Source organism: Glandiceps talaboti, chromosome 16 (assembly GCF_964340395.1).
Source record: "Glandiceps talaboti chromosome 16, keGlaTala1.1, whole genome shotgun sequence".
In the NCBI taxonomy this organism is placed as follows: domain Eukaryota; kingdom Metazoa; phylum Hemichordata; class Enteropneusta; family Spengelidae; genus Glandiceps; species Glandiceps talaboti.
This window is the reverse complement of record NC_135564.1, coordinates 16597854-16658801: the sequence shown is the minus strand read 5'-3', so window position 1 is coordinate 16658801 and position 60948 is coordinate 16597854. Positions and strand designations below refer to the sequence as shown.

Genomic DNA, 60948 nt, shown 5'->3' with positions numbered 1-60948 from the left:
ACGAGTTGTTTCAGTCCAATACTGACGGCGTGCGCATTTATTGACCTTTGACATTGTCCTTATTATGACATCATAGTACAGCTCGTCTTGTTATGTGCTACTTTGGCAAGTGTCATCTCAATCGTACAATATATAAGTAGAACAACGAAAACTTAAGATGTCACACTCATTCACTTCGTAGAATGAAAGAATTCGAGTAATTGTTTCACATGTGCCATAATTCTCGATCGTCGCTCACATTTGAGTACAGCAGAGAGCAGCTTCGATTTACTTTTCGGTTTGTTTTCTTTGGAAAAATGATTAAGAATTGTTTTCAGTCATGAGAAAACAAATTGCATTTAATTGAATTTCATTATTTGATAAATAGTGACGTGTACTATCGAATATATGTTAATTTCTTTGTATACAATGTAAAATTGATTAGTTTTTACCCCGTTTCGTAAAATTGAAAGTAACATTGTCAGCAATAGACGTCGGGTTCTATATTTTTACCTTATTGAATTGCAAACATTTATTATGGCAGTAATAGATGTTTGGTTGAAATTTTCTAAAGTTTAATATTTCGTTCCTTAGAAGTGCGTCAAGTACAGAACGCGCAATACAAAACACACAGACGTCTTTAATAAAGCTGAATAAAATAATATGAACACGTTAATACGTCAATATACAATTCACAAGTAATGTATTTTCTTCAGCTCTCCTACTGTATATCGATAACCGATAACAGGAGGAATGAATAAAACATTATCCTCATTATAATAATAATCATTGGAATATATTAGCCATACATAAATACATACATACACACACACACACAGACATACATATACATACATACATACATACATACATACATACATACATACATACATACATACATACATACATACAGTTATCATGTTTTTTTACGAATCAATACTAGTATTACCTTAAATTTCAGTCAAATTCAAATTTCTAATACCCCATTGAAATTATTTGTGTTTTACCAAAATAAGGTAGTCCATGCCATACGCCAGGTGTCTCATTTCAAAGACTTGGTAATTCCATCAATTATGATGCATTTTCATAAACTAATCTTCCTAATAATGACACACGGTCCAATTGTCGGTTGCAAAATGAGGATATAGTTTATTAACATATTGGGTTAATTTGCGATTCTTTGTTAAATTGCAATGAATTTAAATGTCAAAGTTGTTGAGGCATAAATGACTAATATTCTATATACAACCCATTTGAAATGATTAAAAAAATTGATACGCATATACATTTGGCTAATTAGCTGAAGACGTACGTGTGTTTTTATTTTCATTGTCTAAAAAAGTGTGGAAACTTAATTTCATTGACACTAGTAATTTGAGCTAAAATGATGTTAACGTTGGTTTAGCGTTTCACTAATGTGACATGATATTTTTTGCACACACTCAATCAACTTCTATTGCATAGTTGTTGTTGTTGCGAAAGAAACAATTACATAGATGCAGTGGGAATGTAGAAGGAGTTGATATATTGATTATCAGTTAGAAAATAAACAATTAAAATCATCAAGTTCATGTGTAATGTTTTCATTAGAAGTCTGTTTTACTGCACTGTGAAAGAATAGCAATGCTTATTAGTGTTCAATGTGATTGGGTGAAGGGTCCTACTGTGTTTGACGTGTCTCTGTTATTGTTAGTCTATAGTTGAAATATCGTGTCTATCTTTGAGTCAAAAACGTAATGTCCCATGGGTGAAACACCAACCCAACTTCATATTTAGCTGTAATACTATGCCAGAGAATTATCCACACACAATGCATTGGAATATCTATAACAACAAAATTTAGAAAGTGTACAATGCAAGAAGTACAATAACACATGTTAGTCGTACACATGGTTAGAAATATGTGATATACAGTGTGGTTATACAAAATTCAAAAACCACATGTGTCTGTCTTTAAACATATGTGAACAAACAGAGGCTTAAAACGTAAAAAAGGGGGAAAACAGCTTTAAATATGTGACTCTTTCAAGACCTACTTAGAGTATTATCTAAATCCAGAGTAAAGTTTAAAAATAATAACGTTGGCACAAGCGGATTGTTTCTGTATATTTGAACTTAAGGTTACAAAACTCCAACCCATTCTGAGTTTTAAAAATGAGGTGTCAACGTAAACACTTTGAAGAGGGGGGGTCAAAATTTTAATTTTAGAATCCAATATGCCGGCTCATTATTTTGTCAACAACATGGGGAAATGTACGATTCTTGAAAAATAAGACTAAATTGTTATTTGGTTATTTCAAAAGAACCAGGAACAAGCTTTTATAGGGCAACATTTGGCGAGATTTTAAGAAAAAAATTGTCTCTATGCAACAGTGTACCTTAAACGACAAAACAATCAAAATGTCTTTAATGAGTAAATGGTTGAGATGTCATTTTAATTCAAGTAAATTTGAAAGTAGTTAATAATCTAAAGTACCCTACAAACATAATATACATGTACAGATAGACTATAACTCAAAACTAAATATTCACTCAAGAAATCTGCTTTCTCGGAAACAGCTAAATTTCCTTGTCTGACAAAATAAAAAGTTACGATTTAAGATTAATACAAGTCAAATGTACGTATATAATTATGTCATACGTACACATATATGCCATACGTACACATAAATGCAATCGAAGGGAAATATACCGCAAATCAGCCATAAAAGATGTGTTTTTAACCTGATATTTTATATGATAACAAGCTATTTAAATGTCTGATGATACACACAACTATAGATATGAGATCACCGGTGATGAGTTTCAGTTCTTAATTTGGATATTAATAATGTATATTGTCAGTAATGGGACAATCAATCAACGACGGAACACGATAACAAAACCCAGGAGTTGCCATGGAGCACTTGTTAACACTTCTTTTTATTGTATGTGTCTCACTGTGTTCAGAAGCAACACATAGCTCATAAATTATATCAATAAGCAAGTCGGTCTGTGTTTATAGGTATAGTCATTAGAGGCATAAAATGTTTACATCCCAGAGGACACACTAATAAGTTACTCCTAGACATTAAACTTTGCTGTTGCCTGGACACGGTCAGCCAATACTGTAACTTATTAGACAGCAGATGTGTGTGTGTGTGTGTGTGTGTCTGTCTGTCTGTCTGTCTGTCTGCATGTATGTATGTATGTATGTATGTATGTATGTATGTATATATGTATGTATGTATGTATGTATGTATGCCTGTCGTTAGGTAGGTACGTGTGCGCGACTGTCACTTGACACTGTTTTCCAGTTTAGATTTCTCTTGCATGCTTTTTGTACTCAGGTGAAAAACAAACTTGATAGTATTTTCGGCTCATGCATATTTTTGTGTCATAATAACTACTGTGTTAATAACCTTAATTTCGTGCAGGCTTTAAAGACCAATGTTTCTTTCCCGTTAGTGTTGTCATGGTAGTGAACAAAGGATTAAATAAAACCATTCTTGTGTTGTCCACCAATATTTGCTATGTACATTAGTCTTGCCAGATGACACTTTGATTTTAATCCCAATCTTAGCTGGGACTTTAACAATTGAGATCGACCAAAGATATTTCTGATGGCGATGGTGGCGCATCGTCTACCTCTATGGTCATTTCCCTATCGCTTTCCTCTTTCTCTAATTTCTTAATTTCTCCGTACTCTCTGAACCACCTGCCAGTAATTATGTGATTTCACCGTAAAACACTTTGAAGAAAAGGTCAAAATTGTATCATTTTAGAATCCAATATGGCCGCTCATTATTTTGTCAACTATATGGGAAAATGAAAGATTATCTATTTTCTTGAAAAATAAGACTGTAAAACTCCCGAACAAGCTTTTATAGGGCAACATTTGGCGAGATTTTAAAATATTGGTCTCCACGCAACATTGTACCTTAAACAACAAAATAATCAAAATGTCTCTAAGGAGTAAATGGTTGAGATGTCATTTTAATTCAAAAATAGTTAGTAATCTAAAGTACCCTACAAACATTATACCTAAATATCCATGTACAGATTATCTCAGATAGACTATAACTGGAAAACTAAATATTCATTTAAGAAATCTGCTTTCTCGGAAACAGCTGAATTTCCTTGTCAAGAAAATTAAGGATTTAAGATTACTAGTAATACAAGTGAAATGTACGTATAAATATAATTATGCCATACGTACACATATATGCAATCCAAAGGAAATATACCGCAAATCAGCCGTAAACATATTGTTATACATTATATTTTATATGATAACAAGCTATTTAAATGTCTGATGATACACACAACTATAGATATGATTAAGATCACCGGTGATGAGTTTCAGTTCTTAACTTGAATATTAATAATGTATATTGCCAGTAATGGGACGATCAATCAACGACGGAATACGATAACAAACCCAGGCGTTGCCATGGATCATTTGTTAACAATTCTGTTGCTGTGACGTCACTATCAATACAGCAGTTTTCTCTCAAAATGTCATCTTTTATTGTATTTTACCACTGTGTTCAGAAGCAACGCATAGCTCATAAATTATATTAATAAAAGCAAGTGGGTCTCTGTGTTTATACGTATAGTCATTAGAGGCATAACAACTTGTACATCTCAGAGGACACACTGCTAAGTGGCCCCCAAACATTAAACTTTCCTGTTGCCCGGAACACGGTCAGCCAATTCTGTAACTTATCAGACAGCAGATGTATGTATGTATGTATGTATGTATGTATGTATGTATGTATGTATGTATGTATCTCTGCCTGGCCTTCTGTGTCTGTCTCTGTCTGTTTGTACATCTGCCTCTCTAACTGACCGACTGTATATCGGCAAGTCTGTCTGTCTGTCTGTCTGTCTGTCTGTAGATAGGTAGGTAGGTACATGTGCGTGACTGTCACTTGATACTGCTTTTCCAGTTTGGACTTCTCTTGAATGCTTTTTGTACTCAGGTAAAACACAAACTAGACAGTATTTTCGGCTCATGCATATTTTTGTTTCATAATTTATGCTGTGTTAATAACGATAATTTCATGCAGGCTTTAAAGACCAATGTTTCTTTCCCGTTAGTGCTGTCATGGTAGTGAACCAAGGATTACATAAAACTATTCTTGTGTTGTCCACCAATATTTGCTATGTGCATTAGTCTTGCCAGCTGACACTTTGATTTTAATCCCAATCTTAGCTGGGACTTTAACAACTGAGATCGACCAAAGATATTTCTGATGGCGATGGTGGTGCATCGTCTACCTCTATGGTCATTTCCCTATCGCTTTCCTCTTTCTCTAATTTCTCAATTTCTCCGTACTCTCTGAACTCCCTGCCAGTAATTACGGCACAATCCAGAACAAGAATAGTAATTGAGATTATGGCTAACAAGGCTGAAAATATGTAAGCTGGCAATGTCCGATAGGGATTATCCTGTGTCTTCTTATGTCGTTTTGGCGCTGGTCGCTCTGCCGATAGTGTCGTCATTATTGGCGGTGGCTCACGACATAATGGCAAATCAGCTGTAGACGTTTCAAGCGTTGTCGAATCAATCTTTGACACACCTGTGGTCTTTCGCGGCTCATTTCTTTGTATGGTGGTGGATAGCGTATGTCTTGTAGGTACGCTTCTCGATGGTTGCATACTTGTGATTGGTAGTGGCATGGCTGAAGATGGTCCTTTTGGTGTAGGGATGTTTGTCGGTTCCGTAATATCATTAATTAAGTTTGTGGCCCCCTGTGGGTGCATGGCTGTAAAAGTGGCCGATTGTGGCTGTGTATATGTTACCTTCGTTGTTACCGCCGTTGACACTACATGGTTTAAAGAGATAATATTTGGATTAAGCTTTTTGCGTATTATAGAATATTTCCATCCATCCCTCTCCCCCTGCACCCCCCCCCCACCAAATAAACGCACACATGAGTACTGCTCATAACTATAAGTCTGGTCATTTAAATGACTGTAAAGCCACGTACGTACATGAATCGAAGAACTTCTTGATAGCAAATCTAAGAGATCTGACGACCGACGATATTACAATATCGATATTACATGTACATCAACATCTCCTGACGAGTGATTTACTCACGAAACAGGCTTGTAGAGACGAAAAACCCGACTTGATTTTCTTCTACCCTCAACATATGATACTCCGCTCTGCGTGCAGACGTATCGAGCACTGTACTACGGACAAATCTTACCACTGACTTCCTATATATATATATATATATATATATATATATATATATATATATATATATATATATATATATATATATATATATATATATATATATATATATATATATAATTATAATTATAACTTTAAAAATGGCTATTATTCTATAGGTTATTAACTTAAAGGTAATTGTGACACGTGACAAAACAGGATAGGAAAATGAACAAAAAAAATCCACATTCCTCTCACATCTTGTGGAACCTAATAAACGTACTAGAACGTACAACCATCACACTATCACATTTTATAGGTAATTTTACGCTATCATGGCATCAGGGGCATTGCGAGATACTAACAAACCAAAAGACCATAGAGTTTCAATTATTATGCGACATGGTGTTTTCTCTCACGCAACATTTCTTGTTATGAATTACGCTAACAAAATATTGGCGCTGATACAGCTGAGGCACACACATAAGTGTTACATTTTGTCTGAATGAGAACATAAAGAAAGTGTATGTCTCAGACCCTTCCTTGTTTCATCCGACAGTGATTTTGATTTGTGTTCACCAGTGAAGTAAAATGTATCATTTCATATTCTTGTGCGTTATCAGTGTCTATATTTTGTTTGGGGTAATTTGTAACAAAGACTTTGCTCGAGACGTAAAGAACATCGTGCAGCCTAATCGAAACTGTATAGTCACTTTGGTTTGTTAGTAATGCTTCGAAGATGTTACTTAGGTTCCACGGCATAAAAAAACAATTAGTATCAGTACCCAATAAATAGCTAAAAATACCAAAGAAAGCACATCCTTACTTTGACATGAGTTAAATGACAAACAAGTTTGACAAAAAACGTCGAAATCGACGACCAAATGAGCCTCAAAAACGTCAACTTTAGCTTGTCATGATGAAAACATGGATGAAGTGACACAAAAAATAACCATGTTTTTTCGATATATATCACATTATCCGTCGATGCTTTATCGCATTTATTAGTATATCGAACAATCTATCAAAATTACACTATATATACGCAGTATACATGCATGCTTCTTCGAGACAATTTGAAGATATTTAAAGATCGAGTATCTAATTTAGCAATGGATAGTCTAATCTCCACTTTGAGAATTGAGAATCTAATGTAGAAGAATAAACTCTAATGTTAGATTCAAACAAGTAAGCAATTGTTTTTCATTAATATATACGAAATATAAAACAAGACCAATCTGGCAATTACCAGTAATTTATTACAACGACAAGATATGACAAGATGATTCACGCTCTTCTCACGTGACAGTCAATTTATTTTTACAAATCAGTGATAAAATACATCACTATATACTTTGATCTTCGGCCAGTTTACGAATGCTTACATTATCCGATTTGTAATCACCCTTTTGTGTAAACTGGACTGTATCTGGTACACAGATTATTTGATACTGTAACATTAGCCGATCTGATTATGTGTGTCGTTTGGTAACTTTAAACATACTGATGCAAGTCGTATGTTAAAGTCATTACTTTTTCAGCTAAATATAACATATACAAATATAGAAAGATTAGTAATACATGGTTTCTGTTACACATACAACCTAAGGTTCTATTTACTTGCGAGTAACATTTCACTTGTCCAGGTCTAGCGGTAACGCCAGAAAATGGACAGTTTTACAAAACCTATTGACCTGAAAAGGCGAAATTTTATTACTGTGATGTAAGTCTGATGAAAATATGCAATGATTATTATATCAAGAACACCTTCTACCAGACTTCTAGTTCTGATCAACATTTACCTGTTTGATCATACTTGCAGATATATGTTACAATCTCATCAGGAGTACATTCAACAATCACCCACTTATACTCTTCAGCAGGATCCATAACAGTACAACCTGTGTCCGTTTGTTCAGCGGCCCAATTTGTGTAGTTCACGGGACTATCATCAACGATCCACATACCATCATACAGTGGTACAAAGACTTTGTTTCCACTCGACGCAGTAATGTTTTGAAGGAAACTTTGGTGGGCGGCGTCTTCGATTGTTGAAAAATCACCACTCTCTCCAATGCATGTAAATCGCGCTGAATGATACCTAAGAAGAACAGATTCAAAAGTCTTGTAGCAGGCATCTTCATAATAATGTTGGTCCACAGGGCATGCTGAAATACAAGCACAAGTCCTACATAATGTGTCACTTTTAAAAATATAAAAAGTTACGGGAAGACTTAATGAGTAACAATGCTCAGTTTTATTTGCTAAAGCGACTTGAAGTAGCCATTATTTCTATGTATTTTTATTGTAATCGTTTAATTTTGGAAAAACTGGCGTCCAAGTATATGTCGACTGTATATTTATGTGATAAATGGCAGTTTTCGCCCAGGTACAAATGTGTGTGGTGTCGCCACCCTGCATCAGTGACGTTATATGTTTCTGGTACGAACGTAGAGGGCGTCTATTTAAAAAATTATTATGTCGAATCAGTGATAGATAGGGTAGGCCACCTAATGTAAACTTCAATATAAATATCACATTCCACGTTTTCTACGCAAACAAAATTAAATTACCCTGGCCTACCGATTTCTTTTTCACCGATGCAAACTATTTTAATTACGCACTGCTTAGGCCTAACAAAACAAAATTGGGTGGTTCCGATTACGCTCAATTTTAGAATAGGTTGGGTAGGTAGATTTTTTATTTTATTGTTTTTACTATATATTTTTTTCATATTTGAGTATCTAGCTTGTTCAGTTAGTTATGTTTTCCATATAGTCTCTGTACATGTGTTATTGGTTTCTTCTCATCAGATGTACAGCCATTACAGATTAGAAGAACAGTTTTATATTGTCTTTTTAAGTTGATGTCAGTTTCCGCACCCACTATTTCTCGTGAGACTTCACAATTTTCGCTATTTTTTTCATGAATACGTAAAGAAAGTTTAGGATCGGCGTGAAAAACTATGCGGGGGTCGGGAAACGGGAACCAAATAATTGTTTTTTTTTCTTTTAGGCCTTAGAACGAATTTCATGTCTTGCATTAGGGATGATCTTACAAAGTCACACAAGCTCAATAAACGAACTTTGTTCGTTTAGGACAAAGCCCCCCCCCCCCCCTCACCTTAAACGAACGTTCACAAATGCGACATCACAAGTTTATATATGATGTAAACCATGATGAAAATTGTAGCAGTCATACCACTACGATCAATGCAATGTAAAAACTTGATGGAAAACATGCATTTCCAACCTTATGAACCTGTTTACTGAGATGATGGCAACTACATCAAAATACCAGAACCCCAGCACTATATCTCACATTAGAAGTACATTTTACCAAATTATCAACATCTCCGTAGTATACACAGAAGCTGTTACCATGGCAGGCGTGAAGTTTTCGAAATTTGGTTAAAAGTGCGAAAACGAAATTCAGCAATCGCATTGACACCCCCCCCCCCCCCCGAAAGAGCTTGTGTGACATTGTGCGATCGTGCCTAATTATAAGTCCGATGGTATAGTGGCCATTATAACGTAACAACACAGGTAATCATCTCGGGATCGTTTACGAAGTACAAGTAATTCTATAATTTTGTTCTCCGTCTAATATGAACCACATTAACATCATGTTCCTACTACTTGTTTGCGATGCATTTACAAAATATTAATGGTTTTGGCAATGTAACACAGCAAACGGTTTACTGGTTTACTAAGAACCTAACTCTAGAGTAAAATGAATGACACTTACCTCCCATGCTGAGAGACGACAGCCAAAGCACGGCTAAAACAGTAAGCATTTTAGTGTTGATCGAAGTACCGCAAAAACGTGTGATGATATCTGATTCACTAAATCTTCCGAATGTCACCTCCTACAAGTGTGCCTTTTTGGAAAAACTTAATCTTTTTTCGACTTCACGATAATGAAAATAACTGGTCGTAGTTCGCTACTACATCTGATACACCATTCGTCTTGAGACGATCGTCGAATAGAATTTAAATGTCAACGATCAATTACTGATAATGGTTTATAGACACTTTCCCAAAGGAAAACTGTCATGGATAGACGATACCATTCACAAAGAGGTGACATGGTTTGGCTTGTGGATTTATATTGCTTTAAAAAAAATGGGTATTTTTGGTGGCGTGTGCATAGGAAATACAATGTATTTGACAGTATTGAGGTGTTTATTGATTGGTCTTAGTACTAATAATGAATACTGTTGTTTCAAGCCAAAAATAGACTATCCTTTTAGCAACTGCATAATTCATTTAAGTCGCTTTCTTGCAAGAGAAAAGATGTATGTACGTATATGTGCTAATTCAGAACATATTTTATATCTCTACCTATGCTCAGTTAAACTATATATTTACACACAAAGTTACAAATACAGTAAACAAAAACGATGTCAACAAAGCAATAAACAAACAAATGTAGGGCAGTAGATTGCTTTGGAATGGTAACTTTCATTCTTGGAATCATGAATATATTCAAGTCTAAAAGAAAAGCGGGCAAATTTTTAACAACATAATATGAATACAATAGTACATGTGCATCATCACACTGATTATGAGGTTTGCTTTTAAATTGGTCTGGTGAATTTTCTTGTAGGCAGAAAACAGCTTTGACGAGTAAAGTTATTAGTTTTTTTCTTTTATTTTGTTTTGTTTTATTTTATTTGTTTAATTTAGTTTTGTTTCGTTGGGTGGGGTGGTGGGTTTGTGTTGTGTTGTGTTGGGTTGCTCTGTGTTGTGTTGTGTTGTGTTGTGTTGTGTTGCGTTGTGTTGTGTTGTGTTGCGTTGTGCTGTGCTGTGCTGTGCAGTGCAGTATAGTATAGTGTACTGTAGTGTAACATGTAGACAGTGCCTTAACTGGTTGTGTGACGTGACATGTGTTGGTATGGTTACAGATGTCTATGAAAATATATTAAGAGTACTAACAGAACTCTACTATGAGTAAGGTTTAAGTCAACAGACGACGAAGTGTCAATAACACTAAATAAAGTACAACTCATAAAACCAAAGTAAAGTGTTTTTGTATGTACCACAATCATTTATATCATCCATATCAAGTGTAAAAGTAGTCATTTGCTAATTGACCACATTAGAAATGCCACATGCTAGGCTTGTAAATAAAGCAATTGACGGTATACTTTTACACATGATATGAATGCTATAAACGAGTGTATGACAGAGAAAGTAATTATAATTTACTTCAGTTTTACTCGTTTTAACATGAATGCTATAAACAAGTGTACCACACAGAGAAAGTGTTTTACTTCATTGTTCCTCGTTGTGCAACTGATGATTATGACTGGCAACTTAGGAGAGGTTACGTACCCTTTTTGTGTAATACTAGCCAATCATTAGAATATGCAAAAGCCAAGTTATTGTCTTTGAACAGAAAATATAGATCATTTATATACCCTGGTCGTAAATCCATGTTACATCGCTGGTTCTGTAGTGCTCAATATATGAGTCAAACTTTTTTTTACATTCATAAATGTAAAATGGTGAACCTTAATGCTATTTCCGTTTAAATTTCTTGCCAAAGTTTCTTTATCTTCCAAAAATGTAAGTTGAATTTATATAATACAGTGTACATATTATGTTTTCTCACTTCACATATAATTGTCTTCATTTACTTGTATTACACTTCATCAAACTATCACAGAAGTATTGTGACAAAGTAATATCTAGTATTTGGGCCAAATCTATTTCTCAACAAAATAGAAAAAAAAACTCCGACCTACCTACACTATATTCTGATTTCATGTTATCACAATCAAATATTTAAAAAAAAAATTTGCCTAAGAATGTAGTTTTTTCAAGTTCCATAAAATGGTGTACACGTGTTCAAAATAGCTTTCTGTTTTAATGAGTCATTTGCATTCATTTACAGACATATCACAAATGAGATATCCGAATTTTGCATTCCGACAATTCGTGCCGGAACAACAATCGTAAAGGCTTGTATATTGCTTGTATATTGCCTTATATATATTGCCTTGTATATTGCCTTGTATGTTGGCTTGTATACTGCCTTATATGATGGCTTGTATATTGCCTTATATGTTGGCTTGTATATTGCCTTATATGTTGGCTTGTATATTGCCTTGTATGTTGGCTTGTATATTGCCTTATATGTTGGTTTGTATGTTGGCTTGTATATTGCTTGTATATTGCCTTGTATGTTGGCTTGTATAATGCCTTGTATATTGCCTCGTATATTGGCTTGTATTTTGAATGCATATTGCCTCTTTACGGAAAGTATCCAGTTTATAAATCATTCTTTTTTTTAAAGTAAAATAATGTTTATTGTTACCGCTAATTTGTGATTCATGAGTAACTATCACATCCTGAATTCAGCATATATTTTATTGTATTTGTCACAGCTTTGCAGTTTTGTTGACATCAAACTGAATAAAGCATTTTGCCACTGACAATCCGTCGGATGTTTTATACATATTAAACATTAATGCTTCCGGATTCTCACTGTCCTCTTTCATCTGTACAATTATTTGATCTCCCATTCGACACTCCCGTAAATAGATGATGCTTAGCTCTTTCACGTTATAGTTTGCAATATCCTCTTCTGTGAATACCTTGAAAGACCGGTTTCTAGTTGCCATGGCTGCGACATCCAAACAGTACCGAGTGTAGAGTGCGTTATTCAAGTGATGGCCTAAGGCATCTTCATCGCTGGGAAGGACAGTCAGTTGATGCTCAAATACAACATCATCTAATATTTCCCCCGGTTGAAATTTTCGAAATATTGGTCTTGGTTTACGCGTAGCTGCTTCTTGTCTCGTTTGAAGATAAGGTGGTACGGAGACCGCTTTTCGTGTTTCAAGATTAAAGAAAACCTCTAGCGTTGTAAAACTTACTAGAAGTTCGTCATCAGCTGACCTTCTTAGCTCCTGGAGATAGCTTGCAGATGTTCGGCCAAGGTGGATCAATTGCATCGATACTCTTACAGGAGTGTCAAAATTCTCTATACGTAAAGTATAGTAGGATGGTAAGATGGTGAATTCCGTTACACGAGTCGCTTGAATGACATATTCCGACTTTTCTGGTCCTCGTATTAGCACCCTTGGGAAATCAGTCATCACTTTATACCTCATTGACTCGAATAGCCTCATTACACTCCATGTACAATATCTACCTATGGAAATAATATATATTGCAATTATTCAAAATTAATTATTCATTTTATGGCCTTTATACTGGAAACCCATTGACCCAATGATGTTGTGTACTATACTACTTGTCTAGTTATACATGATAAAGACTGCTATTGATATACGGGCCCCTACTCATATCCTATCCGTTTTGGTACTCAATTTTTTTTTTTACACACATACATATAGACTATCGACAGTCGCTCGCGCCTTTTTTTCCCAGTCTTATCTAAACTCCGATCCGGCGCAACACTACTATAATCGCATACTGATATTTTTTAAAGGCCCGGGCCTTCGGCCCTCGATATCAGTATGCAAATATCATGATTACAGTAGTATTGCGCCGGATCGGAGCGCGGCAACGACTTAAGTTTAGATAAAACGTTGGGGAAAAAGGCGCAAGCGACTGTCGACAGTCTAACATACAATCATATACAGTTAACCTAATTACACAAAGCAAACACATTGCAGCTACTCACCACTAGATCTCGCAACCGAGCCATATCAAACACATAACTCATAGCGACAATTTCATATTTGAAATAACAATATAGTAAGCTTATTAAAACACGATGGAAACGCATACAAATACCCATAAATTCGGAGTACAGTTGAAAGTATACAAGGAAACGTAAAACTTGTGTCAATGATCTAAAACCAATGCAAAACTCAACCAACATACAACGCGTAACAGATGTTAAATAAAGCGTTTCAGTTACTTGCCCCATTCACTTAGAACTTTCATATCAGGTGTAAAATAACAATGTATTGATAGCAGTGTATGTAATGTGGTAGTTCTAAATGTAATCTATCTGTACTATTGATTCATTGCATTGGGAAGGGTGGACCCTATAGCTAGCTGACCACTATCAGTGAATGAAGTGTCAATAAAACTTTGGTTTGACTATTCTACTTGTGACGGTTAGGTTTCGTCTGCTGGTGACATTGTTTACGAGTTTGAGTACATTTAGAGCGACTACTGGACTGATAATAAAAGACTGTTATTAATTTTTACACGTGATATGAACGTTCGATCTAAGTGAATTGGACAAGTAGCTGAAATGCTCTACACATGTAGTATTCAGAACATGCATTCAATTCTCATGGTCTGCATTGTGTTGGGTGTAACTAACGTTCTGACATAGTCATTCAAACTGTTGTTAAGAATTTGGTAGCGTCATACCTTTACGATCAAAGTCGCCATACGACAAGGCGTCATATTCATACACAGCCCCAGTACCATCTTCAAATAGCTTACCCTTCATTTTATACTAGAACGAGTCGAGGTATAGGCAAGTGATATGAAAATCTATTTGAGGAAAAAACACAAAACATACCAAATAATAAAACACATCGAGCAGTGCCAACAACAGAAATATGTACAGAAACAGAATTATGTTCTTCAACACCTCGGTTCATCTGGGTTTTTCAATTCACTTTGCTGACGACAACACGTTCTTTCCCCAAAAAACATCATCTGTTACATTATAAAATATGAGGTCGAAAGTCGATTCTGATATCGATCAGTTTTTACTATATTAAAAGGCAATATTCTGTCTAAAATTTAGAAGAAAAATATTTCGAAATATGAATATTGTTCTTTTCTTTTTTCACTTTCAGTTGTGATATCGCATCACACCAGTCTAGGAATCTACCAGATGCCTCAGTGAGCCGTCATTCCGCGGTCGAGAATTTCCAAGCTGTTATAATTTAAGTTCATTTTATAGTCAACATAAATATATGTTCATTGCTTTCCAAACATTCCAACCACAAAAATTCGTTAGGTGTATACTGGTAGCGATGATACATCCATATCTTTCATTTTCGCTTCGTTTTTAGTTCAGCAATGCCATAAATGTGAGAGTTAATGTTACCGATGAGGGCGGGATTTGTAATGGCGACCTCTGGCCTCAGTAATACTCGGAAATGCGGAAGAGTGACCTCGCGTGTAAATAACCTGGTTTGATGCATTGTCGTGCGACTATTTTAAACCCTCAGACTTATTTTGGCTTATACGGAAGAAGAGGAAGGTAGGTTACAAGTTTAACAGATTGAGAATGCACATTAGAGTATCAACGATATCACTGGAAACGTTCCTGTTAGTCAGTGATGGGATATCGGAGTACATGGGCAATGTAGTAGGCCCCACAGTGATTCAATAGCTTTTTTGACAATTGTATGCATGGTGACCACGCGTGGTCGTCTCCTACACTGTCAAATTTTGACGGGGTCAAAGGGCATTCTTTGACCAAATTAAATGAACTAGCATACAGCACCACGAAACGCCTGAGTAATCGTGAGTTTACACTTGCAGCAGCCAGCCAAGTGAGGTACTGTATGTATACAGTATAGTCACATAATAACACTATCTACTTGAAGTACCCGTTCATCGTCAGATTGCAATCACGATCAAACGTGGAGTGTGTACGGGGAGTACTTACCCTCCTATACTGCAAGGATCAGCAGTAAGGCTCAATCTAAAGGTCGGTTCTGACGATCTCGTATATGAGCGTATATATGGCCGACCTCATGTATGCACGTTTGACATATAAAGGAGAGAGGGCGCTGAACAGTTGCTACTCACAATCAAGTGTAATGTCACAGAGATACTAAGGGAGCATTCGTTTTTTACGGGGAGGGGGGGGGGGGTCGGTGGAATTCGGGGGGGGGTTGACTTTTACAAAGCAGTTTTTAGGGGGGAGTCAAATTTTATATCCAATGGTTTGGGGGGGGTCAATTTTAACAACAGATTTGTATGGAATTATAGCAAAAAACAACAGAATTGACAAAAAAATGTACAAAACAGAATACAAACATGTCTTTATTCTGTCTGATCAGGTGATAACAAGTAAAAAAAAGAAAACACAGAATCACAAAAATAAAACTTTCAGGCTGTGGCAATATAATGACATACCTCACTTTTAAAACTCTTTAAAAACTCTTTAAAAACAACAGAACTCATTCAAATTAATTTTTGAGTCTGAGAGTGAACCATGAGAGGGATAAAGAGGAGGAGGAGAGCGATGAAGAGGATGAGATGGACGAAGACAGTGAATCAGAAGATGGACATGTAGTGATACATGAATTGGGTGAATCAGAGGAAAGTGACTCGGAAAGTGACTCTGAAAGTGATAGCAGTGACATTGAAAATGAACTCTTTCACACAACAAGATCAGGCAGACAGTGTACTACTTGGAAGTCACGGAACTACATGGACTAGGTTTCATGGTCCATTATGTGATATGTCGAACAAACACTCATATAAGTCAAGTGTTTCATAAATCTATTATAAATCAAGTGAAAAATTTTTATAGGGGGGGGTCACATTTTACAATTGATGGATTTAGGGGGGGGGGTCACATTTTAGAAAAGTAATTTTTAGGGGGGGGGTTGCTTTTTACATTTAATTCATACCTCAAATTCCACCGACCCCCCTCCCCGTAAAAAACGAATGCTCCCTAAGCAATATTTTACCCGCATGCCACAACTGTGTCTCATTTGTATGCTTCTACGTTCCTTAATTTATCATTTCCGAGATAAGCAAAACAAATTTAACATTTGAATAATATGGACCAAACGTACGATTAAAAATCAACAAGAACGTCTCATGAAATTATGTATAAAAAATGTAACAAAACTAAATGGAGCACGTAAATACGCTTCAACGTCAAATAATCACCAACTTGGGTAGTCAGTCTCTATGACAAATATTAACACGTAAGTTTGTTATATCTAAATAGTACATGTATGCAGAAAATTCAATATCTTGTGACGTCATAACAGGCGCAAACGTTTGCCTTGGTTTCCTTGCAAATATTCTACACTGCTTTCACGAAAGTCTGTTGAAAAATTTATGAAATTTCTATCTCCTATAAAATATTGATGTCTTGATGAGAGTTCTTGTTTAGTTTGTAACATACATATCGTGCCACCACCACCGTGCCAACTAGTGAAACTCATAGATAAGATGATTGATATTATTGTATCGTAAGAGTTCATAAATGTGTTAGACATTCATTATGTTAATTATTCGTTGCAGGTAACTGTAACATATGAGATTCTGATGTCAATGACCGATATTGTATCTAATCACTACTAGAAAGACGCAACAAGACGGCGGAAAACATGGATGCAATACCCCAAGATCGATTTTATAGCTTCATAAAAGGTATTACTATTAGTACTAAGCTAATGTAGCATTTTGTGACTGAGGGCTGAGACGCCAAGCATGTTGATTTTACGAGAGTGGTGTGCCACGGTGTGTGTGTGTGTGTGTGTGTGTGTGTGTGTGTGTGTGTGTACGTGTGTGTGTGCGCGCGCGCGTGTGTGTGTATGTACGCATGCATATCACATATGTGTGTGAGGGGTCGGGGCGGGGTTGATCCAATTTTACTTTCAGTTTCGAGGGTATCGTTTTATGAGCGACTTTCATCCTGGACAAGCAAATCAGCTGAATGAGAATATTAGATTATGGAATCAAGTGTCAAATATCAAAATTTAAGTAAACTGTTATGTTATGTCTTGCATTTTTAGTATATCATGGTGTATAACTTATATGCAGATATTTTAATGAAAGTGCTCTTTCAACATCCCACTAATAATTATCTGATCATATTGCTTTTGATGAAGATCGTCTCACCATCTCTATAACGTTCATCTCATTAGTGGTTTGATATTACATGAACTCTTACTTTCCCTAGATGTTGAACACTTCCTAGTGAACGGTCTACAGAAACAACAACTGAATCACGCTGCAGCCAAGGAAAAGGAGGAACTTCTTGGAAAGTTAAACAGTTTGAAGTCGGACATCGAACTAAGCACCCAGGTTGCTATAGGTCAGTACTCTCACTCTCACTCTCTCTCTCTCTCTCTCTCTCTCTCTCTCTCTCTCTCTCTCTCTCTCTCTCTCTCTCTCTCTCTCTCTCTCTCTCTCTCTCTCTCGCTCGCTCGCTCGCTCCCTCCCTCCCTCCCCTCTCTCTCTCTCTCTCTCTCCCTCTCTCTCCCGCTCTCTCCCTCCCCCTCCCCTCTCTCCCTCCCCCTCCTCTCTCTCTCTCTCTCTCTCTCTCTCTCTCTCTCTCTCTCTCTCTCTCTCTCTCTCTCTCTCTCTCTCTCTCTCTCTCTCTCTCTCTCTCTCTCTCTCTCTCTCTCTCTCTCTCTCGTTTCATATTAATGTGTGGTAAGCCAATTGATTTTGAAAAGTGCAACAATGTTATTTCTCCTCGAATGAATGACAAGGATGGGTACCTCACATGAGTAATTTGTGTTTGAATTGGAACACGCCACTCTTTTGTATATTGGTCCATATGGTTTGTAAACGTTTTGCAGATGTTGACCCTGACATTTTATGAGATTCATACAGTGACATATACATATAACACTCACACACACACACACACACACACACACACACACACACACACACACACACACATATATATATATATATATATATATATATATATATATATATATATATATATATATATATATATATATATATATACATGAAGACATGCTTGTAATAGTTTATGTAATGAATATATCTATTTATTTATTTTACCTTAGGTGAAAAACCCAGTTTGGACCGTCAGATCAGTGTTTCACGCAATTCATTGTCTATACTAAATGAAATTAGACCAGAATTACAGTTTCATCTTGAGTCACAGAGTGGTCCGAGTCATGCTATGGAATTCGTAATGTCGGTACAACTAGATGGTCAGCGTTTTGAAGGAATTGGCAGCTCCAAGAAACAGGCAAAGCATCGGGCTGCTGAAAAAGCACTCAAATTTGTCCAAACTGGAAGCTGTACAAATGATGCGGAGATGATCCCGAGGGAGACTGGGGGAGGTAATGACAGTAGAAGAAATGATGACGAAAATGGACTTGCAGCAGCTTCATTCAATGAGGAACCACAAGAAGAATCTAACCCAACCTTTGTGTTGAATACGTTAAGACCTGGCCAAGTAGCTTATGAGCTAGTTTCTGAAACTTGTGATGGTCTCGAAAGGTGGTATAAGTATTCTGTAACAGTTGATGGGCAGATGTTCATCGGAAAAGGCAGAAATAAGCGCCAGGCCAAAACCGAAGCTGCACGAATTGCCGTGAGTTTGCTGAATCTAACAGGTATGCAATCTAAGGAAGCTATTTCAGAAACCAATCCTGCACAGAAAATGGCTGATCGAATACAGACATTGATCTACACAAAGTTTAGTCAAATTACTGAGAATTTTACCTCACCGTACTCAAAGCGCAGGGTACTAGCTGGCATTGTTATGACAATGGGTGATGATCTGGATAGTGCTGAGGTCATAACTCTGGCGACAGGCACCAAATGTATAAACGGTAAAAACTTGTCCAACAGAGGGTCTACAATCAACGACTGCCATGCTGAGATTATTGCACGAAGATCATTGATTCGTTATCTCTATTTCCAACTTCATCGACACATTGTTAAAGACACCAGGTCGTCCATCTTTATTCCCAGAAGGGAAGGCCGCGGATACCGCCTGAAAGATAATATCAAGTTTCATCTGTATATCAGTACATCTCCTTGTGGTGATGCTAGAATCTTCTCTCCACACGAAGAGATTTCTGACGTTTCATCAGATTCTCACCCGGCAAGGAAATCACGTGGTCAGCTACGCACAAAAATCGAAGCTGGTGAGGGGACAATTCCCATTGACTCAAACAGCTCACCAACCCAGACCTGGGATGGCGTCCTGCAGGGAGAGCGACTCCTTATTATGTCTTGTAGTGATAAAGTTGCCCAGTGGAATGTTGTTGGTGTTCAGGGTGCTCTTTTGAGTTATTTCATTGAACCCATATACCTATCAAGCATCATTATTGGCTCTAACTACAACAGGGAACACCTTTCGCGAGCTGTCGTCTCACGTGTAAAGCTTGGCAATGCCTTGCCAAACATGTACATTCAAGCGGAACCCCTGCTTTCTCGGACCACTCGTCAAGAAGAAAGGTTACCCGGAAAGACACCCGATTACAGTGTCAATTGGAACCAGGCTGACCATACAGTTGAAGTCGTAAATTCAACAACAGGGCGATTAGAACACAGCAACTCGCCCTCCAGACTTTCCAAGCAGAGCTTCTATCATTATTTCAAAGAATTGAGTGGCGAATTGACCTCTGTTATCATGAAGAAGAAAGATGTGGGGAAGTCCAAAGGCTACAGAGAAGCCAAGGATAGAGCAAGTGATTATCAGAGGGCAAAGGCTGCACTTGTAAAGGCATTCCAGAGTACTGGCATGGGAACTTGGATGAGAACACCAGCAGAGTTAGACCATTTCACCCTGTAATGAAATCAAGATTGGCGAAAACGTGAATACTATAAAGTTATAGTATACTACACTATAGAGTTTTTCATTGCTTGTGAGATGTTTCAAATGAAAGTTTAATTGTAATGGTTGCTCATTATATTATGTACTCGAATAGCTTATATATACTTAAGACTTTGAAACCCAACTCAACGAAATACAAGCTAGTCTGCGACAGTGTCAGTGACCGCCTCTCTAAGATGTTTTTCAGGACACAACACTGGTGTGTAGGACTCTCACAAATGGTTGTTAATAGTTAGTACAGGAACTGTATTCAAGAACTCCTGTGCACATTGATTGATAGTGTTACCGCAGATCTTTGATGGGGTCTCTGTGATGCATAGTTTTAAAAGCGAACCAGGAAGAGATGTGTGTCTGTAACAGTGTTACATAAAACGCAAGTTTTCACTTGTGAAAGTTGAGGTATTACCGTCAATCTATTGAAGACCATTCCAAATTTTTCATGTTTTAGTAGATACTAAAGTGTATATGATACATATAGTTCACTGACAGGTTTTATCTTAAATCTTAATGATTATATACTAGTATCAGTAAGTATGTGAACAAGTTTTACTCTATTTTAAAACAAAGTTGTTCTTTGACTACATACACACAGGCAGACACAGACACAGACACATACACACACACAGCCACGTGTGTGTGTATGTGTCTGTGTCTGTGTGTGTCTGTGTTGTACAGTTTGATTGTACCCAGATTTGTAAATGTTCCAATTTAGTTCATAACCTTTGTAACGTTTTAATGTTTATAAACTTTTAGTCATTTTTTTGTCAATTCGCACATCTTCAATCCATACATTCTTTTTTTTATATATTAGTCATAGCTTTACATGTATTTGATGTGCAGGGTTTCATACCTCAACATCATGAACAAATACTTTACCTTTTTTGTCTTTAGCATCAGTGTGTGAATATTAAAGTGGCACAAGATGAGTTTACCAGCTTTAAACTCAAATGAAAATACTTGAATAAAAACCACATTCCAGCATTATGTTGATATCGATGAATTTATTCCATAATATTACGATTGTCTTCTGGCATTTGTTACAACGGTTGATTGCATATAGTAGGAATTTTCTGAACATTGTTGGTACGTACCATACATTACGTCATCGGGTCGTTTATGAGTTATATCTTAATACGAGGTTTGGGTTAGGTCAATTGCAAGTGGTGTTTAAATATGCTTGTGTGTGTGTGTGTGTGTATGTATGTATGTATGTATGTATGTATGTATGTATGTATGCATGTAATATGTATGTATGTACGTATGTATGTACGTATGTATGTATGTATGTATGTATGTATGTATGTATGCAATATGTATTTACGTATCATGTATGTACGTACGTATGTATGTATGTATGTATGTACGTACGTATGTACAGTATGTATGTATGTATGTATGTATGTGTGTGTGTGTGTGTGTATATGTGTATACGTACATACCCCATGATACTTACGTATCATGGCTAGCTGCCGTACCTCACTAGCTAGCTCTCCGATCGACAGATTGCATGTATCACATGGCGCGGTAAACAGGCTAGTGTGTTATCTCGAAGAAAGTGAATGTTTCACGTGTAACCGACTCTTGTAACGAAATGTTATTAATTAACAGTCTGTCGTGTTTTCTGTGTCCCAAAACGTCTGCAACAAGTGAACTACAACCAAGCACGTTTTGATGAAGATGATTAAAGAATCAAGGCACCCAAATTTGTTTTATTATATTCTTTTTCCCCCTTTTTATATCAGTACAAATGCAAAACAATATAATGTAAAAGGAAAAGAATGCATTACAGAACAGATAAAAAGTACAAAAGCGAAGAGGAGTGAGGACTGGCTACCTTAAATTAAATGAATTATTAGTTAGGATTGAAAAACCCTCACAGTTAATAAGGATTAATGTAACATTTAAAGTGGCCATATGGATGAGAATTTGGTATTTATTTTGGATTTTTATTTGATAAAACAGCTTCTCTGTGTTTTTCTACTTGAAAAAATAATGTGAAATAACATATACCAAGTCCATGTTCACATCTCAATAAACGGCAAACATTAAACAATGTGTAAAATGTTTGTTATTGTACGTACAATAACAAACTTTTTACACTTTTTGCATCTTTTTGCAATGTATTGAGTTGCGAACATGGACTTGGTATATGTTCTTTCGCATTATTTTTTAAAGTAGAAAAACACAGAGAAGCTGTTTTATCAAATAAAAATCCAAAATAAATACCAAATTCTCATCCATATGGCCACTTTAATGTAACCGTATTGATGAAAAGACAAGCAACAACAAAAAATAATTACATTACTAAAACTAGTCTACTCGAATGAATTGCCAGTTGTATGACTTACAGTGATGTCAGGTTTACAAAGTTAATGAACTTGACTTGTCATAGATCTATAACAGTTAGAGATCAAGGGTTCTATATACTTCATTTTCTGAGTCTTTGACGCTCGTTCTCGATGTCATTATGCGTGGGTAGGCAATTGCGCCCCCTAGAGACGTTTACCAATACCATATCGTGCTGTTTGGCTGACATTTTTGTCGTGGGCTTTAAATGCGTTATACATATACCTACATGTATAGTTGGAAACAGCGCTAGATCTGGAAGCAGCACAAGTCTAACGATATATAGTGCAGTGTAATTACGTAAGGATTTTATACATCTCATTGTCTAAAGCTTTCATTTATCTCCAGTGAAAGGTGAACGTGCTCGCTGCCATATGTAAATAGTAACCCATTTCAATGCGTGTTCAGTTGTTTGTCGTCATCGCAACAAGGTGTGCGCTTCCGTGTCATGTCATCAGTTAAGACATTGTTAATGTTATGAGGTATGTACGTATGCGATCACAATCATGTTGTGTACAGTAGATCCATGTTTCGAGATCTAGCTAGGTTTCGTGTCACGAAGTCTCGTTAGCACTAAGCAAAACGACAGATCGAGGAAAGCATGGGGAGTGCGGCAAGCACCAAGAAGGCGGCAGCTGTGTGGAAATCAAAGACAACGGAGAAAGAGCAGGAAGGTGATCAAATTGAAGAAAAAGAAGTCGACGAATTAGCATGCATCGACGAGGTAGTTGACGCGGACAACGATAATAAGGCGAGAGAAGACCACGAAAAACGCCTAGCCGAACACCCAGAAATTCAAGACCTACTTCCGACATTCAAAAAATCAATAGACACCATACAACAATGTAGTGAAAACCCAACGTCAATGGAGGCCTTGCAAAATGTGACCGACGTTGTTGAGACGAACCTACGGCAGCCATTGATGACATACAAGAGTAAAGAACAACGTCGGCTCATGTGCGATCAACTGGGATACGACGAAATTGTGTCCACCATTTACAAGTACTGCCAGGCGCTGAGGAACACAGGTCCTTTGGAAAGGTCACAACCGATTTTCCTTGCCTATGTGTCAGCTTTAGACATCGTAACCAGTATGTCAGATAGAAGTGAACTCATCTGTCAGCAGTGTCAGGAAACTGGCCTCTTGGAGGATATGATCGACTATTTGAAAACTTCGAAGTATAAAACAGATCACGACCGTCAACGGAATATGGTAAGTGCCGATTCTCTGGGATGTCAGTCCAGGGAGACGGTAAATTGGGCTCAATTTTAGAGTAGGTGGGTTAGGTAGATTTGTTTTTCATGTGTGAGGTCGAGTGTCTAGTTCAGGTGGTTATGTTTTCCATTCTTTGTTATATGGTATCTGTGTTATTGGTTTCTTCTCATCAGATGTACAGCCATTACAGATTGGAAGAACAGCTTTTTCAGCTTTTTATTGTCTTTTTAAGTTGATGTCAGTTTCCGCATCCACTATTTCTCCCGAGACTTCATAATTTTTTGCCACTTTATTTTATTTTTCTCGAATCAGTGAAAATCTAGGTGGGGATCAGGTAACCGGAATCAAACATTTTTTAGACCTTGTAAGAACCAAGAAATGTTACATGCCTACATGGAAATTGTTATGCATTATATTGGTGTGCTACATTCCGCCTGTTTGGACAAAATTACAGTATTATCGCGATGTCGGATAGTACAAAATTGTTGATGAGCTACAGACAGACTTAAAGTAACCTCAGACCACTGTAGTTCTTTATATTGGTCTGAGAAGTAACCGAATAAATAAATAAATAAATAAATAATTTAAATAAATAAATAAATAAATAAAATAAAATAAAATAGTGAGTGAGTGAGTGAATGAATGAATAAATGAATTAATTAATTAATAAATAAATAAATAAACAAATAAACAAATAAATAAATAAATAAATAATACAATCATAGACAACCATGATCGATCTGCACCCTCGAAGTTTGTTTGTTTGTTTGTTTGTTTGGTTTAATTTTATGCACGGTCGCAATGTTGCCTTGTTTGTTTTGTTTTGGGCCAATGAGTTATTACGTTACCTGACACACTTGGAAGGAGTTTCCGCAGCCAGTTAATCTGAAACAGAATATGTGACAAAACCCTTACTCTCTATTCTACAAGTTTGCTAGCTCATTCGGACAAAAACACTGCGACAAAACTTAATTGCCCATTTTCTTCGCATAATAAAATATGTCTTGATGATTGACACCTTTAAAAATCATTCTTATTAAGATCAAAATGTAACAATTGTAATGCATCGTCGTAAACCACAGCCTCTTTTACGGCACCGTCCAAGGCGCACCTCGTTATTCGTGTCGTGGATGAAATAACAGCTCTGGTTTGCGACAATGTTGTGTTGTAGTTAAATGTCACAGTCTGTCGAGCCAGACCGGGATGACATTCAGCTAGGCTATGTTGGTAAAAAAAATGTATCAATGATAGTAAAAGTTTGGTTAAGTCATATGATAAAATGTGTCAGTGAGATTTTGTAGAGCCAGACGACATTCTGTCTCAGGTTAATTGTCTCCTATTGTATTGCATTGTATTGTATTGTATTGTAGTGTAGTGTAGTGTAGTGTAGTATAGTGCAGTGTAGTGTAGTGCAGGGCATTGTATTGTATTGCATTGTATTGCATTGTACTGTATTATATTGTACTGTATTGTATTGTACTGTACTGCACTGCACTACATTGTATTGCATTGCATTGTATTGTACTGTACTGTACTGTACTGCATTTCATTGCACTGCACTGTATTGTATTGTATTGTATTGTATTGTATTGTATTATATTGTATTATATTGTATTGTATTGTATAATTTGAATAATTTCTATATCTCTTATTCTTTGAACTCAGATTGGGTTTGCATTCATCACTACACACCTTTCCATTATATGTAACTGTGCTAAAGGTGGTGTCAGTCGACAATATTTCGCCGAGAGAGATGCGGTGAAAACAATCGAACCTTTTACGAAGTCTCCCGACGTGTTTGTTAAGACAATTTCATACATGACATTGGCCTATGTTGTAGACGAAGGCGATGAACAAAGTGACGTCATAGCAGCTGATGACAATCTCATCGAATTCCTAATTGAACATTTCAAAAAAGCTCTAGCATCGCCAGAGAAAACATCCACAGAAGCTGGTATATCAGCAGAGGTAAGTAAAACATTTTCATTTTCAAACATGATTCTATCGTATTTATATATACCTCACCACATTCCATATAGTTACTATGAAATCCGACCATGGAAGTACGTACTGGGTGGTACGTCCACGGTCTTGTGAAATAACCTTTTTAAATGACACCCACTACGAGGATTCGAAAATCACAACAAGAAGAATATATTTTTGTCATAACAATATACTTTTGAATTTTAAAACTGAAGCCATCTTCCAATTTAGCGATGGATGTACGTCTTCCACATGATGATGAGAAGTCACGTGATATACATTTGCTTTTCCAGGAAATAGCACAGGGCCTTTACAGTCTCACAAACAACGACAAAAACAAACCGAAAATAGTGGAAGCTGGAGTGTTGCCTCTACTTGTCAAACTCATAAAAGAAGGCGACGAAAAAGAACAATATTACTCAACCAAAACGATTTGGAATCTCGCTTTTGACAAGTCAAACCGGGACAAGATAAAGGAAAGTTCGGATGTTATTGAAACGTTGCAACAACTCAAATCTCACGAGAGTCAACGAGTACAGAAAGCAGCGAGTGGTGCATTGTGGGTAATTGAGGACCAGCAACAAGGACGAGGTAAGATTTCTTGTTCCCCATATTTAAATATATTTGCATATTGCCGTAACAGTATGAAGTTGGCAACCATTATTAGGTAAGACATTAACGAAGCATACGTTGGTTAGTTTGTGCTGCACATCAAATCAAAAGTTATATGTAGTATTTTACTTGCAATTGAGAGAGAGAGAGAGAGAGAGAGAGAGAGAGAGAGAGAGAGAGAGAGAGGGGGGGAGGGAGGAAGAGAGAGAGGGGGGAAGGGAGAGAGAGGGGGAAGGGGCGAGCAAGCAAGAGAGTGAGAGAGGGAAGGTGGAAGGAAGGCAGATGGAGAGAGGGAGGCGAAAGGAGGGAGGGTGGACAGACCAACATATATATATATATATATATATATATATATATATATAAATATATATATATATATATATATATATATATAGGGAGAGAGAGAGAGAGAGAGAGAGAGTGTGTGTGTGTGTGTGTGTGTGCGCGCGCGCGCGCGCACGTGTGTGTGTGTGTGTGTATGTGTGTGTGTGTGTGTGTGTGTGTGTGTGTGTGTGGTGTCTGATCAGTCAGGGTTTACTCCAAGCATAAAAAAGCATTGATCACTGTGTTTCTTTTTATGCTTCACATGTTAGACAATGCAGAAAAACATGGTGAAGATGGAGAAATAGCTGAAACCTGTCCTCACGTAATGATAAGCTACCAATGGGATGTTCAGAATGTGATGATAAAGGTGAAGGAAAGACTTGAAGCAAACGGCTACCGTGTCTGGATGGATTTGGAACAGATGGGCGGGTCAACATTACAAGCTATGGCAGAAGCAGTCGAAAACTCTGCAGTTATATTAATGTGTCTGTCACAGAAGTATAAAGATAGTCCGAATTGTAGAGTAGGTAAGTTCGAATGTCTTGATTCAATGGTTACTTATCGTTTAAATGTAAAGCCGCACCAGCTGCAACTTTTGAAACTGTTTTGTTACATTTACTGATGACTTACTCGTAATATCGTAGGCTCTGATCAGAACTGGATCACCTGTGTAGGTAAACGTCATAATTAGGAACCGGTCAGTTTCTTCGGCCTGGGGGGGGGGGGGCGGTGGATTGGTAGGGGGGTCACCCTGTTTTTGAAATTGGCAGTAGGGGGGGGGGTCATGCTGTTTTGAAAATTGTGGATGGGGGGGGTCATTGTGTTTTAGATTGTGATGGAAGAAAAAAATCCTTTTCTACAATGGCATATATCCTTGTCTGAAATGTGGTACATGTCAATATTTGTTCTTGTCCCTGTTTCTTACATCAATTCTTTAGTATTACTTATTAGTTCAAACATAACTATACATATTCATATACACATGTACATGTACCGGTATTACCTAGCTACCACACTAGTTACAGAACATGTCATGTAAATGCTTGGCTGTTTCACAATCAATGCTTCACTTATATTGCAGTTTGGGGCAAAAGTGAACTTGAAGGTTTCGTAATGGTAATTTTCATAGTTTATAAATGAAGTTAATCTAAATTGTTCTACTCGTCATGTTATTGACACTACAAATCACCACGTCTCATCAGATTCCAGTTTCCATTATACACTAGGTATGACCACCTAAAGTTCTCTAACATACCGATGACTTTATTATACATGCAATACTAATGTCCCTATACTAATGTTACGTGTCCATTTTATGTGATATGGGAAACTCATTTAAAACGTACATTTACGTTAGCTTTTCGAAACTTGGAAATATTACCTCAAAGGTTATGAATAACCTAAACATTGCCTTAGTATCCCAGGCAAAAAAACTCCAGATCTGCCAGGGGGAAAACCCCAAGGACTCCCTCACCCCCAGAGGTCACTCATGCATTCAACCAACAATCAGATGCACCAACAACCTTTTTACTGTCATAATGGTGTTGAACTCAGGACCCCCCTCACATGAGGTGGACATATCCCAGTCTCAAGCTCTTCCCCTCTTACTGTCAAGATGCTATCAAAGTATATTTCAAAAGTATTTCAACCCTATGTAGTTGCTTTTTACATGTTGGTGTTGTCTTGTAAGGCTTGGAAATTATTGTCTGAAAGGGTCTGAATAGTCTCAAAATTGACTTTTCAGAGTAAAAAATCTCCAGGGCTTCTAGGGGAGACCCCCTAGGACCCCCATAAGAGATATACATATTCCCTTCTCAAGCTTCCCCCCTACCTTTCACTGTCAAGATGCTATTAAACTCCTTTTTGAATATATTTACCCTGTGCAGTCAATAATTATAATTATGATAGTGCTAACCCTGAATCTTATAAAGTAGATGCAAGGCAATCAAGCAGTCCACACTGAGTCACGATCAAAAAATACCTGTCATGTAAATATTATATATGGGGGGGGGGGGGTCATCATGTTTTAGAATTAAGTGATAGGGGGGTCAGCCTGTTTTGGGCTTTACAGATAGGGGGGGGGGGTTCAGTGACTTTTTGTCTGCCCGATTTAAGAATCCACCCCACCCCCCAGGCTGGAGAAACTGACCGGTCCCTTATGAAGCCGGACGCATAATATGGTACAATAAATCCAATCAAATTGATTTTTGGGTCAGCACCCTAGACCCCAACGTCATCACTATTTCAAAGTGCTACTGTACTAGTTATGGATAAAAACATAGACGCTGTCTCTCCAACATCTATGGTAAAATCAACCTCAAGTCAACATGTTCATCACTAATTTGTATTTTTACAATCTTCAGTGAATATATTGTTCAGTTGGATGACTGATCAACCTCAGTTACAGCTCCTTGTGCAATGTGTAAATGTCAAAGCACTAGTTCATGGAGGCCGCATGATTGTGTACCTTGTATTCAATATCGTGTATTCACATGTTTCTCCGATACTCTCTCCTTCACCCACTGCTAGAGGCAGAGTATGCATTCCAACTCAGACGTGACGTTGTACCATTGATGGTTGAAGACAGATACAAGCCAAGTGGTTGGTTGGGAGCCATCGTAGGCACTAAATTTTACGTCAATTTTGCTAAGAAAACTACTGCTTTTGGAACCTGTATGAAACAACTTGTACGAGAACTTGGAGATCGCGGTAAGATTGGAATGCAGCCAAAAGAAGGCGAGATTGTGAAGGAGGCCATTGCAGCTGTAACGGCGCCCTCTGTTGGTCACGCGAGGCCATCGACCGCAGCGCATCCTGCAAACAGATGGAGCGCAGCTGAAGTGAAGGACTGGTTGAAAGATAATGGAATTGAATAGTAAGAAGTCATTTTATTCATATATTCATTCTATGTACGTTCATCGAATGATTTTATATGGAATACTAATATCTAAATATCTCATTATCAATTCTCTAAAAAATGACTGACAGCATTATACATATTTGATAACTTTGATAACTAAACCCTTGAGGCTATGATTCACAATGGTGAATATGTGGACAGACCATTATCAGTACATCTCTTGAGCGAAAGTAAAGTCACGATTTCTAATCTCCAAATTTCACTACGTTCACTATATGGATTGTACCCCCCCCCTCCTCCCCAATCGGGGGCTATGTAAAAAGGGACGCTGTGCTATTACAGGTATATAGGGGTTAATTATTATACAGCGTTTTCACAACAGTGTGGAAAGTGTTATGCATACAAATGACATTTATATTATCATCTCTGTTTTTAATCCTCATCCACAGTAAAACCAAGCAAACGATTACTGGGGAAGATCTAGTCTTTCTAATGAAACTACGGGATGAGGTATGTACATGTACATGATATAATTTTATTACAGTTAATATATGCATTCATTCAAAAAGGAACACGAACATGCTCAACCTAGCTAGCTTTTTCATAAGTGACGTCAGATAAATGGAGGTACATGTGCACAGTTTCATTGTAAAATGTAAAAACATCTACGTTATTATTATTTGCGTTAAATTGATCAGAATAGAAAGTTAACGAACGTTTGTAGCTGTGGACGACTAAACAGGTACTACAGAAATGAGTTGGGTTTAGAGGATCAGTAAGGTAGCGTGATGACGTCAAATCTCTCAGCATTTTTGATATAAAAGCTTACAATAGATCGCTATAGACAAAATACGGACTGTTATTGATACTAGACACGCTTTGAAAATGAGATACATGTTCTCATGTCCTAGCTGTCTTTGGATATGTTGCAGTGATGTGTATTTTATATTTCTTTCGCTTTGAGATAACATGTATCATTCTACGTGCTTGCCTGATATCAGTGTCTGCATTTTGTTTATACAAGTCATCATTGTATGCATGAGATCTAGATCTAAAATATCACACTGCTTCATTCATGTTGACTCTTTAAACCGTCCTTGCTTCCATAGTACATGCACACATCATCATTATAGCCAAATTTCTCTAAACCCGTAAGTCACTGTTACAGTGTCTGTATGATTCAGTGCAACTTTTGCGAGAAGACAAAGGTGGAGATGATTTAATTAATCTATTCTTTATTTTATTTGTAGGCACCTGAGTTTTTCTACAACTACGTGCTCAGTCACCTGGGTATAACTACGCTGCAAGGAATGAGAAGACTTCGTAGTGCATTGGAAAGGCTCTGATGATCCATGACATTCTTGAGTGTACTTGAGTGAAATACTAGTGTTACCGTCGTAAGAGACTTGAGTGAATATGCCTAGTAGCTCAGTGTAACTTTTTCTGTTGCTTTTTACAATTGAAAAAGTATACCAAACTATAATAGAGTTCATCTTTTTATATTCGCGGAATTAGTCGCCACTATAGTCGTTGATAATATTGTGTACATACGCGGGTTTGATGTTACTTGCCTACTTTTTTTATTTGAAAAATTAAGTTACGAGTTGGGTCGACAGTTAAATTCTGTAAAGTACATATTTACTTGAACATTCATTGCAAAATTTAAGTGTGAGTTGTGGTTTATTCATATCACAAAATATATAGATTTCTATATTTTCCTGTTTCGTACAAATCAAGGGGCTGATCCCATGACTAAGATATAATATGACTATTACTATTCATACAATATATTTACATCGTTCCTTTGACAATTTACAAATTTAAGAACAGTTTAATGAACTTTAAATATATTTATTGGTATATATCATGGAATCTGTAATAACATGAAAACGACTCAATAATAGACATCAATAAAATTTTATACCATGAAAACAATTGATGTATCATATGTGTGTGTGTATGTATGTATGTACTCTCTCTTGAAATTAATAACCTAGGGTTCTTTTGTAGAATCGTTGTCATAGTGATCGGCAGTTTAGGATCAGTTAACAAACGTGTAATACCTGGTTTTAAGTTGATTGGCATCCCGCATCAAACCAAGAAGTGGTTAGCACGATACCTGAGTGTTAGTGCTGCTATAGGCTCTTTCAGAAAATGGCAAAGAAGATGTAAAGACATGAATGTGTAAATCTTCTGTCCAGTCGATTTTGGGGGGATAAACATTGTGATTTGTAAAATGTTTATCATGAATCCTGAATAAATAACTGTTGATATGTATGTATGTATGTATGTATGTATGTATGTATGTATGTATGTATGTATGTATGTGTATGCATGTATGTATGTATGTATGTATGTATGTATGTATGTATGTGTATGCATGTATGTATGTATGTATGTATGTATGTATGTATGTATGTGTGTGTATGCATGTATGTATGTATGTATGTATGTATGTTCATGTATGTATGTATGTATGTATGTGTTTGCGCTTCGTTCAATGAGTTAAATACCAGCCACTGTCACTACAGTACCACCATCGTATTACAACCACCACTACCACCACCAACATCACCACCGTCAACACTCCCTCCACCACTATCATCAGAGCCACAACCACCACCATCATAACCACAATCGTCATAGCCACCACCACCACCACCACCATCATCATCACAACTGTCATCAGTACCATAACCACAAACCTCACTCATTTACACACACATTCAATAAGCATACACCTCTATAGTGCTGTTAATGTATTTTTTTATATCCACTTTCTGTACATATAATATTATAACGCATTTATACATTAGATTGACAATCTTTTGGCAACAGTTCAAATTTGAAGAAAGAAATGTGCAAATTAATCTAACTATTGAAGTTGTCAGGTCATTACACGCAAAGTAACTAGAAAAAAGTAAAACTACGTATCAATTATTAAATACTGAGAACAGTATGTCACTAAAACAACACAGAACTAATCCGATAAATAAAATCCAAAATTTATGTGACCAGTAATTTGATTGACATTTGCAAAACAAATCCACTTTTTCTAATAAAGATTGCTTCCAACGTATTTGATATACCGGTAATAAAACTGAAAGGATGTTATAGATTTATATATTTTTCTAGCTTTAACTCAACTGGTTGATTCTGCATTGATGTAATTGGGTGTTATGATTTTTTTTATTGTTTCTTCTTACTCCCTTGTGTTGACTTTTTGCGTTTGTATGACGTCACATTCACTCATTCAGGCTAAGTATTATCGCTGGCAGTGGAGAGGAAACTCCACTCTCTGTGGTATTATCAAATAACAAGTCGTGTGCTCTCCCGCCCCCCCCCCCCACACACACACAGTGGGGGGGGGGGGTTATAGATACATAACAGAGTTCAAGTTTAATCCGATTCAAACTCTTCAAAGTTCTGTAAAGCATTGGTGAGTTTTCTCATACTATCCATGTCTCGTACAGCCAGTTCTTTGTAGACGAAAGTGTAGAAAAATTGTGGCGCCTTAAAAGGAAAAAATACAGTTATCAGGTAATTAAGCGGAAAATGTATTTGTATCCTCACTGAGATGTAAAGCAAAAAGCGTTCCTATATTTTCTACTATGCCTACTTCTAGAAAAATATGTTCACAGAAAAGACGATAACTTTGTATTATTGGATTTTGTTAAAACCTGTCCTTTGTGGTCTCTCTTGTTAATTTGTCGTGTGACCGCCTGCTCTTTGATCAGACTTTCACCAGATATATTGCAATTATACCCCCTCCCGCGTATAGGTGCCCGAAACAATGCCCTCTGCAATTGATTTGTATTATTTAAATTATTTCTGTTTTAATTGTAAACATGCTCGGATAAAGTGAAAAAAAGATAAGCAAGTAATTACTCGTCGTTGTGGACAATGTTCATGTGTAGGTTGCTACGTTAGGTAGGTACTGGGTAGGTGGGTGGGTGTATATAGTAGTTAGGTGTAGGTGGGTGTGTGCGCGCGCGAATGCATGGCGCTATTGAAAGATCGCCTACAACGTCGAATCTTTCACTCTATCCTTCTTGATAAATTATAGGAATTCAATGATACATACCTTTTGAAGTAGATCCACCATGAAGACAATATTCTTACCGGTAAGTGATCGACTTGATCTACATAAAAATACAAAACAATGTTAAATTAAAAGATCAACAATCAATATCAAACTATAGCAACATAAACCAGTGGATGGGGAAACACAGTCATAATAATAATAACAAGCAACTTAATTAATTGCCACTGTGCGGAAGTCGTAAAAAACAACTTGGAAATTAATACTCTCATGAAATCACTAGTAGGTGGATGGGTGGGTGGGTGAGTGAGTGAGTGAGTGAGTGAGTGAGTGAGTGAGTGAGTGAGTGAGTGAGTGAGTTAAAGAGTACATACGTGCATGCGCAATGGATTATGAATGGTACAGTTACTAGAAGGTCACAATAATTGGTGAATGCATAGCATAAGAATATTCGTATGTGTCACCACGTTGCATGTACAGGTAGATAAAGTTCGGCAAGAAAGTGGATAAAGGGAACAACTTCAAATTCTCTGTACAAGTAAAGAATTCCCACAAGATGTCCGCTATGTGCGAACGCTGAGGATCATTACACGCAATTTACTGTTGTACGGATACATGCATACATTAGCCCTTAGCCAGAACACTATGATGAAAATGAACTCTAAATCTTTTTGAGGGCGCTCCATCTTGTGAATGAAGAACCTATGAAACAAATATCCTATACTTACAAGTTTAGATCATTGTTTGCCATCCATGCCCTAACTGCAGCGTCATTCCACGCATTTGCAGGATGATAACGTGTTTTTGGTGTCAGTTCTTGGGGCATTGATTTGCTACTAGTTGGAGATGAACCGGTTCCATCGCTACCGATCTCTTGTGATAATTTAGTCACGCACTCCTTGTATGGGATGTTGACAAAGTCGATATAAAACTTCATGCCAATGATCAATCCTAGCCAATCAATGGGGTCGTACTTTTCGACTTTCAGAGGTATGATGCGCTTTCCACGTTTTACAGCAAACTCAGCCTCTGCGAACAGTGTGTACCAAATAACATTTTATTAACATGGATACCTTAGGAATATCAAAGGCACACTAGCTAATTAAAACTTTACTGGAAAATTTTTTGAAACCCGTTTGTTAGATGTGATAACATATATACTCGCAATATCGTACACCCTGCATAGTATTGAATCACCTGTTGGTACACATATGTGTGTAGCAGTACACACATGGTGCAATATAGTCGATCAAATTGATTTTTTAGTCCGCACCCAAAAATCGATGCTCCAAATAAATCACAATTTCATCGCATTGCTATACTATTTATAGATAAAATCGATGTCTAATTATTGGTATTTTAACAATTTTCAGTGAATATATATTGTTGGTTGTCGCATGGAAAACATAATACACCAGTTACAGATAGCGCCTCTTTAAAATATTTCTCATTAGTGTATTTGTGTGCTGAACATATTGTATTGTTCCTAGTGTCCCAATTGTTTACATACAGACATCAGGTTAATACACAGCGCCACCAACGACTAATAAAGAGCGAGGTAAATACAGCTAATCAGAATAATTGAACGATTTCATGTAAATGCTTAGTGAACTTTGTAACCGGTGAAATATTATGAAAATAATGAACAGGTAAACAGGTACTGACTGGGAATTTCATTTATAAACAACGACATAACACTTTACCTAGTCGACAGTTCGGACTGTCTTCATATCCTTGGCATACACACACCAGCACGACGGATGCATCATTGACGGCTTTAGCCATAGTTTGCGTTAACGATCCGCCCATCTTGTCAACATCCATCCACACGTTATGTCCCTTCTTTTCGAGGTAGTTTTTCACTTTCTTCATCAACTTCTGATACCCCCACTGATAACTGATCATGATGTGTCCCGGACCATCGGCAGAACACTCAGGCTTAGTCGTAGATGATGACGAGGATGGTCGACTCGTTATCGTCTCTGTTGACTCGGTCTTCGAACCTTGGTGAGTAATGTAAAATAAGGTCACCTACGGTGCAGACATCAATGCCGCATCAAGAATGGCTTTCCCTGAAAATCTAAGTTGTTAGAATATCTCCGAAAATCTGCTTTCACACAAGCTTATTCCTGGTCCTTTTGAAGTAAAAGAAGACGCTTGAATTGGTCTTCATAATCTTGTTTTCAAGGAAATCGACATTGTTTTTGTCATTTTGCACCATAGAGTAGTCGGCGGCCATATTGGATTTCAAAATGGCTTAATTTGCATATCATTTTGACCTCTGTAAAAATGTGTACCGTGACACTTTAAAACATGTGATCTTGTTGATTTTAGTTAATGAATTTGATGAAATATTTTGAACAAAGCAACACCAAGTTAAGATATTTCTGGTTGTAAATACCAACAAATTACTGATATCATAAAATTCCTATGGAATTCGGAATTTTCCTGTTGGAAACGGTAGCTATTTCCGTAAAATCATCACGGTTGTCTGAGGACACTTTGGCGCGAAGCCTTCTCGTACGACTATCCAGGGGGGGGGGGAGTCAACATGAGATAGAAAACATCCGACATCATTGCGAAACACATAAAAACATCATGTGGCCAAATTGACTCTATACTAATGGCGGATACACATATTTTGAATACACTGTCCTTATAGCCACATCTCTTTGTGAGCAAGTGTAATTTGCTTGTATATACCACCCACGGTTATTCAGAATTCACCAATGATAGCCTGATTCAAGTTTTCACGATTTATTTTGGCATAATCATTGTTTCAACTTCATGCACATTACAAATTGCAAATCATCGTTTACCTACCTGTTTCTTCCTGCAGTGCACACAACGCACCATCTGCTACTTGTCTAATTCTACTACTGACGTCAGAACTCATTATCAATAGATATCGTATCATGTCTATCTGTTGTTTGATCTTGGTGATGTTGCTCACATGGAAGGCTAACTGGAATACAGTCAGGACAGCGTAGTATCGTTCATTCTCATCTCCTCGTTTCATCAACTGGACCAGCAATGGAAGAGCTCCCAATTCCACGATCTTGACTTTATCCTTGCTGCTCTTCGACAAAGCTGACAAGGCCAGAGCGACTTCCTAAATGGGGATAGATGAATGAATGAATGAATGAGTGAGTGAGTGAGTGAGTGAGTGAGTGAGTGAGTGAGTGAGTGAGTGAGTGAGTGAGTGAGTGAGTGAGTGAGTGAGTGAGTGAGTGAGTGAGTGAGTGAGTGAATGTCGGAATGAATGAATGAATGAATGAATGAATGAATGAATGAATGAACGAACGAACGAACGAACGAACGAACGAACGAACGAACGGACGGACGGACGGACGAATGAACGAACGAATAGAATATTGGAATGACTGAATGTAAAGCAATGTAAATGAGTAAATACCACTCAATAAATGTATAAACGAATACATGTACAAACTGACACCTAGAAAAATTACTACAGTGACCCCCATCACATCCTCTGCATCGAGTAATTCCATTTACACATTAAAACTCTATTCAATCAGACCAGACTAAGTATTACATAGTTGATTAAAAAAGTATCACCAGTACATTATTTAAAGTCCTGATAATTATATAGATTATGTATCAATAGACTCTATTTCCACCTTTGCCTTTCTTGCAAAGTCAAGATAAACTTGATAACGTTGTATGTGGAAGAAATAATGTAGGTTCAATGATATGTTATACTATGGAACAAGATGGTCAATGTTTTATAAAGTTCGGTGTTGGCTTATGTAAGATCATGTAAGAAGTCTCTAGTCTGCTCCTGATACAAGAAAAAAAACATCCCAATAGACAGAACGTTTCAATATGTTTTATCTGACTAGGATTTTTTTATTTCCTGAAATATTTTCAATACCAGATATCCCACAGATACTACGAAAAACGTCATATTTTTTTTAGTAGACTCGGAATTTACTTTTACATCATACTACTGAGATGGCTTACCTCAACGGAAAATTTTGCACCTTCCGCGGCGATATCCCCGAAGGTTTGGGACGGTGGAATTGGTGCCGTTGAGTTGACTGCTTTATTCAACAATCTTAGCATAAACTGAATAGTGACTGACGTATCATCTACAGCATCAACTGTCTGCTCTCTTCCTTGGTCGATCACATGGGCAATGATCATCTGAGACAGCGCCACCAAGAGTTCACTTTTGGATTTTGTGTAGGGAAGTATAGCTTTAGCGATGCCGTTGTCGGTGAAGAATCGCCGATTCACACCGCCTTTGGCACAGTTGTACACTATACCAAGGTACAGCTTCAATGGTGAATATTCGTGCTGAAAAGTAACACGCTAAAAATGAAATAACAAACAAACAAACGAACGAACGAACGAACGAACGAACGAACGAACAAAGACACACACAAAGAGAATCCAACGAGCGCGTAAAGAAAAACAAATCATACTATGTTAATTCATGTTAATAAAGCATAAATAAAAACATAATGAGACATTGAAAGTAAAATACATACATACATACATACATACATACATACATACATACACACACACATACATACATACATACATACATACATACATACATACATACATACATACATACATACATATACATATATATATCAATACATGTATATCAAATGTATTAATCTCGAAACTACATATATGTACAGCAAATATTTTTTTTAATTATGTTATAGTAATCGTTAAGTTTTACTTTAGGCCTACAAAAACTGTGTGGTTCCGATTACGCTCAATTTTGGAATAGGTGGGGTAGGTAGATTGTTTTATTATGTGTAAGTTTCTAGTTCAGGTAGTTATATTTTCCATTGTTTTCCATATGGTCTCTGCGTTATTGGTTTCTTCACATCAGATGTACAGCCATTACAGATTGGAATAACAGTTTTATATTGTCTTTTTAAGTTGATGTCAGTTTCCGTATCCACTATTGCTCGCAAGAATTCACAATTTTCACGATTTTATTTTATTTTTCTCGAATACGTAAAAAAGTTTAGATTCGACAGTGAAACACTAGGTGTGGTCGGGTAACCGGAACCAAACAATTTGTAAGGTCTTATATATATTACATAAAGGTTGAGTGTTTGAAAAAATCATTGTGGAATTTTCACACCGGTACCTCCACCACCAGTTCGAGTTTTCTGCATCAGTTGTTGACTACAAGTAGGTATTCATACAAGTTTAGATTTACATTCAGTAATGCGATATCAATCATATAACACATATAACATAACACCTACTGGTCTTGGTTGTTCCTCACATTGTTTGGTGTACCTCTCCGTTTTCAACTCTTCTATAATCTTCTCAAGAAATCCAGATTCTTTGCAATGTAGACACATCAACTGACTCTGGTCACACGGAGTCCATATAGCGAGCAAACATTTGATGTAGACGCTCAAAATGTCAACGTTTCGTTCAACCGGTCCTGTCTTCAGGAGTGCCAGGCAATACTTACAAATGGCCTCAGTGACGCCATCAAATGCCATCTGGTCACATACCAATAGTTTTTGGTCCTTGTCGCTGTATATGACCCAGGGTGTTCTCAGTTGTTCTCTCTCGACTACATCCCGGACATTCATAACCGCCTTCTTGGAAGTCGGATCCGCGCTGGCAATGTCGATAATATCTTTAGCTTTGATGAACTTTTCTCGGAGGTCAACTAAATCAATTTCAGGGTGTTCAGCCAACCTCACTCTGTGCTCCTGGCGGAAATTGTCCATGGTGGCGGCACTGCCTTCAAAACTAGAATCCATGTTTTAAATGGACTTTTGTTTGTGGATCAGCAAGTTAATCTGTGTACAAATGAGTAAAAGATGGAAATATATAAACGCCATGTTAGCATGTTAGCTCCGTTCTACGTACGTATTTGTAGTTGGCAAATAAGTTATCCCCTTTGTGGATGGGGTTGAATAAAAATACGTCATTTTCATAAAGTGGTTTTAAAGGTGGGGTTTTAGCTGAGTAGAGACACCAAAACTGTCTTCGTCTGAACCGAATTCCTTACTTTCGTCCACTTGAATCATCTTGATAAGACCTCGGATCTGCGTTTGGAAGATTCACGAAGAAAAGCCGAGGAATACGTTACCTCTGGTCTTGGACAAGCCCTAGACGGTGCCCTTGGCTTATACGACCCGTGGTACGAACTCAACAGGTGGTAACCACGACAACCACCTCTGACATGTGTAGACCCCAAACATCTAACCTTCCCGACGATAAAATGAATCATGTACAAAAGAGACATTTCCCAATCAATTACTTACTTACTTACAAAAACAAGCACGACAAAGCAACCCGAACTACGTTCTCCACATTGGATCAAGCGCAGGAACTGGACTAGGTGCTCCGTGCGGTCTGAAACCCCACTACTATACTGAGAAGATTTAGAAATGAGCGTCGCTTTCGATCACATTACATGAATTATTCGTGTATTTGAGACCCTATCATATTGTTCCCGATCAAGGGAAGCAAACTCCCGGACGCTTAATAATTCAATATTTTAACTTCATTTATAATGTATTGATTGATGATCTCACTTGTCGTCAAGGCATATACTTTCAACATAGCATAACAGTTTGAGACGACCAGATATCGATAGGGAAGACTTCCCTTGACCGTGAAACGTTTGAATTTTTCGAACAGTGAATGTTCAACGACACAAAAGGAAGTTGAAAAAACATTATAGTTAGTTTAATTGTTTGATTTTTTTTTAAATACAGCATTAGTTATTTTCGTATTTATCATGGGTAGTAGGTTAGGGGGTCCAGAAGGAAGCATACCTAGCAAATAACATATTCTCAGAATTGTAATCATTCGGTGAACGCACCAGTTAGTTGTATAATATGAAGCCTTTCGCGAGGTTCGTTTTGATGGACCAGAAAAAAATGGAAAAATTACACATTATTGTCTGTATTGTTTTATGATTATAATAAGAAAACAGGGTTACGTATAGTGTCCAATCAGTTTGGAAATTCAGAGCGAGCCTGAAGGTTTCCCATCAGCCCAAACAAGTAACCCTGTCTGTAAACGCGTTAGCTCGATAACACTGAATTAAACAACAGCGTCTCTCTTGAAAAATAAAGCCGTAAGATTACTTGATGTTAATTATACATGTATACATATTTTACGTTAAAGATTGCACACACCAAATATTGCCAAGGCAGATACTAGAGGAAAAATAGTTTATAATCATGGGACCTTCGCTGGACTGATATTGACTATTTTCTCACCACCCAATTACATTGTGTTACAAGGACAATGTCAAGTGAAGTATCTAAGCTTAGAAGAAACACGATATGACTTGAATTTGCACTTTACGTACGTGAATGGGGAAGGAGTTGGCGTCTCTGCAAATATCAGCAAATCTCTCCTGTAAACCACTGATAGTATGGATATGGTGACAGGCTAGTACAACACTTGCACCTGGCTATCACTTGTCTTTAATTAAAATGCAGAAAAAGGCTTTCACTTTTCAAGTCGATATCCAATTACACTTTCATTATACCCTTCTAATGATCAGGACTTTAAAATGAATCTAATCGATCGACATACCTGTACTGCAATGAATACTGATGTTAAGAAGTGTGCCCGTCCATCGGATCGGAAACAAATTACATTCAGCGAATGCACGTCTATGGTATTTCAAACCCAATTATGTGCCCCATCCCGCGTCACACCGTCGGTTAATTCGGGTAGAAAATTTGTACGTAAGATATGAAACCCTTCATGGTTATCCTCATATTAAGATACTGTGAGGTAACCCACCACATTACGAAGTGACAAATACATGTATATGTTACATAACTTTGAATTCATTCAGGGTAAATATCTCACTTGCATGTCACAGTGCAAACATCAATGTCACAGTCTAGGCAACGGTGATCATGACCGAGACATACCTAAGTCTCATAGCCTGGAACATGAAGTATAGGGACCCCAAGTTACTTACATTTGTCCCAAAAAACGAACGATAGAAAACTAACGTGAATGGTAACAATGCTGTTAATATCAAGATAAGAACAGTGTAACGTACATACAGAGTAATCTACGTCAAAATTTACAACGATAAGCAAAACTTACCAAAAACTAACCAACAAGGTTGCCCGCTGTGAGTAATTGACTCATATCACTAAAAATCTGTTAATAATTCTTACTGGACTTTGCAGTTTAGAGAAGAGTAATGGGGTTTTCTTTACTATAATACTACTAGTACGGTTGACGTACATCCTCATACCGTACAATGACGTATCATGTGCACATGCGTGGTATCGATTCTAAAATCGATCCCTGGTCATTTATTCATTCTCGGGTGATACGAATAAATACACTTTTGTAAACTAACCATTCATTTGACGATAATTGCTTTATCACAGTCGTGCAAATAAAAATAGTCTGCAGGATGATCTCGCTTTCAACAGGTGGTCTTTGACCTCTACTGCGCATGTGCACTCTTTACAGCAATATACTTTCACTTTGGGGATGACATGGAGCTATTACAAGGTTGCCACTGATTGGAAAACATACATATAGTGTATCACCATTATCAATAATACAGCCAATAGATTTACTTGCTGCCTTCGTTTTCTGATCAACCAGAACTCACATTATAATTACGGAGTGTCTGGTGACAAGCGCTTGTCAGCAGCATATTGTTCTCGTGACAAGCGCCGAGCGTACATGTGTACTACAGCCTGGTCGACGTCAACATGTGCGCTATAGTACTGACCCGTACCTTTGACACAATTAAGGCCCGGAATGGAGTTATACCGTCACCGTGTCGTTTTCCTGTAGTAGTTTCAAGTTTCCCACCCCAGCTTTAATAGTACTTGAGATTTAATGTTTATTTCACGATTCGGCGTTTAACTTGCGCGGCCGGTGAGCTGTCGTCAGCTGTATGTCATTACTTTGAGGCCATCACTGCACATGGGATAAAACAAGTAAAAAAGACCACGCAACACCACAAAAACTATACGCATTTTACCTGTCCTTCACAATAATGAATGTTATTGATGCAACAAACTTTAGTTGTTTTAGATTAATTACCTTTACTGTTGACACGTTGCACGTAGTACTACATCACATACGCGGCCATGGCCATGGAGCATATAGGCGGTGAAGTGTACATGTAATGTGTGTACGCGGCGGACTTCGCGGTTGTTGGAAAAAACAGGAGCTATCACACGTAAATTAACAGTTTTAAGAACTGATGGTGTTTGATAAAGTGATAAAGTGCAATCAATTTCAAGGGTAATAAGAACGTTTTACACTTGACGCCAAAACACATCATAATGGGTGTCAAAGGTCACGCTTGTCAGCAGCATATTGTTCTAGTGACAAGCGCTTGTCAGCAGACTCGGCCTTATAATTATTCATTTCCATCGCACAGAAGTAATGCGTCAAGTGTCCATGCTGGCATTCATGTAAATCGGCGATTTAAAGCTTCCAAAAAAATCATTTCATGGTATATGTATGGCAAACATTATATCGTTAGAAAGGCAATTTCCCCCCAGATTTCCAAATATATAATGGATAATAAAGTCCTTGCTTGCATGTGTCGTATGGAAGACAACATGTTACTTCTACCCTCTACCTTTCGCCGCCATTCTATGGTTGGCATGTGATTTGAAATCGAGGCCAAACAGGCAGTGCATCCCAACACTTTCACTGTTAACATTGTGTTCTCATTCAGTAGACTCCTATTAAAAAAATACATTTGTTGGAGATTTATGGAGGGGGGGGTGCATGGTTACCCCCTCCGGTCCATGGACGAATGTGAACACTTCAAACCCTTCCTTTTAATAACATAGTTGGGATTTCGAGCTAATTACTAGTCTTCACTTGCAAATTCCGAAGTGTTATTGTATCAATAATGAATCTGTTGACATCGGCAGATGCACGTCTACATATTTCAAGTCACGGAACGTCAATATTCGTACGTTCATACCGCTTGTTGTCAACAGGTCATATACCTAAAGGACCCGATACTTCACTATTTTGGAAACTCGTTCTGACATTTCTGTATTGGTCCGCTTACCTTCAGAGACATGATCCCCTTTCAATGGCCCACCTCTACACGGTACACTGCAAACGTCGAATACCTTGCTTTTATTGTATTCAATTGCAAGTCATTGTGGCAATGTCAACAAAGACTTTACTTACATCATGCAGTGGGTAAGAACTGTCTATGATTGCATGTTCGCACCTGATAGTCTACAGCAGTGTATGAACTTACATGCCAAATGTTTCACGGGCATGTGTAAACTGGTTAATTAAACGAATACATTTTAGTCGACATGATGGATTTGATTTTTATTACGCCGAAACGTGTCAAGTTTTTATTAGAGTATCACTGTGTAGGTGCGATGTTTGTTGTGATTTTTAGGAGACCACTGCCTTTAAAAGTCATAAATCGGAACGATAGCAGAGGTTATACACATGACCATGAAATAAACAACAAACAGGGGTACGTATCCACACGACATTCTTTGATCTCTCCCCAGTCTTTCGCCCTCTATGTTATGGTTCATTTTGACCTATATTTGTTTGTTATGCTAATGTTGCCATGGCTACAAAGCATGTATCTTTCGCCTTGGGATGGCAAGTCAAGTGTAAAATTTAAAGCAACGTTTTACTTTCACTGTTAAAAAATAAGTCCTGCGTAAACAATCTGATTACAAAAAATACAGAGATTATGGATTGATGAAGCAATTGAGCAGTATTCCTACATCTCGGATTTTTATCGGACAATTTTGTAATGTACACGCCGTTTGACATGCAACTACAGGGCGCAGAGCATTCCCGTGAGAATGTCACATAATATAAGCGACGTACAGTGCAAACCTCAGCTTGCCATGATGACTCTCATACTAGTGTGGTAGAGTCGATGGACGTCGATCTGGGGAACACACTGCCATGCCCTACTACACTACCCACATACATGCACATGTACAATTGAGCCAAACGTTAACAATTGAATTAGCAAACATGTATTTTAAAACGGCTTGCTATTGATTTTTGGATCCTGTTAAAGGTTATTTGATTGTACTCACCCATAAAGACGCACACAGAACATTGCTTTTACAACCACTGTACCATTGGGTAGCCATAAAGCAACACATCGCATGAAGAAACACGATGAGGTCAGGGGTCACAGTAACGGGTCATTCACTTTCTCGAATCGAACGACACATATTATGTTGAGTAAATCGATCGATTTATACTTGACTATGTAAGCGTTTTAAATTTGTTTCAAATCGTATTTGATCAGGAATCTGCATGACTAGTAATTATAATGAATTTTTTGTTTTATATGATATTTTGATAACAAGTAGACTGAAAGATCTGGCTTATCTATACTAAACTGTATCATACTAATAAATAAAGACAAGACAGAATATATGCGGTAGTATGCGGTGGTTGTCGAACACCCCACGAGAGTGGAAAAGCTAGTTAGTAGTTTCAAGTGTAATACGAAGGTTTACACCCCAAGTGACCGAGCTACATCGAGTTTCATACTTAGGGAATCGACAATATATCTATCTTTAGAGCTGGTTGATTTCCACCCGCCGTGTCTGGCCAAACATCTCTCATTAACATTGCTATTGGCTGCTACAGTGGCTCCCCCTGCTCTGAAACTGTGAGTGCCAAACTTAGAAATATCCCCAACGAAATTTTGTATACCAGCCATCATCATCTGATGCGCTATCGCAGTTTCCAACGGTGCTGCTGTTTTTGCACCATCCAATAAACTTCTGAGATAAACTGCAATATGAACTGGCTTGGCTGGGAATGCAGCATCCGCTGATAAATTCACAGAACACCACTCCTTCCAACGAATCCAACCATTGGTATACTTGGATACAGTGTTACCTGCTGTCGATGCTAGCATCACATCTGGAATGGTTTCACATAGATTCCTCAGAGCTGGATTATTCAATTCTGATTTCCAATCCTCTACCTGAAAAATATCTTGGTTCGAAAAAGATACAGTAAATATCCTATGTTCAATAATTTCCCGTGGACAAATGAAATAACAAAAATTAATTTTTTATGACAGAAAGTCCGATCCCATAACGGGTAAACAGTGGCGAAAGCCAATAAGCCCTTGCAAACGGGTAACCTAGACCGAATGGCCCTTTACTCTCGAAAGAGAGTCCACGCAGCAAAAATACATCATCGCGATCAAGGGAACTCCAACCTAAACGCTAACATATTGAAATCTGGGCAGCCTATAAATGGCGAGGGTTTATAACCGACAGGCAATTGCTGTAATCTACCCGGCGTAATCTGCTCGTCAAATTTAGGGAGAACTTTTACAAATTTGACGAAATCTGCAAACTTTCCCGGCTGAGGACGCAGAACTGGCCAATATTTTGGTTCGAAAAAGATACAGTAAATATCCTATGTTCAATAATTTCCCGTGAACAAATGAAATAACAAAAATTAATTTTTTATGACAGAAAGTCCGATCCCATAACGGGTAAACAGTGGCGAAAGCCAATAAGCCCTTGCAAACGGGTAACCTAGACCGAATGGCCCTTTACTCTCGAAAGAGAGTCCACGCAGCAAAAATACATCATCGCGATCAAGGGAACTCCAACCTAAACGCTAACATATTGAAATCTGGGCAGCCTATAAATGGCGAGGGTTTATAACCGACAGGCAATTGCTGTAATCTACCCGGCGTAATCTGCTCGTCAATTTTAGGGGGAACTTTTACAAATTTGACGAAATCTGCAAACTTTCCCGGCTGAGGACGCAGAACTGGCCAAAATATAGCGGATGACCACTCGGGGACAATCAACGTGGCTCTACCAGAGCAATATTTAAGATGTCGGATGGCAGGTAAAACAAGCTTGACTGGCGGACAGACCCAATTGTTCTCTTGCACCCAACTCTGACAAAAAGCGTCGACGGCTTCTGTACCGGGATTCCAACAAGCAGAATTAAAGCGCGGAAGTTGGGTATTATATATAGTAAGTAGCAAAGCGATCGACGGTGTGAGGCCCCCAAATACTATCTAACATAGCAAACAATGATGGATTAATCGACCAGTCGTCCGTGTCAATAAATCTGCTCAAAGCGTCCGCTCTCTCATTTTCAGAACGTGAAATCCAAGTAGCTTCTAACTGAATGTCATCAAATGTCGAAAATGTTAACAGCTATATCCTGAAGAAGCAGCTTAGAACTACCTACAGAAATTATTCTACACGCGCCCTGATTATCAGAGAACCAGCGTACCTTCTTATGCTGTAGAAAAGGGAGGAGCGAAGCCAAAACAAAAAGCACTGCTTTTAGTTCGCGATAAGTGGAGCTTTCTGCGCGTTCAACATCATCCCATAGACCGCGGGAATAAAAGTACTGCTCATTGTAATGGTAATGGCCACCGAAGCCCGTATTGCTTGCGTCTGAATACACAATGGCCGTAGCGGAGAATTTCGGTTTGATTCGGAAACCGTTCAGTGCATCCAAATTATTATGCCAAAACCGAAGTTCCTGCACAACAGGGTCCGTCAAATGTAAAAACTGCGACCACGAACGCCGAGACTCGACTAACATGTAAATTTGCCTAGTAAATAAACGGGTAACGTGACCCACGGCGAGAGACAAGGAAATCAAAAAGCCAGCAATACGCGCAAGTTGACGTGCTGAACACCTGCCGAGTGTTAAAGCACCTGAAATTTCCGACTTGATGACGTAACGTGTTTATCATGAAACCCAACCATTCGCCAATCTGTACTGGCTGCCAATTACATTTGCTCGTTAGCATTCAGACCCGCTTTCACCAAATCGCTTCGTTGAATAATACTAGCAGCGCTGGCAGAAATTAGCGATTCGTGACCAGAAATACCATCGTCTAAATAGACGATTGACGCGTGTGACATAGCCCGCCAGCGTTTAACCAATGGTTTCAACAATTTTGTAAAGCAATAACAGGCCGTACTCAAACCAAACGGTAATACATTGAAAGTGAAATACCTTACTTTCCCGCCAAAATCCCAAGAAAACCCCAAATACTTGCAGTGGCCGTGAAAAATGTCCACGTGGTGATAACCAGATTCTAAATCCCACGTGAACAAGTAATAATTTTCACCAAACATTTGAGCAAGCGTTTTCAGGTCTTCGTACCGGAAAGATGTATTTACCAAATACTTGTTAATATGCCTAAGATCGAGAACCAATCTGAGCTTTTTCCCCTCTGCCACAGAAAGAGGGTTAACACAGAATGGAGGAGAAGAGTGCTCAGATATACATCTATTTACAAGTAATTTAGTTATAGCTTCACTAACAAAAGTGCGATGTATGTTACATGACGCATTATTGCGTAGGAATGCAGATGGTGGAAATTGAGAGAAAGGTAAGCGGTAACCATTTGAAATAATTGATTTAACAAAAGGTGGACAATTTAGCTGACTTTCCCAAAATGACAGAGAACGATGCAAATTACCAACTACAGAACTGTTAGACAAAATTGGCTCAATAGTCTTATCATACTGCAACGAAAAGTCAATATCATTGTCACAATCAAGTGCTTGAGACCTAGCAGAATTATGTGCGTGGTTCTTGAGGTTGACTGGCTGCAGGTTGAGGTTGTTGTCTGCCGCTGTTTGGTGAAGTACACCTGTTCTGCAAGTGCCCCCAGAGCCCACAACGGAAACATGGGCCGATGCGAAAGCTAGAAGTGCTGGCCAAAGGTTGATGCTGGAAGTTAGATGTGGACGGTGAGAAATTCTGTGACTGGTTACTCTGGCGTTGTTTAGGAGCATACTGATCATAATTGTACGAATAAGATTGTCTACCAGAGCGAGAACGTTGTTTCTTTTTCTTAATCTTTTGTTCAGCTCTTCTCTCCGAGCGTTGCATTCGTTTTTCATCGTCAGTATCAGATGCCAATTCGTCGGAGATATATTCGTTCACTGTCCCCCAGCCAAAGTCGCTCTTGTCCGCCAATTTAATTAATTTTATACGTTGAGAAACAAGCCCAATACCTTGTTTAAGTGACTTCTTGGCCTTTTCTATGGCTCCTTTTGTGACTGCATCGAGTGCGGTTTCCAAGCTGTCAAGCACTTTTTCTTGGTGTTCAAACTGTTGCTTGTTGCCCGGCTTCTGGAATTCGTACGTGTCGCCCCTTGCTTTCTTGGCGGCGCTGTCAATAGCCTCTGAAGTGTCCAAACTCAGCTCCCTTTTGAATTGAGCTAACTTGCTTTCTACCACAGTCGTTATTGAACCGGTAATACTGGTAACAAGCGAAGCAACCCCAGGCGGAAAGGATTCGGCAGTAGTAGTGGCAGTACTGCTGCCTTCAGGGTTTGCTGTTGTTGCCATCGTGCAGAGACAACCGAGACTGACGAACAAAGGACTTCTAAACACATATATACCCCAACACAACACCTGTGAATCACAACAACCAACCAATGACAGGAATTCACTTACGTAACGAATAGATAGTAATTATATGCTAATCTTTGAAACGCATATAATTATCCATTATTCGACAGGAATATGGTGCGCCCCCTACGACGTATCTTTCAAACTGGGTAAAGTGCAGCTGCTCGTACATTTACAGTTTTACATGTATTTGTTCGTGCCTTGTCAATCAGTTCATGTTGACTGATTTATACCTTGAAGCCAGTCGGAGTATAGCACATCTTACATGTAGCGTTGACGGGTTTTCGCCTGTGCAGTTTGATACTGATGTTACTGAAAATGTATGGTTACACTCCAAATTATATTATTAGGTAGTTACAAAGCTAGAAAACTGTCGCGCGATTACTAGTGACGATAAAATATGTTTTCAGTCACAGTATGATAGCATAATTAATCCGTCGGATAAAACAAAAACAACGCCCTAGGATTGAAAAAAAATTTACAAATCTGAACTAAGAAGAAACCGTGATTATCAGTCATCTTGCTTTAGTATAACGTTACCCAAATGCTGGCATATTGAAACCACCTGTTGATTCTCTACGGTGTCTGTATTTTTGTATGGCATTCCACGTTTCATCATACCACAAACAATGGCGTCATAGTTGTCGAATGGTTGAAGTGGGTCTGTTTGGAATCTGCAGGCACCAGCCTTGGCTATGCCGGGCGTTTGTTTCTGAATGGCCGAAGTCCTGCGGCAAGATAGAGTTGAACCACATGCACGATTTTGCTCCAGTAAATCCAGCTGTATAATTGGTGACTAGATAGGCTGCAACATTAATGCCTTGACTCATCCTATGTGGTCAAAGGGGTTGCAATGGATTGTATGCTTCTCAGGGAGAATATAAAGTACTACGTATGGTTGTGCTGCTATAGGTCCAAGCCAGGGAAATACTTGTAAAGGACTTACTTAGAGCACAAAGTGGGAAAGCGCTAAACATAACTAACATTATATACTAGTATACACGATCAATTTGTGCTATGACAGAAGCGCCATCAATTAAATATTCAGTTGTTTGCCATCCTTGGATTTCCCTAAACCCTACCAGGCAGCAGAGATACAAATAAAAGAACAAACACAGAATAAACATAATGCTAGCATGACATATAAAATTCCCTTTTCTGTTGATTATTTTTCTATTTGTACCTTTAATATACTGTGGCACTCAGTCTGGTGAAATATGACGGTAAAGACCAACATTTGGTTGTCTTAACCAACTACACATGTATTTAGATATATTTGATTATTTTGAAGATATTAGAACGGTCTTTCCAGTATGAAATACTTGCGCGGAAATCTTGAATTGAGCAAAATGTGTTTGTTTTTTCTAAATCTACTGACAAACCTACCCGCACGCGGACGGCAAACAAGAGAATTAAATTGGTGGTGCCTAATCACCCATTCTTTTGGAGATAGCGTATTACTACCATACACCATCATGACATGTAGAAATTTAGTTTTTTGAAAGTTTCATGGGCTTCTGACAAAGATAGAGTGATAGAGTGATTGTATCAAGACATAAATGAAAGCCATGTACAGGAACTTTTTTTCGTTTGATTTTTTTTCAGTCTCACCCACTTTCGAAAAGAGCTTGAAATAGGTTAAACTAGAAAGGTTGCTTATTTTTCGCTTTGTTTATCCTCTTGAACTTGAATGAAAAATTTCAGTGATCTTTTCACTAATTTGTGCAATCACGCGAGATTTCACAGTCCAACGAGATTTGGCTTTTATCGAAAACATACTCAAAAGATCAATAAATAACTGAATTGTTCAACTCTATATTACCACCAGTCTAGAAATGTGTGTACAAATCTAAACTGAACCACTTGGTGGAGAAGCGCTTGAAATTAAAAGTCAGGTTGATAGCATACATGCATATAGCAATAGTGGTCTTGGACAATGGGTTCTCTTAGTTTGGTAAAACAAATTTTGAATACGTCCACACTCTCCCGATTGATATTGGTTTTGCTCAAAGAAGCATGCGCAGGTACTGTATAATTATGTGTGATTCTTAAGTTTCAACGAAGTAAATGAAAGCTCCCAAGGATTTTGCAAATCTATAAAACTATATACTTTATTTCGGTTTTATTTCTTTCCACGAAATGCAAGGCTCTTTAAACTAATACTATGTAGAATTATTACACAAATAAAACTAAATGAAAACGTCCAATGTGTGTGCAACTCTATCAAGTATACCGTTCATGGTTTATGTTCATGATTTCCACCAAATGCGTGCTATTAAGATCTTTAAAACTGTAGTAGTCACTTATAATTACCAACCAAGAAAAGTAAGGTAAATCGCACATTTTACAAACTTTGCCAATCTGTTGTCTCTTGTGCATTTAGATTTCACATTGCGATAGCACTGCTTACTATAAATATGCTACATATTCGTACATTTCAGTGGCACTGCGTGACGTTTCAATGCATGCGACATGAACATCTTTTATCCAAACACAGGCGACTTCTAACACAAAAATAAACTATTAGATAGACACCCCCACACAATTGAGATGCTGTATCAAACAAATAATCACTTTGTTTAAAAGTGAGAAAGTAAAAAATAAAATAAGCCATTGCCATCATCAAGTCTAAGTGTAATCATTTCAGCAGAAGCTGTTTGAACGAATAACAATGGTGTTTCTGTTAGTGCTTTTGTTAAAATAACTAGTTTACGATTAAAATCTGTCCATCTTTATGTTATTTTTAAAACAAATCACGTCCTCACTAATGAAACGCCATACCAGCACAAGCTGGATAATAAAACAACATATACAGAGTCAATCAGATTCCATAGATTTTTTGTTCTAAATATTTGACAAGTCAAGTGCAATCCAAATATCCATGCTTATAAACAGACATATACACATTCATAGAAAGAATCGAATGAACACATCACCACATACGCAGTATGTACTAGGCTAAGTTATATCTATTTAGACAAAGACAAGTGAACTACACAAAACACCAGTTATTGTACAATATGTAATAAAAAACAAACAATGTGTTATAAGTATTGCACTTAGTGTACATGTACTATATTACAAAAACATGTGACTTAAAGTGGCACAAGCTGAGTTTATAAGCATTCTTACTCAAGTGAAAATACTTACATAATAACCACGAATAAACTATTTAGAACCGATTTTAATCTGAATGTATGCTTTCTATGACATGATTGCAATTGTCTTCTGGCGCTGTTGAAACAGTTGATTGCATATTAGGGATTTCTTGAACTTTTTAGTATGTATCATAAATTACGTCATCCAAGCTCATGAATTATGTCTTGATACCAGGTTTGAGTTCAGTTAATTGCACGTGGTGGTTAAATGTGCTTCAGTAGGTACAATCCTGCAAGTACCTTATAAATATACAGCATAAACTACATCCAAACACATGTAAACTCAGCTTGTGCCCCTTTAATGATTCTTTTTCAAAATAAATTGTACATCTCACAGCTGCTCTAGATCTAACTCTACTCGAGTACATTACAAACAAGCAAACAAACAAACATAAAACAACAACAATCCTGTCGGCGCCAATTGGCTAACCCTCAGTGATCTTTTGACGGTTGTTAGAGTCTGTCGTTCTTGACAATTAAAGCGCTAAAAATGTACTACTTAATTTCTAACTACACTAAATTGCAACATTGTTTCGACTTTGCGAATTCTGACATCAGAATTGGAAAACGAGATTGAGCAATTGAATATTCATAAGGTTCTATGACATGCTGCAAAAGGGGCTCTATCACTAAGAACAAAACAGGTGTACTCAATGAGGTTATGCGACTAAAAATGTTATTCGAAGTTAGCTTATATGAGTTGGAGTCCATGTTTTTTTTTAAATAAAGGCACCTTCATTGTCATTCATGGAACAGGAATAACCCTCAACCAAATATGGAACAGAAATTCAGCTCATTCGGCTAGAGAACACAGGGTTGGAGGTAGAGAGAATACATCTTTAATATTGATGCAGTCGAATGAAATGTGAACATTTTGCTTGAGATACAAAAGACCCGTTGCTGGTTTCAAGATGCATTGCGCGTTTCTTCATACAATGTCCGCATTGAAGGGTTTTGCACCCGCTACTCAGTCACCCTGGGTTCACCCGTACAATCATTCTCTGTCATTGATGATGGCGTTTACTCTTTGTTCTATAAAAAACATTCATAATCAAAGAGGCCAACATGTCGTTCCATCATTTCCTGATGATGAAAATGTTATTTCAAACGTAATAAAGACAAATAAGACTAAATGTAACAACACAAGGGACCTCCTCCTGCGCAATGCATCTTGGAACCGGAAAATCCACTATGGAAGCCAGGTACACGACCAGCACTCCTACCACCATTACTACATTTTCTTTGAGCGAGTTACCCTTATATTATATTATAATCTTATAAGATTGTTGGCTTGATATAACAGTCATACGCTTTTCTTCGGATATGTATTGTATCTAACGACGATCTCCTAAGATAATGATAACTTTAATATGCAAAGACAAATGTAGCCATGTTGGTAGTATTTCATCACGTCAGATGATGACGTCACTTCCTGTTTCAATCAACTGGCTCCTCGTGTACAACAGGTCAATCCTTCCGATAAGGAAGGGGTCTGGGCTATGTGATAGGTAGAATACCGCATAAGGCACGGGGTAGTCATTGTTCATAAAGGTACAAGGTGTTTCGAAAGAGGGGTCACCCGTGAGAGGGAGAGAACGAGTGGGCACTAAGTGCTTGAAGGCAATTTTTATGCCGCAATAGGAGGTGAGCTACGTCATGCACAGATTTCTCACTTTTCTCTGAAAAGATAAAGCATTCACGTAACAAAAGCATGCAGGAGTTCCTTCAGCTGTAACAAACACGCTTTTGTAAGGACTTTGGGAGATTTACTAGTTTGTTGCACCTGAAGATTCTACTCGAAATGTTGAACAAAAAGAGTTTATAATGAATTGTAATACAAATGTTCTGAGCTAGCGTATTGCAAGTATTACATGTGCATGATTTACAAAAACAGAAAAATGCTGTACTCTTCAAACAACCCAACATAACGGGCTATGCACATAACACATTTATGTGAACAATATCACTTTGTGTACCCTAGGTCTAAAAATTGTTTGGTACCAATACCCGACCACACCTAGATTTTCACTCCCGAATCTAAATTGTTTTTACGTATTCGAGAAAAAATTAAATAAAATCGCGAAAACTTTGAAGTCTTGTGAGAGATAGTGGATGTGGAAACTGACATCAACTTAAAAAGACAATATAAAACTGTTCTTCCAATCTGTAATGGCTGTACATCTGATTGGAAGAAACCAATAACACAGAGACGATATAGAAAACAATGGACCTACCAAACCTATTCTAAAATTGAGCGTAATCGGAACCACATAATTTGTTAAGGCACTAGGACAAAAAAATACACATAACTGTAAATGACGGATGAATGATTTATATTACATTCTCATCTCATGATGAAGGCCTCAATAAACGTACTGTGTTTCCGCGTTGAAAATACACCAAAACTTTTATTTACAGGAAATTAACAGTTTTTCTGATTAGTCGACACTGTACACACTGACTTGATGGTCGTATGTAAACAGTAATAGATCAGATTACAATTTTTCAAAATCTTTTTAAAAATAGAGATTTCTAAACATTTGATATAAATTCTATCATATAGAGACATGTTTTTAGACCGTAGATTCACCTGGTGGAGCATCCATGACGAAGTCACCCTCCAAAAACTGTATCCTTTCTCGTGTAGCGGTAATAGATGCACTTGAGTACCGTCCACTACGAACACCGGCCGATCCTGCACGAACACCGGCCGATCCTGCACGCATACTACTTTGCGACATCAACGGCGCTTCCTCAATCGTGGACAAGTTACCAAACAATCCCCCAGAAGGACTCCACGCAGCTCTTGGAACACGTGGTGGCATTCTTTCTTGTGGTGGGCTGCTTGGCTGTGTACTAGGCGGTGAAACTCGTCTCTTCATGTAAGCTTTAACGGCAGCAACTGTCACATACGTCCCAACTGCCGCGACAGACGTACCCAGGGCAACATACAAAGTTACTTCCCACGCGGGAATACTTTCTTTTTTAGTATCTGATTGCTGCGCTGCCGAATCACCAAGATCGTTTGAAGGTGTTGTAGTCTCGTTGTTATCTACAGGGGTTGCCATGGCAGTAGCTTCGGTTACGCTAACCGTTGTCCCTACCGTCTCCATCGTGTATGTATCTGCCTCTGTCGTTGTGATGAGTCCGAGTGTTGGTATGACAACTGTAGAACGTGTTGCTCGAGAACTTCCAGGTGCAGCGGTGGTAAAAAGATCTGTGAAAAAGTTTTAGGGAAATTCATAAAGAATACATTCATCTCAATGCATGCACTGGGATTGAATTGCTCAATAGCAAATGAATTACCGTGAACATGAACATGAAAAACTTATTGCTTTGCTTGCCCTATAATATACTAGTACGACATAATGGTTCATCCCAACTATCGCGACAAACATTTAGAATAGGGAATACCAGTCCATAAAGCTCACGTACCTACACCACAAACATATGCTACAGCCCTAATTCACGTTAGTGTTCAATGGCCCTCTTTCAATATACAACCATGCAGAAACCATTAGGAGACTGTGTAAAACTAACATGACACGGCCGCGGTCAGTAAGTTCAACTGTGTAGAATAGCAGTGATTTCATGTGTACTGGTTATACTACATATGGATTTAATAACACTGTGACATTTTAATCTGAAGAACGCCTATAGCGCCTCCCATAAAACCTGGATTATCCTACCACTCCAGTAAGGCCAGTGACTCATCATCCCAGGTTCTCACACTAGTGTTATCTTATCAGGGGACCGGAGTCTAGGGATCACATTGTATTATTCTTTTGTTCCTCAACCCATTTTTTTTCTGCAACACTGCCGGACAACTAATATTCACACCTTATTTCTTACCCATATCCGAACTCGGCCCTTCAATAGGCAAACTAAGAAATATTGTATATTTCCGACAACCAGACCGATTTAAGCCGCTACTCTAAACATTTTTAACTTTTAAAACAAAAAAGATAAGAAATTCTTTGTCTTCTTGACCTTCATACACGTCTGTTTTCTTTCCCCAGCGATGTATATACATATTCCATCAACTATCACAGAAGGGGTATTCTGACCGACATTTCGGATCGAAGCAATATTTTTCAAATATTAGAACAATTAAAAAGATAAAATAAAATAAGATAAATCCGACCTACCTACCCTACACCCTGAGGTCCTGTTATCGGAAACGCACATTTTTTTTGCCTTACTTATAGTTTCTTTTCTTCTTACGTATGTACCTTGAGATCAGATACAGAAATCGAGTCTAACTCTTATCAGGTAATTTGTCTAAACATTTTCAATACTACTGTCATGTTAACATGATGTTGTAAATAGTTTATCAAAAAAGTAACATTTTACCTGTACAGTTTGGTAGGTCAGAACTCCAACTACCGTCAGATAAACACACCAGTGTACTATTCCCTGTTAATATATACCCATAGTCACAAGCATATGTGGCTTCGTCGTCATCGTTGGCGGGAAACGAACCGGATAGTAAATACCCATCTGTAGGTGTTCCTGGGTCACTGCATGTACCTATTGGCATTGAAACAGGATTAGGAACAAAACAAATCAGAGAGATAAAAAGTACCCCCCCCCCCCCACATAAAGAGACAAGTCTGAATGTTACTCGAAGTACATGACACTGCGTATTCATTTGGATCCTTCAGAGCTGCACTAAAATCAAGTTGCATAATTTATTTCCAGTTTACTTATAATCATAACATTGATGATCAGAAATTTTTGAGTAAAATTGTGGTGAATTTGTTTCATTGTGATGCAATATCGGAGAGAGAGAGAGAGAGAGAGAGAGAGAGAGAGAGAGAGAGAGAGAGAGAGAGAGAGAGAGAGAGAGAGAGAGAGAGAGAGAGAGAGAGAGAGAGTGCATCTGAAGCTTTCACCACACTTGTGCTTAAGCCTTTAATACACGAATAAATAAGAACCTACCTTCAATTTGTGGCATCATGACAGCCATGAGGACAATCCATACCATGACGTACATGAGATACACCGACTCATCATAGCTGGTTCTTAATTTCATATTTTGATCTTTGTTCAGTCGAATAAGTAGCACACACTCTGTAATTTGAATAAAGGAAAACTATAATATGAAATCAGAATAAACGGGTCATAAGTTACTCCAGTATGTGAGTGGTACACTTCGTCTTGAAGTGCTATCAACACATTCGATTGAACGAACATTTAGAAATATCCATGTGGTGGTTTCGATTCTCAGTCCTGTATCCTGCCTTTTGAAGACTATCATGCATGCATTCGCCCATTCGTTCATCAAGTGTACATGTGCTTCGCTCTCAACATTCCCAATTCCAGGTTCATGGCAGGAAGGCAAACCAGTGTCGTATGATTTCAAGGTAATTGCATAAAGAAACAGGGATTTGGAGGACGAGTTTATTCATAATTATTTCATTGCCAATAGCAACGGACGTCCCGTAGTAGGTGTAGTAAATCAGGTCGTTTTGAATGTCACCATTGACCACTGAACGTCAGGTTCAAATCAAATGTATAGGGTGTATTACACATTTACGTGTTACGCTCAGCACGACAGGCATTCATGTATGTTCAGTGGACACCTACCGGGACATTGCCCTTTGCTATGTGACGTGATCGAACGTATTAGTAAATGTTTAGTAGGTAAATACCCTGGCAATAATGATTATATTTGATGATTTTTTTCAAAATCATTGATTGTCTATTTTTGAGGAAAAATCTCTCCCATGGGACTGTATAACAGGCCTATTAACCACGCACGTACTAACGATTCACCAGTCTCATAAAACACTTTACGAATGAAGTATACCGTCAATAATGATTAGTTACATTGTTATTTTAACCACAGACAAGGTTTCTTCCTTGTATGAGTTGTAACAGCGTTTCAGACAAGGGCAATGAACCCAATTTGAGAGCAACCTTTAAAGGAATAAGACCCAGACTTTATGTTACTTTCCAGTCAACATTCTTCACCCAGTTCAAACGTTGATAAAATTGCGTATACTTTTTATTTTAGCGCTATGAGAGATCAAACTCACTACGTTTTTTTGGAGAAGTGTTGAATATGATAATAGTTGCGCTACGTTATTTATAACAGTTTACATAATACCGCTGTACAATGTTTGGAATATTCTGTCGGCAACACTGAACATATTGGTAATTATTTTTTTGCAGGTTGTCGTAGTCTTCGAATCAGCCAACTGACTTGTAAATGCAGTTATTGATTCCTGAAACAAACTGTGAGGTATTGGAACACAGATAGATCCGGACAAGCCTACCATAAAACTATAACACAAATGCAATAATGAAATATTCATAAATTAAGACTGCTCGTTAAACTAAGTTTGTAGTTCAAGTTACTGTACAGTACTGATGTGTTTTTTTACACCTGTTTACTGGTCTTTGCTACAAATACACCACATTCTTTGTTACTTTCAATGATCCAATACGAATTTTGACCAAGAATGTAATTTTGTGGGAAGCGTGATATAATTTGACTAGTGTAGATTAGTTGAAAGGAGTAACTCGTAAATTGCGACACGACACATTTTCAATGATAACTTCACTTGTTACACGTGAACCACACAGTTGTTCGTTACCTTCAATGACACTACTCTACCACCACTATCATCACCACCACCAAAAACATCATCATCATCATCATCATCATCATCATCATCAACAACAACAACAACAACAACAACAACAACAACAACAACACAAACACAAACACAAACACAAACACAAACACAAACACAAACACAAACACAAACAACAATAAAGTAACAACAAGACGAACATAAACATAAGTTGAGAAAATTATGCAAAATCAAATGCGACATTTTATCACCATAGCTAAATAAGACCTAAAAAAATTATGTTGTTCCGGCTACTCCCAATTTTAGAATAGGTGGGGTAGATAATATGTTTAGTTTATTTTATTGTGTTAGTGTCTAGTTCAGGTTTTCCATTGTTTTCCAAATGCTCTCTGTGTTATTTATTTCTTTCTACCAGATGTACGGCCATTACAGATTGGAAGAATAGTTTTATATTGTCTTTTTAAGCTGATGTCAGTTTCCGCATCCACTATCTCTCAAAAGACTTCACACAGTTTTCACGATTTTATTTTATATTTTCTAGAATACGTAAAAAAAACATTAGGGTCAGCAGTGAAAAGCTAGGTGGGGTCGAGTAACCGGAACCAAACAATTATTTTTTTAGGCCTAATATATCTAAACAACGTTGATAAATATATGTATCTCAAGTTGTATGACTATAAAACCATATACACGAAAATCAATAGGTAACCATATGTAAAAATATACTAGTACAGTCTATATCGAGTCTGTGGTTTCAGATAAGTGACTTATTTTAGTTGTTAATATCTGAGATGACGTCGCACAAAATCACAAAAAATTGTGACATCAGCATGTACATTGTCTTTAATGGCTGATTGTGCAAGTTTATAGTCAACAAACAGTGTCGTTGTTATGTGTCTCAGACACTTTCTTTCTTGTACCGTTCTGAAATAATTAGAAGTGCCTGTCTCGTCAATTTATCTATTAAATGTTTTTTTTTTCATGTATCGATTAGAATTTCTTGCTAGACTCGAGTACTTGTAAACCTTTTTTTGTAAAGTTCTGACATGTCGGTATGTGTTTCAGCCGCAATGTTCGGACAACTTTAGATTAAGGTGCACGCGCATGTATTCTCTTCTGTATAGAACATTTTTCCCGCCAACACTAGTAGTTAGAAATTATCGTTTTTATGAAATTATTTTGATAATTCATCTTTCATTTTAGACTGAAACCATGGCAATGCGTGTTTTTTATTAATTAGTACCAAAACGCGTGTGTAAAAAGAGTATATTCTAGTTTAACAGCGTAAATTGTAAAAACAAAAAATGGCATCTGTATATGAATTTTTTCTAATGTACATATCAATCATTTAGAGAAGGATTTGAGGCTATAGTGTATCATCGAGTCAAAACCATGATCCTCTCAACCGTCCGCACTGTCACTTTTGTACCCGGTATTATTTTTTTATAGACGGTGAAATGAGCTGGCCATGGAATAGTAAACTGGAAACAATTATGGCCTTTTATGGCAAAATACATCTTACTGAAAGACATCGTTGTGTGATCAAGGTCCATGGTAGGCGGTTGCACTAGTTTTAATTCAACTGTTTCAAATGGGCTATACTTAAATGTCTAATTGATTACTTCAGCCACAATATGTTTTCAATAATACCTTTAAAATTGCATCATGGCGTCATATTTGAAAAATGAATGTCAAACAGCACATCCCAAGTCCTTCTTTGTAA

The 60948-nt window shown here is 37.6% G+C and overlaps 4 protein-coding genes across 5 annotated transcripts; 2 read left to right on the top strand and 2 right to left on the bottom strand.

The window, feature by feature from the left end:
* The first annotated feature begins 15129 nt into the window (after nt 1-15129).
* LOC144447466 (double-stranded RNA-specific editase 1-like) lies at nt 15130-21290 on the top strand. Its single transcript, XM_078137499.1, has 4 exons — nt 15130-15355; nt 17365-17493; nt 18026-18160; nt 18891-21290. Exons 2-4 carry the CDS (start codon nt 17451-17453, stop codon nt 20633-20635), a joined length of 1923 nt encoding a protein of 640 aa, XP_077993625.1. The 5' UTR covers nt 15130-15355; nt 17365-17450; the 3' UTR covers nt 20636-21290.
* A 4767-nt stretch (nt 21291-26057) lies between these two features.
* LOC144447176 (uncharacterized) lies at nt 26058-31364 on the top strand. The gene is made up of 6 exons (XM_078137081.1): nt 26058-26207; nt 26516-26813; nt 27428-27685; nt 29688-30033; nt 30468-30528; nt 31269-31364. Exons 1-6 carry the CDS (start codon nt 26058-26060, stop codon nt 31362-31364), a joined length of 1209 nt encoding a protein of 402 aa, XP_077993207.1.
* A 1711-nt stretch (nt 31365-33075) lies between these two features.
* LOC144447629 (uncharacterized) lies at nt 33076-45192 on the bottom strand. 2 transcript variants are annotated; one of them, XM_078137706.1, is made up of 8 exons: nt 45127-45192; nt 39322-39873; nt 38045-38380; nt 36884-37172; nt 35764-36063; nt 34789-35089; nt 34103-34160; nt 33076-33531 (listed from the first exon to the last, which is right to left on the bottom strand). In XM_078137706.1, the coding sequence occupies exons 2-8, from the start codon at nt 39832-39834 to the stop codon at nt 33418-33420; spliced, it is 1911 nt and encodes a 636-aa protein (XP_077993832.1). In that variant the 5' UTR covers nt 39835-39873; nt 45127-45192; the 3' UTR covers nt 33076-33417. The 2 variants fall into 2 exon arrangements, with proteins under 2 accessions (XP_077993832.1, XP_077993833.1); XM_078137707.1 differs by lacking the exon at nt 45127-45192 and adding an exon at nt 41400-41480.
* Nucleotides 45193-45554: 362 nt separating this feature from the next.
* LOC144447175 (uncharacterized) lies at nt 45555-49402 on the bottom strand. The gene is made up of 2 exons (XM_078137080.1): nt 49066-49402; nt 45555-46045 (listed from the first exon to the last, which is right to left on the bottom strand). Exons 1-2 carry the CDS (start codon nt 49400-49402, stop codon nt 45555-45557), a joined length of 828 nt encoding a protein of 275 aa, XP_077993206.1.
* Nucleotides 49403-60948: the final 11546 nt, after the last annotated feature.

Excerpts from the sequence above, each read along its gene's own strand:
- LOC144447629 (XM_078137706.1), bottom strand. The coding sequence starts at position 39,834 with ATGGATTCTAGTTTTGAAGGCAGTGCCGCCACCATGGACAATTTCCGC. Across the intron at positions 36,064-36,883 it reads TGCACTGCAGGAAGAAACAG|GTTCGAAGACCGAGTCAACA; the intron begins GTAGGTAAACGA and ends TTACTCACCAAG. Across the intron at positions 33,532-34,102 it reads TGGTGGATCTACTTCAAAAG|GCGCCACAATTTTTCTACAC; the intron begins GTATGTATCATT and ends TTTCCTTTTAAG.
- LOC144447175 (XM_078137080.1), bottom strand. The coding sequence starts at position 49,402 with ATGGCAACAACAGCAAACCCTGAAGGCAGCAGTACTGCCACTACTACT. Across the intron at positions 46,046-49,065 it reads CAAGAAGTCACTTAAACAAG|ATATTTTTCAGGTAGAGGAT; the intron begins GTATTGGGCTTG and ends TTTCGAACCAAG.
- LOC144447466 (XM_078137499.1), top strand. The coding sequence starts at position 17,451 with ATGGATGCAATACCCCAAGATCGATTTTATAGCTTCATAAAAG. Across the intron at positions 17,494-18,025 it reads ATTTTATAGCTTCATAAAAG|ATGTTGAACACTTCCTAGTG; the intron begins GTATTACTATTA and ends TACTTTCCCTAG. Across the intron at positions 18,161-18,890 it reads AAGCACCCAGGTTGCTATAG|GTGAAAAACCCAGTTTGGAC; the intron begins GTCAGTACTCTC and ends ATTTTACCTTAG.
- LOC144447176 (XM_078137081.1), top strand. The coding sequence starts at position 26,058 with ATGACATTGGCCTATGTTGTAGACGAAGGCGATGAACAAAGTGACGTC. Across the intron at positions 26,208-26,515 it reads AAGCTGGTATATCAGCAGAG|GAAATAGCACAGGGCCTTTA; the intron begins GTAAGTAAAACA and ends TTGCTTTTCCAG. Across the intron at positions 30,034-30,467 it reads AAAGATAATGGAATTGAATA|TAAAACCAAGCAAACGATTA; the intron begins GTAAGAAGTCAT and ends CCTCATCCACAG.